Source organism: Stegostoma tigrinum, unplaced genomic scaffold (assembly GCF_030684315.1).
Source record: "Stegostoma tigrinum isolate sSteTig4 unplaced genomic scaffold, sSteTig4.hap1 scaffold_90, whole genome shotgun sequence".
Taxonomy (NCBI): Eukaryota; Metazoa; Chordata; class Chondrichthyes; order Orectolobiformes; family Stegostomatidae; genus Stegostoma; species Stegostoma tigrinum.
The window spans coordinates 904616-976704 of NW_026728815.1; the positions used below are offsets into that span (position 1 = coordinate 904616).

General features: G+C 47.7%; 1 long non-coding RNA gene across 5 annotated transcripts; it reads left to right on the forward strand.

The window, feature by feature from the left end:
- The first annotated feature begins 34620 nt into the window (after window positions 1–34620).
- Window positions 34621–46744, forward strand: LOC132209391 (uncharacterized). Of its 5 annotated transcripts, none has more exons than XR_009445487.1 (3): window positions 34621–34897; window positions 35787–35928; window positions 39768–46744. It is a non-coding gene; the product is annotated as an uncharacterized LOC132209391 (long non-coding RNA). The 5 variants fall into 5 exon arrangements; XR_009445486.1 differs by having other exon boundaries at window positions 34629–35019; XR_009445484.1 differs by having other exon boundaries at window positions 34632–35358.
- Window positions 46745–72089: the final 25345 nt, after the last annotated feature.

Here is a 72089-nt window from a genome sequence, read left to right on the forward strand (position 1 = left end):
TATGGGAGTGCTCAAAAACAGTAAGGGCACTGAGTGGATTAAAGTAAAGAACAGAGCTTGGAGTGGGCATTCACAGATCCATGAAGGTGGTTGGATGGGAAGATCAGGTGCTTGAGAGAGGGCTTGAGGACTGGCTCTTTTGAGACCATCTAGAGGCTGAACACAAGTTTGGTCACTGCACTAAACAACTGGAAAAAGTATCATAAGGCAGAAGATGGAGGGCAGAAATAGGCCATTTGGTCCATCAAGCCGACTCCACCACTCAGTGAGATCATCCCTTATACTGCTCCAACTCAGGCTGGAATGTTCCTTACAGGGGAACTTACAGATGGAGTTGTTCTAATGCACTGTCTGCTCTTGCCCATTCAGGCGGTACAGTCCATGGGCTGCGTGACTTACTCTAGTGCATCTTGTAGATGGTGCATTCCATTGCCACTGTGCCTCGGTGTTGAAGGGAGTTGATATTGAAAGTACTGAATGCGGTGCCAGTTAAGGGGGCTGCCTTTCCTGCACTGTGTCAAGTTTCTTGAGTGTTGTTGGAGCTGAACCCATCCAAGCAAATGGACAGTATCCCATTATACTCCTGCCTTGTGCCTTGCAGGCGATACACAGGCTTCCGGGAGTCAAAATTTGATTTAATCACAAAATTTCGATTCACTTGTAGCAACAAAATTTACATGGCAGGTCCAGTTCTGTTTCTCTCCAACACTCGTCCCCAGGATGTTAGAGTGGAAAATTCAGTGAAGATAAATGAAAATAAAGTCAATGGGATATGAAATCATCAGCCAGCATTCCCACTTCTGCATTATGCAGTCAGGGTGATGAAGGGTAAGGAGTCAGCAGTGTGTAAAAGGGGAATATAAGTGTAATGGAGAGAGACACTGTAGTATATACCATACAGGAGTAAATACACATGGACAAATCACACAGGGTAGGGCTGAGTGAAATATATCTATAATAAGGACATTACTATTGTAGCTCAGGTATTTTATATTATATCCATAACAGGGAACAGTCAGCAGGCACTTCGGCTTCAGAAATCATCTGTATAATTTAAGATAGTCACATAAGTGTTACTCCTAAAAGGAAAGGCATGTGCTGAGAGCATGTGCTGTGTCACAGATAAGCTCTGAGGAAGTCGAAATTACAGAACAGCATCTTACTTATGTCAACCATTTACTACAAAAAAAGTTTATTTTTTACTTCTTCGTGAAGCAAGGGGGCAAGGGATTGGGGTGCGAGGGATGGGGTGCAAGGGATGGGGAGGGAGTGAGCAAGGGAGCAAGGGATTGGGATGGACTGAGCTACAGGGTGGGAGCAATTGGTGGGGATGGATTGAGGGACAGCAACGGAGTGAGGGATGGGGAGGGAGTGAGTGAGTGAGGGACAGAGTGAGGGAGCGAGGGATGGGGAGGAACAGACAGGGAGTGAATGAGCAAGGGCAGGGAGTGGGCCAGTCAGGGATGGATTCAGGGGATCAAGGAATGGGGAGGGAGAGACAGGGAGTGGGGGATGGGAAGCGAGGGACAGAGGAGAAAATGAGCGAGGGATGGGGAGGGAGCAAGGAAGGGAATGAGGAAAGTGGAGGCAGGGAGCGAGGGACAGAGATGGAGAGAGGGAGGGAGATAGGGACAGAGAGGGAGCAAAAGCAAGGGAGACAGGGAGGGAGGGAGCAAGGAGGGAGTGAGGGATGGGGCAGGAGGGAGGGAGGGACGGACAGGAAGGGAGAGAGCAAGGGACAGAAAGGGAGGGAGATAGGGACAGAGAGAGAGCGTGAGGGAGGGACTGAGGGACGGTGAAGGAGTGAGGTAAAGGGAGGGAGTGAGGGAGCGAGTGAGGGATGGATGGTGTGAGAGAGCGAGGGACAGAGAGGGAGAGAGTGAGGGATGAGGAGTGAGCAAGGACATGGATGGAGGGAGCAAGGGAGTAAGGGATGGGGAGGGAGGCAGCAAGGGACAGGGAAGGAGTGAGGTAGGGAGCAATGGATGTCGAGGGAGCGAGAGAGTGAGTGAGGGCGGGAAGGGCCATAGCGAGGGTTGGGAGCAAGGGAGAGAGGGACAGGAACGAGGGACAAGGGAGGAAGCCAGGGAAGGGAGCAAGGGATGGGGAGGGAGTGAGGGACATAGAGGGAGAGGGAGGGGAACAGGGAAGGAGAGGGACAGAGCTAGGGATAGGGAGGGATACAGGGAGAAGAGGGAGGGATACGGAGGGAGGGAGAGAGTGAGTGAAAGAGGGATGGCAAAGGAGCAAGGGATGGGAGGGAGGGAGCGAGGGACGGGGAGTGAAGGACCGGGAGGGAGCAATGGAGTGAGGGACGGGGACTGAGGAAGGGAATGCGGGACAGAGACCAAGCAAGGGAGGGAGCAAGGGACTGTGAGGGGAGCAAGGGACGTTGAGAGAGTGAGGGAGTTAGGGACAGCAAGGGAGCGAGGGACAGAGAGGGAGCGAGGGACAGGGAACAAGGGAGGGAGCAATGGGTCGGAGCGAGGGACAGGGAGTGAGTGAGTGAGGTTCCGACAGGAAGGGACGGGGAGGGAGTGAGGGACGGGGAGGGAGTGAGGGAGTGTGTGAGCATAGGATGGATTGAGTGAGCGAGAGACTGAGAGAGGCAATGAGGGACAGAGAGAGGGATGGAGTCAGGGACAGAGTAAGGGAGCGAGGGACGGTGAGGGAGAGAGAGTTTGAAGGACAGGCAGTGGGAGAGCAAGCGATGGGGTGCAAGGGAACAAGGGATGGTGAGAGAGTGAGGGACTGATTGAGCAAGGGAGTGAGGGACTTGGAGGAAGCGAGTGAGCAAGGGGCTGTTAAGGATGGGGAGGGAAGGATCAAGGGACAGGGAGGGAGCAAGGAGCAGTGAGGGAGTGATAGATGGGGACAGAATGAGAGATGGGGAGGGAGCGATTGAGTGATGGCCAGAGCCAGGGAGCAAGGGATGATGAGGAAGGGAGGGAGTGAGGGATGGTTAGTGGGTGGGGGTGGAACGAGGGATGGAGAGGGAGGGAGGGAGGGAACGAGACAGAGAGAAAGAGAGGCAGAGGGATCGAGTGGCAGGGAGGGAGTGAGGGATGGGGAAGCAACAAGGAAGCGAGGGACGGGGAGGGTGGAGGAAGTGAGGGAGTGAGGGATGGACCGAGAGAGCAAGGGGCAGGGAGGGAGGGACTAAGGGATGGGGAGTGAGCAAGGGGCAGGGAGGGAGGGAGGGAATGAGGTGCAGGGAATGAGTGAGGTAGGGAGTGATGGACATCGAGGGAGCGAGAGAGGGGGGTGAGGGAGGGAAGGACCATAGCAAGGGCAGGGAGGGAGGGAGAGAGGGGCAGGAGGAGGGATGGGAGAGGAATCTAGGGAAGGGAGCAATGAATGAGGTGGGAGTGAGGGACAGGGAGGGATTGAGGGACATCGAGGGAGGGGGAAGGGGACAGGGAAGGAGAGAGGCTGAGCGGGGATAGGGAGGGATACAGGGAGGGAGCGAAGGACAGGGACAGGGATGGTCGAGGCAGGGGTGGGACAGGAAGGGAGCAAAGAACAGGGAGGGATGGACTGGGAGGGTGTGAGGGATAGGGAGTGAGTGACATGGAGGGGGACCGGAAAAGTCAGGGAGAGAGCGAGGTACAGGGAGGTAGCCAACGTTGGACAGACAGAGAGGGAGCGAGCGGCAGGGAGGGAGCAAAGCACAGGGACAGGGTGGCACAAGGAGGGAGCGAGGGACAGGGACAGGGTGGCACAGGGAGGGAGCGAGGGACAGGGTGGCACAGGGAGGGAGCAAAGCACAGGGACAGGGTGGCACAGGGAGGGAGCAAGGGACAGGGACAGGGTGGCACAGGGAGGGAGCAAAGCACAGGGACAGGGTGGCACAGGGAGGGAGCGAGGGACAGGGACAGGGTGGCACAGGGAGGGAGCGAGGGACAGGCACAGGGTGGTGGGCACAGGGAGGGAGCGAGGGACAGGGACAGTGTGGCACAGGGAGGGAGCGAGGGACAGGGACAGGGTGGCACAGGGAGAGAGCGAGGGACAGGGACAGGGTGGCACAGGGAGGGAGCGAGGGACAGGGTGGCACAGGGAGGGAGCGAGGGACAGGGACAGGGTGGCACATGGAGGGAGCGAGGGACAGGGTGGCACAGGGAGGAAGCAAGGGACAGGGACAGGGTGGCACAGAGAGGAAGTGAGGGACAGGGTGGCACAGGGAGGGAGCAAGGGACAGGGAGGGAGCAAGGGAACGAGATGGGTGGGGACAGGAAAGGAACAAATGACAGGGAGGAACTGGGAGGGAACGAGGCAGCCAGGGATGTGTAGGAAGCAAGGTAGCGAGGGACAGGGAGGGAGTGAGGGATGGGGAGGGACCGGCAGGGAGGGAGCAAAGGAGAGAAGGACAGGGAGGGAGGGACTGGGAGAGAGGGAACAAGGGACGGGGAGTGAAGAAGTGAGGGAGGGGAGTGGGGTGGGACAGAAGGATGGCGATTGAGTGAGGGAAAGGTGGATGGAGTGAGGGATAAGGAGGGAGCATGTGATTGGGAGAGAGCGTGTGGGACAGGGATGGTGAAAGGGATGAGGGAGCGAGGGATATGGACTGGGAGGGACAGGGAGCGAGGGACATGGTGGGAGTGAGGGACGGGGAGGGGGTGAGGGACGGCGAGGGAGCAATGGGGAGGTAGCGAGGGTGTGAGGAATGGCGAGAGAGCAAGGGACGGGGTTGGAGCAAAGGACGATGAAGGAGCAATGGGGTGGGAACGATGGAGTGAGCGACAAGAAGGGAGGGAGTGACAGGGACGGAGGGAGAGAGCAACAGGGGAAGGGGCTAGGGTACAGGGAGACGGGGCCCAGACAGCCAGATACAGGGCGTGGAGCCAGGGGGTTACAGAGATAAGTGAGGGACTTGAAGGGAAAGAGGAGGATCAGGAAGGGGGCAGAGAGAGAGAGAAAGTGGGTCAAAGATCGAGAGTGAGAGGTGAGAGCGAGGGAGGAGGAGACAGATAAAGGGTACAGAGGGGGATGGGGACGGAGAGAGGGAAAGAGTGTGATCGGGGATGAGGAGAGGTGGGGCCAGAGGGAAAAATACTGAGTGGGAGATGGGGCTTACACATTGCAGATGGTGAGAGAAGGGGGTGTGGGCATTTGAAGAGGAGGGAGAGAGAGAGACAGGACTCAAGGAGACAGGGTGTTTTGGGGAGGGTAGGTGGAAAAAGAGAAGGAGGGGAATGGAGAGAGGGATGGGGAACAAGGGGGTAGGGAGAAATGTGGGCCGGAGAGGGAGTGAGCGGGGAGGGACTGGAGAGAAAGAGGCAGAGATATCCCAGAGGTGAACGCAAGGACAGAGTGACTTATACCAACTCCTGAGCTCAGTCCCAGAATTGTCCCATTCCCTTGGGGCCGAGTCTGTCTCTCTCCAGGTGAGCTTCTTCAACACAGAGACAAACAACAATATAGTTTGCTGAGCTGCTTGGCACTTTTTAATGAACGTTAATTGCATATTGAAGTTATGGATGCAGTCAGTGGAATGGGGCCTTTTCTCTTTGGCCTGTGAGTTGAGAGAAACATTGACATGTTTCCCTGTAATCCCCTGTGGGATAAGGTTGGATAAACCAGCACTACCCTCAGTCTGTTACCATAGCGACAGGCTGCTTCATTGCTGAAACATTGAACTGAAATGAGAAAATCCTGGATGGATTGATTAATGAGTGAATTTGATTGATTGATGAATTCGGGTAAAGGGATATTTCAGCACATTCTTCAGCTGCTGCCTGAACTTAGTCTGGGTCACGGCATAAATCGCGGTGTTCGTGCAGCAACTGAGGAGCTGCAGCATGAAGCCCAATTCCATCACAACGTAATCGAGGTACACAGACCGATACCCAAACTCCCACATCCGGGACCATATATAATACACCATTAACATTGACCATAACAGGATGAAATTGGCTGAGATCACAAACAGTAAAATGATGGATTTTTTTCGATTTGTCATTTCTGTGTCACACTGACCGTCCCCATTGGTGTGAGCCCGGAGTCTCCTGCGGGCTCTGCTGGTCACTAAAATGTGTCTGACGGTGAAAACATTGAGCAGCAGAATCAGGAGAAATGGGAGAGTCGGGGTTAGACTGTGGTGGAGGAACTCGATTGTGACCCAGGCACGAGATGATTGAACAACGATTCTTTGCCGACAAAACCAGGGGGTGTTCCCCAGCGAATAGTGACCTGTGAGCATGAAATACCAGAAAATGTTCTTTAAACAGCTCAGCACAGTCACTGTTCCCAGAACCACAGCCGCCGTTTTCTCACTGCAATATTTACTTTTCAGCTTCTGGCAACAAATGGCCACAAATCGATCAAAGGTGAAAGTGACGGTGAACCAGACAGAACAGTCAGTGGCTGCATTAAGCAGGACGGCGTGGATATTACACACGGGGATGGACTGCAGGAAATAAAACTGTTCGTAATAAACAATGGGAATGTGTCTCAATATCAGGTCGAGGATAATGACCAGTAGATCCGCCACTGCCATGGCCCCCAGGTAACGTCTGACACATGGAGACAATCCACAATCTTTATAAAGCAGGACGTAGATCGTCACTACGTTAACTGTGAGGAAAGAAAACAAATAAATTACACATCGGTCTGGAGGCACAGTTACCAGTTTGATTGAGGACCCAGTGACATTTTCAAATGTATCGCTGATTTATTGAAAAAAAAGAAGCTGAAATAACCCGTAGTAATGTCTCAATTTGTTTTATTTTACAAAAAAAACTAACGTAAAATACAAGAAACTCTCCCTCCTGAAATACACAAACACACATCCATAAGGACAGACGGCTTCTAGAACATTCCCACTGACTCATTCACTCGAGAGCAGGCACAGGTCATTTCCTTACAGTTCCTGATATAGAGGGTGAAGACGTTGCTGTCCTGAAGGATTCTCTCCCAGTTCCCTGCAGACAAACGGAGGATGGAAATTTCAGTCTTTTCGTCCACATTGTGGTCAATTTTTGTTTGTGAAGAAACATGAACACAGGGAAAATGTATTCACCCCATTAACTACCTGAGGGGAATTTGCAACAGTGTCTCCTTCTCTCTGGAATGGGATCTTTTCCCTCGGGGTCTTATCTTTTGTTCAATTAACTGGCATCCAAATGATCACAAATAATGTCGGATACAAAATGTTCCGGGGAATGTCGGTGACAGAATGTTCCAGGGAATGTCGGATACAGAATGTGATGGAGTCATAAAAGATCCACATCACAAAGGCCCTTCTGTCCATCAGTTTTGGTGAGACCCACACACCCTCGCGGTGGAAATCTCTCCCCAAACTCAACACAACTGGCAAACACAAACTAAAGGCATTGCCAGATCAGCTGAAGTGGTCAGTTATCTCACATTCTCAATCCACCTCATAGAACCAGCCCAGACACCACAAACCCAGATGGAATATCTGTTCAGCATGGAGCACTGTGCAGACCAGGCTAGTGTCCTGCTCAATACAACCCGGCAATCTGTCCAGAGTGGGACACTGTGCAGGCCTCACCAGTCAAATAGATATCAGTCCAGCACGGGGAGCTGTGCAGACCACACCAGTGCATTAATATATAAATCCGGACCAGGTATCTGTCCAGCACGGGGGACAGTGAGGTGAACACCACTGAACTGATCTGCAAACCTGGAGCAGTTACCCTCCCAGTGTGTAGATCTGTACAGACCACCCCAGTGCAGTCCCTGGTAACGCTGTGTTAAATCACCTCCCAGCCTGGGGAAACTTGCAGCCCATGCTGGAAGTGACAGGATGTGGGGCTCCCATCCATTTACAGCTCCATATCTCCAATGTGCCATGACAAGGGGTGCCATGGGTGTGAAAATCACTGCCAGAGAGAGATGGTGGGGAATCACTTTAAATACGAACAAATGGGATGGGTTGGATAAACAGACAGAGACGGGGAGATTGAGAGACTGTGTCATGGAAGGATGTGTTCACAACTTTAGAATGCTGACATGTAGACATACTCCCCAACACTGAAAACACTGCATCGATCCAACATTGTCGACTGATTCAATCCGGACACCTCACCACTTCCCCCTCACCTACACCATCACTAACAGCAGGGCCATGCACATTCACCTTCATTCCCTCCCTCCCTTTCCCTCATTCCAGGAGGAACAGCCTGGAATAGGACAGAAAAGGCCAAGCAGGGCAGTGGTGTTCCCCACATCAGTTCCCTCACCCACCTTCCCCCGCCGCATGGGGAGGGCCCTGGAATGAGCCAGAGAGAACCAGGACGACTCATGTGGAGATTCCAAAATATACACGTCCCACCAACTGAGTAAGGAGCAATGTTCAGTGAAGGGTAATTCTCACTTTAACCCCACTGTCAGTTCCATTTCCACCTGGCACAGCTTAGAAACCGTGCCCCTGATGCCATCTCTCTTTTGTATCGAGCCGGTACGAATGGAATTCCCATGGTCTCGGTGGGCAGGAGGGTGAGCTCACTGCACATCGTCTCCACCAGCTCCCAGGAAGGGAGCACGGAGTCTCCCTCCTACACCTCCTCCTTCAGACAGCTCAGATACTGAAACGAACCTATAATATTTACTAGTCTCCCAAATTGTCCTTACATCTTCAATAATCAAGCACTGAAAATCTCACAGAGTCACAGTCCCCATGGAACAACTGAAACACTGTCACACTCACTGGAGAGAGCAATAACTGATGTACTCTCATGGAGTGACTCAAATAATGAAATGCTGTCCACGGAATAACAGTAATCCCAACACACACCAAATGGAATGAATGCAGTTATTAGCAAAACACAGAACCAGGGAAATTCTGATAGGTTCCCCTTATTTGTGTAAGTATCGGTGTATTTGTGTATGTATCTGTGTGTCTCTGTGTGGGGCAGGTCTGACAGTCTCTGAGATAATGGGAACTGCAGATGCTGGAGAATCCAAGATAATAAAGTATGAAGCTGCATGAACACAGCAGGCCAAGCAGCATCTCAGGAGCACAAAAGCTGACGTTTCGGGCCTAGACCCTTCATCAGAGACGGGGATGGGGAGAGGGTTCTGGAATAAATAGGGAGAGAGGGGGAGGCGGACCGAAGATGTAGAGAAAAGAAGATAGGTGGAGAGGAGACTATCGGTGGGGAGGTTATATCGAACGTCATCTTGGGGCCTGGGATAGGGGTGAGGGAGGAGGTCTGGGGGCAAAGTGTAGCATTTCCTGCTGTTGCAGGGGAAGGTGCTGGGTGTGGTGGGGTTGGAGGGCAGTGTGGAGCGAACAAGGGAGTCACGGAGAGAGTGGTCTCTCCGGAAAGCAGACAAGGGTGGGGATGGAAAAATGCCTTGGCTGGTGGGGTCGGATTGTAGATGGCGGAAGTGTCGGAGGATGATGCGTTGTATCCGGCGGTTGGTGGGGTGGTGTGTGAGAACGAGGGGGATCCTCGTTGGGCGGTTGTGGCGGGGACAGGTTGTGAGGGATGTGTTGTGGGAAGTGCAGGAGACACGGTCAAGGGCGTTCTCGAACACTGTGGGGGGAAAGTTGTGGTCCTTGAAGAACTGGGACATTTGGGATGTGTGGGAGTGGAATGCCTCATCGTGGGAGCAGATGCAGCGGAGGTGGAGGAATTGGGAAAAGGGGATGGAATTTTTGCAGGAGGGTGGGTGGGAGGAGGTGTATTCTAGGTAGCTGTGGGAGTCGATGGGCTTGAAATGGACATCAGTTACAAGCAGGTTTGTGGACTTTGGGAAGGAGATAGAAATGGCCCATGCGGGGTTGGGGAATAATAAGGTTGGAGGCTGTGGGTGGGAGGTCCCCTGAGGTGATGAGGTCATGAATGGTGTTGGAGATGATGGTTTGTTGCTCGTTGGTGGGGTCATGATGAAGGGGGCGGTTTTAGGAGGTGTTGGAGAGTTGGCGTTCGGCCTTGGCGACGTAGAGGTCAGTGCGCCATACTACCACTGCGCCACCCTTGTCTGCGGGTTTGATGGCGAGGTTGGGGTTGGAGCAGAGGGAGCGGAGGGCTGCCCGTTCTGTAGGGGAGAGGTTGGAGTGTGTGAGAGGGGTGGAGAGGTTGAGGCGGTTAATGTCTCGATGGCAGTTGGAGACGAAGAGGTCAAGGGAGTGTAGGAGGCCTAGGGGTGGTGTTCAGGAGGAGGACTTGTGTTGGAAGCGGGTGAAGGGATCAGTGGAGGGAGGGTTAGGTTCCCGGTTGAAGAAGTAAGCGTGGAGGCGAAGGCGGTGGAAAAACTGCTCTATGTCCAAACAATCCACAAACTTGCCTGCCCTGGTCGACACATTGTCTCAGCCTGTTCCTGCCCCACCAAACTCATCGCCACCTATCTGGAATCCATTTTCTCCCCTTTGGTCCAGGAACTCCCTACCTGCGTCCGTGACACTACCCATGCCCTCTACCTCCTTCAGAACTTCCAATTCCCTGGCACCAAACACTTCATTTTCACCATGGATGTCCACTCCGTCTACACCTGTATTCTGCATGCAGATGGACTCAAGGCCCTCCGCTTCTTCCTGTCCTGCAGGCCCGACCAGTTCCCCTCCACCGACACCCTCATCGGCCTCGCTGAACTCGTCCTCACCCTCAACAACTTCTCTTTCCATTCCTCCCACTTCCGACAGACAAAGTGGGTGGCCATGGGCACCCGCATGGACCCCAGCTATGCCTGCCTCTTTGTAGGTTACGTGGAACAGCCCCTCTTCCGCACCTACACAGGCCCCAAACCCCACCTCTTCCTCCGGCGTTACATTGATGACTGTATCGGCGCCACCTCTTGCTCCCCAGAGGAGCTCGAACAGTTCATCCATTTCACCTACACCTTCCACCCCAACCTTTAGTTCACCTGGGCCATCTCCATCACATCCCTCACCTTCCTGGGCCTCTCAGTCTCCATCTCAGCTTGTAACTGATGTCCATTTCAAGCCCACCGACTCCCACAGCTACCTAGAATACATCTCTTCCGACTCACCCTCCTGCAAAAATTCCATCCCCCATTCCCAATTCCTTCGCCACCGCCGCATCTGCTCCCACGATTAGGCTTTCCACTCCCGCACATCCCAGATGTCCAAGTTCTTCAAGGACTGCAACTTTCCCTCCACAGTGGTTGAGAACGCCCTTGACCGCATCTCCTGCATTTCCCGGGACACATCCCTCACACCCCGCCCCCGCCACAACTGCCCAACAAGGATCCCCCTCGTTCTCACACACCACCCCGCCAACCTCCGGATACAACGCATCATCCTCCGACACTTCCGCCATCTGCAATCCGACCCCACCACCCAAGACATTTTTCCATCCCGACCCTTGTCTGCTTTCTGGAGAGACCACTCTCTCTGTGACTCCCTTGTTCGCTCCGCACTCCCCTCCAACCCCAACACACCCAGCACCTTCCCCTGCAACTGCAGGAAATGCTACGCTTGCCCCCACAACTCCTCCCTCACCCATATCCCAGTCCCCAAGATGACTTTCCATATTAAGCAGAGCTTCACCTGCACATCTGCCAATGGGGTATACTGCATCCACTGTACCCGGTGCGGCTTCCTCTACATTGGGGAAACGAAGCGGGGGCATGGGGACCGCTTTGCAGAACACGTCCGCTCAGTTCACAATAAACAACTGCACCTCCCAGTCATGAACCGTTTCCACTCCCCCTCCCAATCTTTAGATGACATGTCCATCATGGGTCTCCTGCAGTGCCACAATGATGCCACCCGAAGGTTGCAGGAACAGCAACTCATATTCTGCTTGGGAACCCTGCAGCTCAATGGTATCAATGTGGACTTCACCAGCTTCAAAATCTCCCCTTTCCCCACCGCATCCAAAAACCAGCCCAGTTCGTCCCCTCCCGCCACTGCACCACACAACCAGCCCAGCTCTTCCCCTCCACCCACTGCATCCCAAAACCAGTCCAACCTGTCTCTGCCTCCCTAACCTGTTCTTCCTCTCACCCATCCCTTCCTCCCACCCCAAGCCGCACCTCCATTTCCTACCTACTAACCTCATCCCACCCCCTTGACCTGTCCATCTTCCCTGGACTGACCTAATCCCTCCATGCCTCCCCACCAAAACTCTCCTCTCCACCTATCTTCTTTTCTCTCCATCTTCGGTCCGCCTACCCCTCTCTCCCTATTTATTCCAGAACCCTCACCCCATCCCCCTCTCTGATGAAGGGTCTAGGCCCGAAACGTCAGCTTTTGTGCTCCTGAGATGCTGCTTGTCCTGCTGTGTTCATCCAGCCTCACATTTTATTATCTCTGACAGTCTCTGTGCTGTTTGATGTGATGCAATGCCTCCCTCTGCTGGCCTCACACGCCACTGCACAGGCAGCAGCAGGGGATGGGCACCATCAGGGATTTGTTCAGAGAGGGACTGGGAGGGCAGCAGCGCACGACACCATCCAAACTGATTTCTTCCTCATGTACTTATCTAAATGTCTTTTAAACGCTGTAACTGCACTCACTTCCACCATTTCCTGTGGAATTTTATCCCGTACGTGAACGACTCTCTGTAAAATAATTGCCCCCATGTCTCTTTTAAAATGTTTGATCCTCAAAATTTGAAACATCCCCACAGTCTTGAAATCCTCCATCCCCAAGAAAAGGTAACCAACATTCAACTTATTTGTGCACCTCATGATTTAAAAGCCTCAATCAGGTCACCCCTCATCCTCCTGTGCACAAGTCAGTAAAGTCCCAGCCTATCCAGCCTCTGAAAACACTCTGAAGTGGTGATGTATCCGGATTGAATCAGGCGACAGTGTTGGGCCCATGCAGTGTTTTCGGTGTAAGGGAGTATGTCTACATGTCAGCATTCTGAAACTTGCGAACACATCCTTCCATGACACTGTCTCTCTATCTGCCCCTCTCTATCTATATATCCAAACCATCCCATTTGTTCATATTTAAACCGATTCCAGACCATCTCTCTCTGGCAGTGACACCCATGGCACCCCTTGTCCTGGCACAGGCAGCACAGTGGCTCAGTGGTTAGCACTGCAGCCTCACAGCACCAGGGACCTGGGTTCAATTCCAGCCTCGGGCAACTGTCTGTGCAGAGTTTGCACGTTCTCCCCATGTCTGCGTGAGTTTCCTCCGGGTGCTTCGGTTTCCTCCCACAGTCCAAAGATGTGCAGGCTAGTTGGATTGGCCATGCTAAAATGCCCGTAGTGTTCAGGAGTGTGTGGGTTATAGGGGGATGGGTCTGGGTGTGATGCTTCAAGGGGTGGTGTGGACTGGTTGTGCCAAAGGGCCTGTTTCCACACCGTAGGGAATCTAATCTAATCCTTATATCTCAAACCATCCATTCCCACCGACATCCTGGTAAATCTCTGCTGTTCCCTCTCCAGATTAATATTATCCTTCCTATAACAGTGCGACCAGAACTGGACACAGTACATCAGAAGATGCCTCACCTACATCCTGTACAATGTGAAAATGACATCCCAACTCCCAAACTCAAAGGTCTGAGCAAAGAAGGTAACGAACTAAATGCCTTCTTAACCAGCCTGTCTATATGTGACACAGACTTCGAAGAGTTATACCTGATGGCCGAGTCTCTGTTCTGCAACACTACCAAAGGCCCTAATTTAAATTGTATAAGTCCTGCCCTTGTTTGTTTTACCAAAAGCAATGTCTTGCATTTATGCAAATTAAACACAATCTGCCACACCACAGCCCAGTGAGAGATATTCCCACCCCCCGACACAACCCTGACATGTTTTGAAAGACCCTCCCATCTCCAGAAGGCCTACAAACTCCTGCCTTTATTTTCGCAAAGACCCTGAGCTTGGTTTGCCTTGTGCGGGCAGCAGGAGGCGTGGGGTGGTGGTGGTGGGAGTGTGGATTGCAGACCAGCCTGTGATGGGGAGATTCATTTTCTTCAGGGTAGAGAGTTTGCCAATGGGCACCCAGATGGGCCCTAGTTATGCCTGTCTCTTCATTGGATACGTGGAACATTCCTTTTCCCAGTCCTATTCTGCTACCCTCCTCCACCCACAGCTCTTTCTCCACTGTATCAATAATATCATCGGAGATAGTAGGAACTGCAGATACTGGAGAATCTGAGATATTATCAGTACTGCTTCTCTCTCTCGTCTGGAATTGGAAAGCTTCACATATTTTGCTTCCAACTTCCACCCTGCCCAAACTTTCACCTGGTCTATCTCTGACCTTCCCTTCTTCAACATTTCTGTTTCCATTTCTGGGATAGACTGGCCACTAATATTCATTACAAATCCACTGTCTCCCACAGCTACCTGGGCTATATGTCCTCACACCCTCCTTCCTGTAAAATCCTGTAAATGTCTTGCATTTATGCAAATTAAACACAATCTGCCACACCACAGCCCAGTGAGTGATATTCCCACTGCACCCCCACACAACCCTGACATGTTTTGAAAGACCCTCCCAGCTCCAGAAGGCCTACAAACTCCGGTCTTTATTTTCGCAAAGACTCCCTCCATCTCATTCTCTCAGTTCCTCCGTTTCCAGCACATATGTTCAGATGAGGCTAACTTCAACAAGAGAGCCTCCGACAAGTCCACCTTCCTCCTCAACTGAGGATTCCCCAGCTCCTTTGTTGACAGGGCCCTCAACCAGGTCTGATCCATCTCGCACACTTCTCCCCTCACTCCTTCTCCTTCCTCCCGCAACAGTGATAGGGTTCCCCTTAGCCTCACCAACCATCCCAACAGCATCCACATCCAGAAGATCATCAGACGCCACTTCTGCCACTTTCAGTGAGATGCCACCACCAGACCACCTCTCCCTTGATAACAAAGTGTGAAGCTGGATGAACACAGCAGGCCAAGCAGCATTACAGGCCTGCCTTCCGCAGGGACTGTTCTCTCCGGGACACCCTGTTACACACTTCCTTCACCCCCAACAATTCCCCACAGCCCTACGGCCCTTCCCCTGTAACCGGTGAAGGTGCTACACCTGCCCATTTACCCCCTCCCTCCCCAGTATCCAAGGGCCCAAACATACCTTCCAGGTGAAGCAACACTTCACCCGCACTTCCCAGAATCTAGTCGACTGCATTCGCTGCTCACAATGTGGTCTCCTCTACATTGGGAAATGAAGTGAAGACTTGGTGAATGCGAGGTAGAACATCTATGCGCGACTTGTAAAAAAAAGTCTCTGAACTGCCTGTTGCCTGCCACTTTAATGCACCACCCTGCTCCCTGGCCAACATCTCTGTCTCGCTGCAGTGTTACAGTGGTGCCCAAAGCAAGCTGGAGGAACTACACCTCATTTTCCACTTGGGGACCCTGCAGCACTCCGGACTCAGTATTGAGTTCAATAATTTTAGGGGCTAAACTCTCCCATGTCCCACACCCCACTGCACACACCAGGCCTTGTTACCACATACCCTGCCATTACACACTCCCTGTTGTTAGTCACTAACAGTCCCTGTGAGCAACTACTCACCCTCCCAGCCTGATCGTTATTAACTCCTTTGTCTGTCCAACTTCTTTCTCTCTCTTTGGGCCCTAGCATCTCGGTTACTCTCTACCCCACCCACCTCCCTATTTTCAGCATATAAACTGACATTTTCTCAGCCACCAACAATTCTGAGGAAGGGTCACTGAACCCCAAACATTGACTGTCTTTTTTTCCTTCAAAGATGCCGCCAGATCTGCTGAGCTTTTCCAGCAACTTTGTTTTTGATCCTAGAATACAATTTGTTGCTGTGTAACGTTTAATGCTTTTAAGATGAGAGCATTCACACCTTAGAGGTGGGAAATAGTGATCTGCAATATGATCTTTTGGGGTTGGAAATTACACTCTTTTGTCATGTCTGGTGTTCAGTAATGTCTAATCGAGATTCTTCATAGTGCAGAACATGTCTGCAGAATTTCTTTCCCGAACATTGCAGTCTCCAGATATAGTAGGAACTGCTGCTGCTGGAGAATCTGAGATAACAAAGTATCGAGCTGGAGGAACACAGCAGGCCAAGCAGCATCAGAGGAGCAGGAAAGCTGACATTTCGGGTCTGGACACTTCTTCAGAAATGGGGGAGGAGAAGGGGATTCTGGAATAAATAGAGAGGGAGAGGGAGAGGCGGATGGAAGATGGATAAACGAACAGATAGGTGGAGAGGAGACAGACAGGTCAAGGAAGCTGGGATGGAGCCAGTAAAGGTGAGCGTAGGCGGGGAGTTAGGGTGGAGGTTGGTCAGTCAAGGGAAGCCGGACAGGTCAAGGAGACAGGGATGAGACTGGTTGGTAGGAGGTAGGGGCGGGGGTTGAGGTGGGAGGAGTGGATCAGTGGGAGAAAGGATGGACAGGTCACTGAGTCAGGGATGAGCTGGGCTGGTTTTGGGATGCATTTGGGGGTCGGGAGATTTTGAAGCTTGTGAAGTCCACATTGATACCATGAGGCTGCAGGGTTCAAAAGCAAAATATGAGATCCTGTTCCTGCAGCCTTTGGGTGGTATCATTATGACATTGGATGAGGCCCAGGATGGACATGATATCCAGGGTGTGGAGCGTAGATGTTCCACAAAGCGGTCTCAAAGGCTCTGCTTGTTTTCCCCAATGAAGAGGAGGCCACATCAGGAACAGGGGATACAATATACATCAGCAGATGTGCAGGTGAACATCTGTTTGATGTGGAAGGTTTTCCTGCGGCCTGGGTTGGAGGGTATGGGGTGGTGGGGTAGGGGCAGGTTCTGCACTTCTCGCAGTTGCAGGGAAAAGATCCGGGTGACGTGGAGCTGGAGGGGAGTGTAGAGCGGACAAGAGATTCATGGAGAAAGTGGTCCCTCCAGAAAGCAGGGAAGAGTGGCGAGGGGGAAATGTCTTTGGTGGTGGGATCAGATTGCAGACGGCACAGGTGCTGTAAGATGATGTGTTGGATCCGGAGGTTGGTGGGGGTGGTCGGGGCGCATGGGGTGCCTCAGGATGAGAGGATTCTCTTTTGGTTTTATCGAGGGGAGGGGGTGTGAGGGATGAGTTGCAGAAAACATGAGAGATGCGTTCGAGGGTATTTTCAACCACTGTGGAGGGGGAGTTGCAACCCTTGAAAAATGAAGACATCTGGGATGACTGCAAGTGGAAATCCTCATCTCAGGAACAGATGCAGAGGAGGCGAAGGAATTGGGAATAGAGAATAATATTTTTGCAGGAAGGTGGGTGGGAAGACGTGTATTCAAGGTAGCTGTGGGAGTTGGTAGGCTTGAAATGGATATTGTTTTCCAGGTGGTTTCCAGAGATGGAAACACAGAGGCCCAGGAAGGAGAGAGATGTATCACACATGGTCCAGGGAAACTCAAAGTTGGGATGGAAGATGTTGGTGAAGTGGATGAACTGTTTGAGCTCCTGGTGGGAGCATGAGGTGGGACCGATACAGTTATCAATATAACGGAGGAAGAGGTGGGGTTTAAGGCCAGCGTAGCTTTGGAAAAGGGATTGTTCTATGTAACATACAAAGAGGCAGGCATAACTTGGGCCCATGCCGGTCCTACGGCCAACCCTTTTGTCTGTAGGAAGTGGAAGGACTTGAAGGAGAAGTTATTAATGGTGAAGACGAGTTCAGCTAAGCGGACAAGGGTGTCAGTGAAGGGGGACTGGTCGGGCCTGGGGGACAGGAAGAAGCAGAGGTCCGTTAGGTCATCTGTTTGGGGATTACAAGTATACAGGGATTGGAGGTCCATGGTGACGATGAGGTGTTGGGGACCAGGAAATTGGAAGTTCTGGAGGAGTTGGAGGGCGTGGGTGGTATCATGGACATTGGTGGGGATTAGCTGGACCAAGGCGGGGAAAATGGAGTCCTGATAGTTGGAGATAATTTCGGTGGGGCAGGAGCAGGCAGAGACAATGGGTTGACCAGGGCCGACAGGTTTGTGGATTTTGGGAAGGAGATAGAAGCGGGCGGTGCAGGATTAGGGAACAATGAGGTTGGAGGCTGTGAGTGGGAGGTCACCTGAGGTGATGAGGTTGAGGATGGTCTGGGAGATGATGTATTGGTGGTCAGGGGTGGGGTCATGATCAAGGAGTCAGTAGATGGAGGTGTCAGAGAGCTGGCATCTGGTCTCAGCAATGTCGAGGTCTGTGTGCCATTCTACAAATGTGCTTCCCTTGTCCGTGGGTTTTATAGTGAGGTGAGGGTTGGAGACAAGGGAGCGGAGGGCTGTATGTTCTGCAGGGCTGAGGTTGGAATGGGTGAGAGGGGTGGAGAGGTTGAGGCAATTGATGTCTCAATGGCAGTTGGAGATGAAGAATTCGAGGGAGGGTAGGAGGCCTGGGAATGGTGTCCAGAAGGAGGGGGTGTGCTGGCGGTGGGAGAAGGGGTCAGTAGAGGGAGGATTTCAGATAATAACCATTTAAGCTGGAAATCATAGCCAAGCAATTAAAGATGCTAATAGTTTATCTAAATGACGCAGCACATTCCCTCAACATCCTCTCGTTGAGGCAAGTACCTTGCATTTGTTCAACACTGAAAAATCTTCCCTGTGTAATTCAGTAAATTTAACCAGAATTTGATAAATTCAAATTCAGCTGAAATTTGGCACGTAAAATGTGACTCAAAATCTGGGCATGACTTTGGTCTTGTGTAATGGGTAGCACCAATGCCTGTGCCAGAGGTCTGATTCAATTCCAATCTCTGAATCTATGATAATGTCACTGGCTCTGGACCAGAAGTTCTGGATACAACTCCTGCCAGCCACAGAGGTGTGTCACAGCCTGTCAGAACAGGTTGATGAGCAAATATACGGGACAGTCATATTGTAGATTTAGGGGCCATTGCAGTGTGGTGGCCTTCACCTTTGGACCAGAGGCCTCAATTCAAATCCCCCAGCAGTGTTTCATAAAATGTCTAAACAAGTTGGTGAAATTTTTTCCAGAATTGTGGCTTGATTGAGAAGGACCAGTGTTGAATTTCAGAATTCAGGCCCGGGATAACAGAAAGCACAGCCATTCGTGTTGATTGGAGTAAAATGTGCATCTGATATATGTTTATAAAAACATGAAGGGCATAGATAGGGTGAATAGTCAGGGTCTTTTTCTAGAGTATGGGGAGTCAAACATTAGAAGGCACAGGTTTATGGAACAACGGGAAAGATTTAAAAAACCATACGAATGAACTTCCAGATAAAGTGCTGGAGGCTTGTGAAAACACCATTTCAAAGGATGGGTATATGTATTGGAAGGGTCCAGAGGAATGTAGGCCAAACGCTGGCAAATGGGATGAGATTAATTTCGGCTACCTGGGCAGCATGGACATGTGGACCAAGGGATTTGTTCCCATACTGTACATCTTTATGATTCATTCATTTGCTCGGGATCTCTTTGTAATCTTGGATAACCTTGTCTGTCCATGGTTCATATAATCTCAGTGTCATCCGTAAACTTGCTAACCTTGCCTTCTATAATTTTCATCTGAATCATTCATTTAAATGACAACCAAAAGTAAATCTAGCACTGACCCCTGTGGATCACCGCTAACCACAGGCTTCCCGTCTGAAGGACAATCCTCCATGACCACGCTGTCTCCTGTCATAAAGCAGGAACACACACACACACACACACACACACACACACACACACACACACACACACATGGACACGCACACGCACACGCGCATGCACTTGCACACATGCACACAGCCGTGGAGATAGATACATTCTGATGAATAAGCAGTTCAAGGGTTATGGTGAGAAGGCAAGGGAATTGTTTTGAGAAATATGTCAAGCATAATTGAACAGCAGAGCAGACTCAATGGGCCAGATGGCAAATTCTGCTCCAATTTCTTAAACTGTCTGGTCTGAAGGTATTGGGAATATTTAGAGGAGGTAATTTGCTGTGTGGCTGACGCACTTTAAGGAGCCTCCCAATTAAGACTGAGGTACGAATATATCTTTCTCTTTAACATTGTGCTGTCTGTGGTGTTCTCATCCCCAGGGAACAGTGAACACTGGGTTAGTGAAGATATTCAAGGCGGAGCTCAACTGACTTTTAACGGACAAGAGAGTCCATTATTGGGAATAAACAGGAAAAGTGTGTTCAGCCACAAACAGATCAGCCATGATCTTTCTAAATTAAGCAGCAGGCTCGAGGGTCCAATTGGCCAACTGCAGCTCGTATCCTGTTTGTTGTTGTCTCACTCCTCCCTTCAAAGCTGTTACAGAGGAAAAGGATGTCCCCATTCAAACAGTCATGGTTGCTATCATAGAGACACAGAGATATACAGCATGGAAACAGAGCTTTCGCTCCAACTCATCCACGCCATCCAGATATCCGAAATAAATCTGGGCCCATTTGCCAGCATTTGGTCCATTCCTCTCTAAACCATTCAGAAACATATACCCATCCTGATGCCATTTAAATGTTGTAATTGTACCAGCCTCCACCACTTCCTCTGGCAGCTCATTCCATAAACACATCACCCTCTGCATGAAAATGTTGCCCCTTAAGTCCCTTTTAAACCTTTCCCCTCTCTCCTTAAAGCTGTGCTCTCTCGTTTTGGACTCCCCCACCCCAGGGAAATGACCTTGGCTGTTTACACTCCTGTGTCCCTTATGACTTTGCAAACGTCTGTAAGGTCACTCATCAAAGACTTTTTATTTTATTGTGTACCAATTGTGGCAACGTTTTCACACAGCACCCACAGCCAAAAATGAAATTAACCAGAAGCTGAACTATATTTGTGATGTTCTTAAAGGGACAGATGTTAACCAGACTGATAGGAAACCTCCCCTTCTCCTCGATATATTTCTGGAGAAAATTGAACACCTGATTGAGAGGGCAGACTAGATGTATTGCTGCATCTAAAAGACAGCATTTCTGACCTTACAGCATTCTACTCAAATGTCAGTCTATATCCTGTGCTTGTTTTTTAAACACTCAAGGATCAAAATCATTGACAGTACAACCTCGGCCTGATGATCTGACAACAAATGGCCCTAATGGTGTAATGCTGAGCTCAGATACTTCTCGACAACCAGCTACACACCACAGGAGAGGCCCTGCAACCTTTCCCAGCTGCTACACAGCGAGTCCTGGTTCACTAACAAGAAATGCAGAATATAGATAATTATTTAGTTTCAGGTTGGAAAGCAGCGATTAATGGAATTCCTCAAGAAATGTTGTGAGTTCATCAACAGTTTACAATCCAGATTAATGATGTTGATGAAGGGCTGATAGGATTGGAGCTCAATGTGCTAGTACAGCATTATAGTCACCCAATAAGATGACAAGTGGAGGGAGGTGATCTACACTGGTGTGTAGACAGGGGGTGTTTGGGAGCAAACTTCCAGCAATGCAAATAAAACAGTAGAGTGTGGGTTGTGGGACATTTGTGTTTTGGGGAAAGGATAAAACAGCAGTAAATTATACGACTGGAGAAGTAACAACAGAGATTGGTGCTACTGAGTGATTTGTGTGTCCTGGGACAGAAATCATATAAAGTTAGTCTGAAGATGTCGCAAGCGATTTGCAAAGTAAATGGAATAGTGCTGTTTCTTGAAAAGGGTGCTGGGTATGATGTGAGGCATGTTTCTCTGCTTCTGTACAGAGCATTGCTGAGAATCCATCTCATGCTCTGTCTGCAGTCATGATGCCTGAAACTAAAAAAAAAATCACAATGGCCTTTGAAACTTTTCAAAGATGGTTCTCTACACACTGTCCTGTGATGAAGGCATTATATTATGGAGAATTAATAGTTTAATTCTGAGAACCAGAAATATTCTTGACTATATAGGAACTTGAGGAGAGTGTAAATGGTGAATACCTGACGGATAATTTGTCTTGATTGGGAGAATACAACTGGGGAAATAATTTAAAAAATAAAACAGATTCTAAAGAAGGTACACTTGACCTGAAGCATTAATTCTAATTTCTCTTCATAGATGCTGCCAGGCTGCTGACCTTTTCCACTAATTTCTGTATTTCGTTCGGAATAAGACACATTCATTTTAATATAGATGTTGTGAAGACATCTAGACTTGTTATTTTTAAATTATACAGGCACATATAAACATGTCTTTAAATCAAGTCGGCCCTTTTGTTGCTCAGGAAATGACGCTGTGTATGACAGCAGCAATGATGCACCAACATGGAGCAGGGAATGTGATGGAAACTAATAGCTCCGACAATGTTCAAGAGGACCTCACATGTTCATGTTGGGGGTTGCATAGCATGATTGCGCGATTCAACTCAGAGAGGAGAAAAGAAACGCAACCTACCTGAAAAGCAACAGCCTATCGCTTCCTCTCTATTTCCTTGTTCCTCATCGCATCAATGTATGAGAGCTCAAAATGCACCGATCATCATTACCACTCATGGAGGATTCATGATGAGGATTAATTGGAATCTCCCACTGCCTGTAGCAAAGGGAATTCAGCCAAATCTAACAGTTCGAGGAAATAATCCCATTGCCAACAATTTGTGCGAGCAGAATAAATTTGGAAGCAGAATAATTTGGGACAATCTCTCACATTTTTCCTTTTATCATGAGTTCAACTGTTACGTGGACAAAGTTCTTTTAAATTAATATTTCAGTTTGTCATCAAATATACGTGTGTGTGTGTGTGTGTGTGTGTGTGCGTGTGTGCGTGTGTGTGTGTGTGCATGTGTGTGTGTGTGTGTGTGTGTATGTGTGTCTTTCTTCTTTGCATCATAGTTTGAGTAAAATTGGTTTGGTCATAAATATGTCATTTTAGCAGATTAAAGAAAACTGTCTGACTCTTTCCTTACACTGACCCTGACCCAGTCTGAGACCTATATTATCAGCCACATCTCCAACCTGGCTACGTTTAAAATTTGTAGTGATCAGGGGAGAGGTGGGACTGGAAAAGGAAACACTGTGCCGGCAAGCCAGTACGCCAGAGACCATTGAGCTTGACATGAGAGCTGGGTAAGTTGTTGGAGGCGATTCTGAGGGATAGGAATGACATGCATTTGGAAAGGGTAGAAGTGAATAGGGATAGTAAACATTGCTTTGTGCAGTGTAAATCACATCTCCCTAACTTGATTATTTTGAAGAGGTGATAAAGAAGGTTGATGAAGGCAGTGTGGCAGACATTTTCCAAATCGGCATCAGGAAGGTGCTCCATAACGTTCCAAACGGTAGACAGATTAGCAATGGGTAATCACATGGGATCCAGGGGGAGCTAGTCAATTGAATTCAAAATTGGCTTGAAGGTGGAGGATTGTTTTACAGACTGGAGACCATTGACCTGCGGTGTACCGCAAGTATCAGTGCTGAGTTCACTGCTTTCCATCATTAATATAAAGGATTTGGATGTGAATATCAGAGACATGGTTAGTAAGTTTACAGGTGACATTAAAAAGTGGTGCCGTGGACAGTGGTGAAGTTTATCTCAGTGTGCAATGGAACATTGATCAGATGGGCCAATGGGCCAAGGTGTGGCTGATGGAGTTTAATTTAGATAAATGAGAGGTTTTGCGTTTGGTAGAGTAAAGCAGGGCAGGACTTTGGGCCCCACAACTCAGGAATGACATACTAGCTCTGGAGCATCTCCAGCGGAGATTCACACGGATGATCCCTGGAATGGTACGTTTAACGTATGATGAACAGCTAAGGATCCTGGGATTGTACTCATCAGAGTTTAGAAGGTTGAGGGGAGACCCAATAGAAACTTACAAAATAATGGATGGCTTAGAAGGGGTGCACGCTAGGAAGTTGTTTCTGTTAGGCAGGAGACTAGGGGAGACTAAGTTGTTTCTGTTAGGCGGGAGGAGAGCGAGGGCCAGACAGAGAGAGCGCCAGGAGGCTGTCGGGAATGTAATGTTTTTTATTCCCACTTTAAAAAGCTTACCTCGAGCGGGGGCCGTCTTCATGTCCTTGGGCAGGAAAAAGAGTGGAAGGGCGATAGTCATTGGGGATTCAATTGTAATGGAAATAGATAGGCGGTTCTCCGGTGGAAAACGGGACTCCCGAATGGTATGTTGCCTCCCAGGTGCACGGGTCAGGGATGTCTCCGGTCGGCTGCAGAACATTCTGAAGGGGGAGGGTGAACAGCCAGTTGTCGTGTTGCATATAGGCACCAACGATATAGGCAGAAAATGGGATGAGGTCATCCAAGCAGAATTTAGGGAGTTAAGAGCCAAGTTAAAAAGTAGGACCTCAAAGGTAGTAATCTCAGGATTGCTACCCGTGCCACGTGCTAGTCAGTGCAGAAACGAAAGAACAGCTAGGATGGATGCGTGGCTTGAGAGATGGTGTAGGAGGGAGGGGTTCAGATCTTTGGGACTTTGGAACCGGTTCCGGAAAACGTTGAACTATTACAAATTGGATGGTCTACAGCTGAGCCAGACTGGAACCAATGTCTTTGGGGATACTTTTGCTAATGCTGTGGGGGAGGGTTTAAACTAATGTGGCAGGGGGATGGGAACCAAATATTGGACAGAAAAGAGGTAGGAACGAAAGCCTGTAAGGAACTAGTTAATGGAGTCAGTGTGACTAAAGGGAACAGTAGTCGGGGAGCAGATGATGAACACAAAGTGACAGGTGGTCTGAGGTGCATTTGTTTTAATGCGAAAGGTGTAGTTGATAAGGCAGATGAGCTTTGGGCTTGGATCAGTACCTGGGAGTATGATGTTATTGCTATTACTGAGGCTTGGTTGAGGGAAGAGTATGATTGGCAACTAGTTGTCCCAGGATATCGATGCTTCAGTGGGGTTAGAGAGGGAGGTAAAAGGGGTGGACGAGTTGCAGTACTTGTCATGTCAAAGACGATAACACAGCCGTACTGAAGGAGGGCCCCATGGAGGACTCAAGCAATGAAGCAATATGGGGAGAACTCAGAAATAGGAAGGATGCAGTAACAATGTTGGGGCTGTACTACAGGCCTCCCAACAGCGAGCGTGAGATAGAGGTACAAATATGTAAACAGATAATGGAAAGTTGGAGGAGAAACAGGCTGGTGGTGATGGGAGATTTTAATTTTCCCAACATTGACTGGGATTCACTCAGTGTTAGGGGTCAAGATGGAGCAGAATTTGTAAGGAGTGTCCAGGGGGGTTTTCTAGAGCAGTATGTATGTAGTCCAACTCGGGAAGGTGCCATACTGGACCTGGTGCTGGGGAATGAACCTGGCTAGGTGGTTGATATTACAGTAGGGGACTACTTTGGAAATAGCGACCACAATTCCGTAAGTTTTACAATACTCATGGACAAGGATGGGAGTGGTCCTAAATGAAGAGTACTAAACTGGGAGAAGGCTGACTATACCAAGTTTCCGGAGGATGTGAGGAATGTAGATTGGGAGAAACTGTTTGAAGGTAAATCCACATTTGGTGTGTGGGAGGCTTTTAAGGAGAGATTGATTAGCATGCAGGAGAGACATGTTCCTGTGAAAATGAGGAATAGAAATGGCAAGATGAAGGAACCATGGATGACAGTTGAAATTGTTTTACTAGCCAAGAGTAAAAAAGGAAGCATACATGAGGTCTAGGCAACTGAAGACTGGCGACGCTTTGCAAGAATATCGGGAATGCATAGCGAATCTGAAACGAAGGATTAAGTGGGCTAAGAAAGGTCATGAGATATTGCTGGCAAACATGGTTAAGGAAAATCCCAAAGCCTTTTATTCATATGAAAAGAGCAAGAGGGTAACTAGAGAGAGGATTAGCCAGCTTAAGGACAAAGAAGGAAAGTTATGTGCTGATTCAGAGAAAATGGGTGACATTCTTACCGAGTATTTTGCATCGGTATTCTCCAAGGAGAGGGACATGACAGATGTTGAGGTTAGGGATAGATTTTTGCTAACTCTAGGTCAAGTTGACATAAGGAAAGAAGAAGTGTTGGGTATCCTAAAAGTCATTAAGATGGACAAGTCCCCTGGTCTGGATGGTATCTATCCCAGGTTACTGAGGGAAGTGAGAGAGGGCATAGCCGGGGCCTTAACAGATATCTTTGCAGCATCCTTCGACATGGGTGAGGTCCCAGAGGTCTGGAGACTTGCTAATGTTTTACCCTTGTTTAAGAAGGGCAGCAAGGATAATCCAGGTAATTATCGACCGGTGAGCCTGACTTCAGTGCTAGGGAAGCTACTGGAGAAGATACTGAGGGATAGGATCTATTCCCATTTGGAAGAAAATGGGCATATCAGTGATAGGCAACATGGTTTTGTGCAGTGAAGGCCATGTCTTACCAACTGAATAGTATTCTTTGAGGACGTGACAAAGTTGATTGATGAGGGAAAGGCTGTAGATATCATATACGTGGACTTCAGTGAGACGTTTGATAAGATTTCCCATGGCAGGCTGATGGAGAACGTGAAGTCACATGGGGTCCAGGGTGTGCTAGCAAGGTGGATAAAAAACTGGCTAGGCAACAGGAGACAGAGAGTTGTAGTGGAAGGGAGTTTCTCAAATTGGAGACCTATGACCAGTGGTGTTCCACAGGGATCTGTGCTGGGACCATTGTTGTTTGTGACATATGTAAATGATTTGGAGGATGGTGTAGGTGGTCTGATCAGCAAGTTTTCAGATGACACTAAGATTGGTGGAGTAGCAGATAGTGAAGGGAACTGTCAGAGATTACAGCAGAATATAGATAGACTGGAGAGTTGGGCAGATAAATGGCAGATGGAGTTCAATCCGGGCAAATGCAAGGTGATGCATTTTCGAAGATCAAATTCATGGGCGAACTATACAGTAAATGGAAAAGTCCGAGGGAAAATTGATGAACAGAGAGATCTGGGTGTTTCGGTCCATTGCTCCCTGAAGGTGACAACACAGGTCAATAGGGTTGTCAGGAAGGCATATGGCATGCTTTCCTTCATTGGGCAGGGTATTGAGTACAAGAGTTGGCAGGTCATGTTGCAGTTGTATAGGACTTTGGTTCGGCCACATTTGGAGTACTGTGTATAGCTCTGTTCGCCATATTACCAAAAGGATATAAATGCTTTGGAGAGGGTGCAGAGGAGGTTCACCAGGATGTTGCCTGGTATGGAAGGTGCTAGCTACGAAGAGAGGCTGAGTAGATTAGGATTATTTTCATTAGAAAGACAGAGATTGAGGGGGGGCCTGATTGAGGTCTACAAAATCATGAGGAGTATAGACAGGGTGGATAGCAAAAAGTTTTTTTCCCAGAGTGGGGGATTCAATTACGAGGGGTCATGAGTTCAAAGTGAGAGGAGGAATGTTTCAGGGAGATATGCGTGGAAAGTTCTTTACACAGAGGGTGGTGGGTGCTTGGAATGCGTTGCCAGTGGAGGTGGTAGACACAGACACGTTAGCGTCTTTTAAGATATATTTGGACAGGTGTATGGATGGGCAGGGGGAAAATGGCCCCAGACCATTAGAAAATAGATGACAGGTTCGACAGAGGATCTTCTGGATGTGAGTTTGCTCGCTCAGCTGGAAGGTTAGTTTTCAGACGTTTCATCACCATTCTAGGTAACATCATCAGCGAGCCTCCGATGAAGCACTGGTGTTATGTCCCGCTTTCTATTTATCTGTTTTGGTTTCCTTGGGTTGGTGATGTCATTTCCTGTGTTGGTGATGTCATTTCCTGTTCTTTTTCTCAGAGGATGGTAGATTGGCTCCAAATCAATGTGTTTGTTGATGGGGTTCCAGTTGGAATGCCATGCTTCTAGGAATTCTCGAGCGTGTCTCTGTTTGGCTTGCCCTCGGATGGATGTGTTATCCCAATCAAACAGGACAAATGGGCAATCAAATGGACAAACAGGCAGAAAGCTAGCCACCAGGATATATGAACATCAACTTGCCACAAAACGACATGACCCACTATCACTAGTATCCTTCCATACAGATGAGGAAGGACACCACTTTGATTGGGACAACACATCCATCCTAGGACAAGTCAAACAGAGACACGTGTGAGAATTCCGAGAAGCATGGCATTCCAACCGGAATTCCATCAACAAACACATTGATTTGGAGCCCATCTACCATTCTCTGAGAAAAAAGAACAGGAAATGACATCATCAACCCAAGGAAACCTAAACAGGTAAACAGAAAGCGGGACATAACACCAGCGCTTCATCGGAGGCTCACTGATGATGTTACTTAGAATGGTGACAAAACGTCTGAAAACTAACCTTCCAGCTCAGTGAGCAAGCTCACATCCAGAAACTCAACTTGAGCTACAAATCTTCTCAAAACTGGCTAACAGAGGATCTTGATTGGCGTAGGCTTGGAGTGGCGTAAAAGAAAACAAAAAGAAAACAGAAAGAGATATGCAACCAGACAGCAGATGAGATTAAAAAAAAACTTATTCAAAATTTTAGGGGGTTGATACCCTGCTGATGGAGATAGATCGTTTTCTGCCTTGTATGTCTGGGCATTATTATCGACATCTGATTAAAATATGAACTGGAGCAGAACAACAATTGTAATACACAGAAATAAAGTCAATTTGACAAGCGAGTCGCTAACCCTCCAACTCTGGCAACATCCTTGTCAATCCTCAGCCCTTTCACAACATCCTTCCTATAGCAGTGAGACCAGAACTGCACACCATTCAGTCATGACGGAATGGCACAATTCTGTTCGGATGCATTATGGTCTTGTGATCTGAACACTCAGCAAAACCACCACAGTTTGAACTGACATATCAAACATGGGGAAAGGCATAGCAGCAAAGTAGTAGACTAATGGTCACTGTTTCAGGTCAATCTCTTCAGAATGAACATTTCCCATTCTGTCGAACATCCTCCCCACTCATCCACAATCACAGCCTGCCTGGACTGGCAATAAGCATTATCTTCTTTTGTGATTACACTTGTCAGGCAGGAGCAGGCTTGGCAGCAGAGCTGGGCTGTGAAGCAACAATCAACTTTATTGAGACAGAGTCAGTAGAAGGTGATCTGCTGTCAGGCAAACTGCAGTGATAAATGCAGACAACAACTTACACTCAAACAGTTGTACTGTTCCTGTCAGTGACTAAACAACAGTGTTAAAAGGACTTCTGGTAGTTTTTGCAGCCTTGATCTTCAAAGTGTCTGTCTTGGGCCTTCATCTTCTGATTCTGGTTGGTCTCCACTGCACAGACACAGATCTATTTTATCCTTGTTCTTATCTGATTAACTCCCCACTGTGCCCAGTCACAGTTCATATAAGCAACACTGACCTTAGTCAACCTCGTGATCTTCTGCATATTTATGCCTGTGCTGTTTTCCTCTTAACTCAGGGCTGCTACATCTATAATCCTTTATTTCACCAGCACTTCTGTACTCACTGACAAAAGAACTGCAAGAGCTTTCTTTAACTGTTACCTACACAAAACAGTTTCAAATCTGACTTAAAGTCCCAGCATGTCTAACTTGGCATCTTTTTGAACTTTTACTTTTTATGTTTTGTTTATCTACTGTCCTGCATGTCCATGAAGACCTCACCAACCTTTACAGATGCACCAGACAAAGCATCCTATCGGGTGCATCATGGCCTGGTGCAACAACTGCTCAGCCCAACGGCATAAGAAACTGCAGAAAGTTGTGTGCACAGCACAAATCATCACAGAAGCCAAACTCTTATCCATAGAATAACAGGTGTAGAGCTGGATGAACACAGCAGGCCAAGCAGCATCATAGGAGCAGAAAAGCTGACATTTCGGGTCTAGACCCTTCTTCAGAAATGGGGGAGGGAAAGGGGGTTCTGAAATAAATAGGGAGAGACGGGGAGGCGGATTGAAGATGGATAGAGGAGATGATAGGTGGATAGGAGACAGGTCAAAGAGGCGGGGATGGAGCCTGTAAAGGTGAGTATAGGTGGGGAGATAGGGAGGAGATAAGTCAGTCCAGGGAGGATGGACAGGGCAAGGGGGCAGGATGAGGTTAGTAGGTAGGAGATGGGGGTGGGGCTTGAGGTGGGAGGCGGGGATAGGCGGGAGGAAGGACAGGTTAGGGAGGCAGGGACGAGCTGGGCTGGTTTTGGGATGCAGTGGTGGGTGGGGAGATTTTGAAGCTGGTGAAGTCCACATTGATACATTTTGGGCTGCAGTGTTCCCAAGCGGAATATGAGATGCTGTTCCTGCAACCTTCGGGTGGCATCGTTGTGGCACTGCGGGAGGCCCAGGATGGACATGTCGTCTGAGGAATGGGAGGGGAGTTAAAATGGTTTGCAACTGGAAGGTGCAGTTGTTTAGTGCGAACCAAGCATAGGTGTTCTGCAAAGCAGTCCCTAAGCCTCTGCTTGGTTTCCCCAATGTAGAGGAGGCCACAATGGCAACAGCCCCCTATCCATGGACTTCATTTACACTTCTCTTTGCCGCAGAAAGGCTGCCAACATCATCAATGACCCGTCCCATCTCGGTAATGCTCTCATCCAACTTCTTCCATTGGGCAGAAGATTGAACACACCCATCAAGGGGTTCAAGAACAGCTTCTTCTCTGCCATTATTCGACTGATGAATGGACTCTATAACTCCAAATAGTGTTGATCTTGCTTTGCACACCTCCTATGCAGGCATAACCTTGCATGCCTTGCTCTGTCTATGCACACTTTGATCTGTAAATCATTGTTTGCTATGATCTGCCTGCACCACTCTCAAAAACACTTCACTGTACTTCGGTACATGAGACAACATAAATCAAAATCAAAACATTCTAATGGCAATCGATGATAGCTTTCAATAATCTTCAAAGTCAATGTTGAAACTCATCTTGTTGCTGACTTCATAAAATTGCAGGATGAAACCAGAGCAAGAGTGACCTGGCCCTCCAGATCTGAGCATGGATCAGGGTTAGAAGTGGTTCCAAAAAGGCATTTCAGGTGACTATTCAAAAAGGAAACTGAAAATTTTGTCAAGTGTCCCAAACCCCCGGCCTGTCCAAATTTGTACAGATGCACACTTAATCAATTCCAGTTTGTATTCCACATGCTGCCTATTGCTTTGACCTGGTGCTCCTGTAAGTTTCAGCAAAGGTGCAGACAGTCTTCTCAAATCTTTGCTCTCACTGCTCAGATGCTTTTGATCTTCACTCAGAGTTTCACGTCACCACATGGTCCTGGAAAAGACTCCCACTTCTCCTTGTGCAGGGGCAGACACAGTTATTGTGGGGCAAAGTGTTGTGACGGGAGATAGAGGTGGTATGTTAGGTGCTCCCTTGGTTTTGCAGTGAAAATAGTGAGAAGAGGAGAGCGTTTTATGTGACATTCCTTGCTCCCTGTCTCCTCTTCTGTAGCAGCATCCCAACAATACCATGACTCTGAGGTAGAGGCGATTACTGACATTTTGCAAGCCCATCGATACAAATATTGATCAGCCTGATTAAGGCATCAGAAATCTTCTGTACCTTTGTGGTCATGACTTGTAATGGATTGAGTGCAGAGTAATGCCTTAAGCTCCATGCGACATCCGTACTCTCCAATGACAGTCTCTGAAACCTTTGCCATCATTAAGGCCATATGTGTTTTTTACACTCCTGCAATTCCCCTTTCCAGATATTTTTCTGACCCACCCCACTTACAACACTCCAGGGTTGGAGCTGCTGACAACCCAAACTACGGAATTTCCTCCCTAAACCTCTCTTATTCTTTATGATACATCGTAAAATTGATATCTTTAATCGATGTTTTGCTCATCTGTGAAGCACCTCGAACATAGAACGTAGAACAATGCAGCACAGAACAGACCTTTCGGCCCTCGATGTTGCGCCGACTTGTGAACTAATCTAAGCCCCTTGCCCTATACTACCCCATCATTATCCATATGCTTATCCAAGGACTGTTTAAATGTCCCTAATGTGGCTGAGTTAACTACACTGGCAGGCAGGGTGTTCCATGCCCTTACCACTCTCTGAGTAAAGAACCTGCCTCTGACATCTGTCTTAAATCTAACACCCCTCAATTTGTAGCTATGTCCCCTTGTACAAGCTGAAGTCATCATCCTCGGAAAAAGGCTCTCACTGTCCACCCTATTTAATCCTCCGAACATCTTGTATGTCTCTATTAAATCCCCTCTTAGCCTCCTTCTCTCCAATGAGAGAACAGACCCAAGTCCCTCAGCCTTTCTTCATAGGGCCTATGCTCCAGACCAGGCAACATCCTGGTAAATCTCCTCTGCACCTTTTCCAATGATTCCACATCCTTCCTGTAATGGGGCGACCAGAATTGCACGCAATATTCCAAACGAGGCCACACTAGCATTTTCTACAGTTGCAGCATGACATCATGGCTCCGGAACTCAGTCCCTCTACCAATAAAACCTAATACACCGTAAGCCTTCTTAACAGCACTATCAACCTGGGTGGCAACTTTCAGGGATCTTAGTACATGGGCACCAAGATCCCTCTGCACAGCCACACTACCAAGAATCTTTCCATTGACCCGGTATTCTGCCTTCCTATTATTCTTGCCAAAGTGAATCACCTCACATTTAATCCATATTAAACTCCATTTGCCACCTTCCAGCCCAATTCTGCAGTTTATCCAAGTCTCCCTGCAACCCGCAACATTCTTCCACACTGTCCACCACTCCACTGACTTTAGTGTCATCTGCAAATTTACTAACCCATCCACCTATGCCTGCGTCCAAGTCATTTATAAAAATGACAAACAGCAGTGGTCCGAAAACAAATCCTTGAGGCACACCACTAGTAACTGGACTCCAGGCTGAATATTTTCCATCAACCACCACTCATTGCCTTCTTACAGAACGCCAGTTTCTAATCCAAACTGCTAATTCTCCCTCAATCCCGTGTCTCTGTATTCTCTTCAATAGCCTACCATGTGGAACCTTATCAAAGGCTTTACTGAAGTCCATGTACACCACGTCAACTGCCCTTCCCTCATCCACATGCTTGGTCACCTTCTCAAAAAACTCAATGAGTTTTGGGAGTCACAACCTGCCCTTGACGAATCCATGCTGACTATCTCCAATCAAATTGTTGCTTGCTAGATGATAATAAATCCTATCTCTTATAATCCTTCCCAAAATGTTTCCTACAACAGATGTAAGGCTCACACGTCGATAATTACCTGGGTCAGCCCCACTGCCCTTCTTGAACAAGGGCACATTTGCAATTCTCCAGACCTCTGGTACTGAACCTGTAGATAATGAGGACTCAAAGATCAAGGCCAAAGACTCCGCCACCTCCTCTCTGGCTTCCCAGACAATCCTCAGAAAAATCCCATCTGGCCCAGGGGATTTATCTACTTCACACCTTCTAGAATTGATCACACCTCCTCCTTACTAACCTTAATCCTTTCAATTCTAGTAGCCCGTAACTCAGTCACCTCCTCTACAATATTCTCCTGTTTCTCAGTGAAAACAGATGAGAAATAATCATTTAGCACCTCTCCAATCTCCACAGGGTCCACACACAACTTCCCACTTCTGTCTTTGACTGGCCCTATTCCTCCCCGAGACATCGTCTTATTCCTCACATACCTATAGAACGCTTTAGGGTTCTCCTTTATTCTACCTGCCAATGTCTGCTCATGTCCCTTCCTTGCTCTTCTTAACTCTCTCTTTAAATCCTTACTAGCTAATCTGTAACTCTCCATCGCCTCATCTGAACCATCTTGTCTCATCGTCACATATGCCTCCCTCTTCTGCTTAACAAGAGATACAATTTCTTTCGTAAACCACAGTTCCCTTACCTTATCGCTTCCTCCCTGCCTGACAGGGACATACTTATTAAGGACAGCAATATCTGTTCCATAAACCAGCTCCACATTTCGATTGTCCCCATCCCTTGCATTTTGCTAACCCATTCTATGCCTCCTAAGTCTTGCCTAATCGCATTATAATTGCCCTTCCCCAATCTATAACTCTTGCCCTGTGGCATACTCCTAAACCTTTCCATTGCTACAGTAAACATAACCAAATTATGGTCACTCTGTCCAAAGTGCTCACCTACCACTAAATCAAACACCTGGCCTGGTTCATTACCAAGTACCAGATCCAGTGTGGCCTCCCCTCTTGTCGGCCCTTCGACATACCGAGTCAGGAAACCCTCCTGCACACATTGGACAAAAACTGATGCATTCAACATTCTAGAGTTATAGCATTTCCATTCAATGTCAGGGAAGTTAATATCTGCCATAATGACCACCCTGTTCTTTTCACTCCTGCCCAGAATCATTTTGCCAATCCACTCCTCCACATCCCTGGAACTTTGCGGGGGCCTATAAAAAACTCCCAGCAGTGTGACCTCTCCTCTCCTGTTTCTGATCTCAGCCCATACCACCTCATCAAAAGTTCTTTCAGCCACCGTTGTACTGTCCTTGGCTAACAAAGCCACACCTCCCCCTCTTTTACCATCTTCCCTGACCTCAATGAAAGATCTAAACCCTGGAACTTGCAACATCCATTCCTGACCCTGCTCTATCCAAGTCTCTGAAACAGCCAAAACATCGAGGAAAATGACAGAGTAAAAGTTTCCATAAAATACAAGCTGTTTTGCCGTACATTAGGAGAATCAGGAATGGCCCTTTTTTTACCCATCTCGGGATGAACCCTCACCATCACTCACAGAGCTAATGAACAGCAGGAAAAATCTTCACCACTGACTACCTGCACTCGCCTATCACCTTCCCACCTACTTTCCCCAGCCCCGACTCTGTTTATGTCTCAGCTCCCATCCTCCCCCCCCCCCCGCCGCCCCATTTCTGAAGAAGGGTCCTGAACCATTAACTTTCCTGCTCCTCTGATGGTGCCTGGCTCGCTGTGTCCCTCCAGCCTCACACTGTGTCATCCTTGACTCCAGCACCTGCAGCTATTGCTGTCTCCCTGTGAGCGATGTCAGCTTTGGTTCAATCGGAGCACGGCGCGGGGCTTGGAGGCCCCAATGGAAGCGGCCTATCCTCCAACCAATCAGAGCGAGTGAGATGTTTGTCTGTTTGAAAATCACGTGATCGTCTTTGTCCGGAGGCGCAATATCTCTGCGACTGAAGGTTAGCTGCTTGCCGAAAGTACAGTACACGGGACAAAAAGGAAAGCTGCAAAAAAACGGGAGGGAAATACTTTCGGTAATGACTGAGAGGCTTTAATAGCCGTTGATGCATGTCAGAAAACAAATTTTAACATGCCGGCCCCGTGTTTTGCAGCAAACGAAAAAACTGCTGCGGACCTGAGGCTGCGATAGGCAGAGGTAATTGCCACCATCTTTATTAGGGGCAATGATCTTCGGGACTCATGCGGGATCGCCATATTTATAGGTGGCAATCTGCAGTGGAACGCAAGCGCAGCCTTTCTTGTTTGGGAGAGGAGATTAAGACAAGAGAAATGTTTGTTTTTGTTTTTCTGGACTTCTTTCCCAGACTGTGAGACATGGCGTGTATTTCCTGGGAAGGACTTTTGACACTGGCGGAGTACTGGCTTCAGGCAGTATAAATTGCTGCAAGTTATACGTTAGATATTTAATGGAGGAGAAATGCCGAAAACGCGTTCAGAACTGCATGTTCAAAAACAAAGTTGCTGGAAAAGCTCAGTAGGTTTGGTAGCATCTGTGAAAGAAAAAAAAATAACGTTTCGGATCCGCTAACCCTTGCTTAGAACTTCATGTTACCTGTTGCACTCTCACTGTAGGAAGTCCTGCTTTAAATATTATGATCTATTAAAGCATATCCGTTTGCCCAGTATTCATATGATTGGGATCAAATCACTGAAAGTGCTCTGAGTCCCCTTGTGCTCCCTGGTCAAATTTATTAATGTCTGACTTCCTCAGTCTCTAATAATGGGTGTATTTTACCTCTGCATTTTTCTGTGTGGGGGAGCAGGGTGCTTTGAAGAGGAGGATTTATACATAACTAACAGAAACCAAGAGAAATGTTTGCCTTTTCCAGACAATCTTGTTGTGTTTTCTGGATTTCTGTCCAGGGCTGACCGTTATTTGTCTCTTGTGGATTTGCTTTACAGGATATTTATTGAGAATAATTTGCAGACCAGGATCACAAAGCATGTTCTCCATTAAGCGGAGTGATCAGGATCTGAGTATCATTGACACTTAACTGGGAAAGGGAAGAGGTTTAACCATTCTATGCGTGGGAGAATATTCCTGGTAAGTTTGTAACTTGAAAGCAGGATATTCAAATTTTTGGTTTGATCACCCCTGGGATAAGTGTTCAGTTCTATATCCTGCAGCTGAGAAAGGAGATATTGGCCTGAGAGGGGTAGATTTGTCCAAACAACACCTCGTCTCTTTTAAAGAACTGCCATATTTAGTCCCAATCGCCTACTTCATGATTTTAATCCATACATTTTTCATTCTTGAATACCTGCAAACTTCCTTTTAAAATTCCTTATGGGCACAAATTCCAGCACCCCTCCAGGTGGAATCTTCCATTTCCTGACAACTCCATTGATCCTGAAACTGAAGTCTGTGTTGATTCCTGAGGGTTATAAATTACTGCATTTAATGTGAAGATGCTGTTCCCTGAGCTTCCATTGAGCTGTGTTGAAACAGTATGGGAGGCTGAGATCAGAGTGGGTGTGAGCAGACAATGAAAATGAAAAGGCTGCGCTGTGAGTACTGCTTGGCTAAGTGAGAGTGCTTTGGAGTTGGGTGAAACAGAAAGTGAAACTGAAAGATTGAGTGTGATGCTCAGTCTCAGTTTGGGCAGTTCAGAAAGTCTCTCAAATTGATATTTGATACCGTAAAGAACTTTCTTACAGTTTTTAAAGTATGTATTAGCTTAAATAAAGTTAGGGGCTTTAGGTTTATAATAGTAATGTTTGAAATGAAGGAGGAGGACCTAGCTTAATTAAATTCTTTTTAAGGCAGAAACTGGTTTAATCTGGAGAGAAGTCATAACAGAAGACATCACATCTGTGGTGTGCTCCTCTTGCACAATAGAACATAGGCTCTTGATGTTGTGTCGACCTGTGAAACCACACTGAAGCCCATTTAACCTACACTATTCCATTATCATCCATATGTTTATCCAATGACCACTTAAATGCCCTTAAACTTGGCGAGTCTACTACTGTTGCAGGCAGGGCATTGCACGCCCTTATTACTCTGAGTAAAGAACCTATGTCTGACATCTGTACGATATCTATGACCCGTCAATCTAATGCTATACCCCTCGTGCTAGCCAGCTCCATCTGAGGAAAAAGGATCTCAGTGTCCACCCTATCTAATCCTCATATCATCTTGTATGTCTCTATTAGGTCACCTCTGAACCTTCTCTTTAACGAAAACAGCCTAAAGTCCCTCAACCTTTCCTCATAAGACCTTCCCTCGATACCAGGCAACATTCTGGTAAATCTCCTGTGCACCCTTTCCAATGCTTGCACATCCTTCCTGTGATGCGGTGACCAGAACTCCAAGTGCGGCCGCACCAGAGTTTCGTACGGCTGCAATATGACCTCATGGTTCTGAAACTCAATCCCTCGATCAGTAAAAACGAACACATTGTACACCTTCTTAACAACCCTATCAACTTGTGGAAACTTTCAGGGATCTATGTACATGGACACCGAGATCTCTTTGCTCATCCACACTACCAAGAATCTTACCATTAGCCCAGTACTCTGTATTCCTGTTACTCCTTCCAACGTGAATCACCTCACAGTTTTCCGCATTAAACTCCGGGACATTACCAGTGTCCCTATTGGCTATTTGTGCAGGAAGTGTGTCCATCTGCAGCTACTAGTTAACTGCTTTTCAGAGCTTGAGCTGTGGGTGCAGTCAGTATGGAGCATCCATGGTAACTGAGAACGTTGTGGTCGCATTCTCAACAGATTGGTCACGCAGCAGGTGAAGATTACACAGACAGCAAGGGAATGGGTGACCATCAGACACGTAAAAGGCTCAGAAAGGAAGTGCTAGAGTCATCCCCCTCAAATAGATATACTGTTTTGGGTACTGTTCGAGGGAGGTGGGGGATGTTGGGGTGGCCACTCGGGAAGCAGCATCAGTCGGGTTCATGGCACTCGGAGTGACTCCGCTGCATAGAAGGGGAGGGAAACGATAAATATGACTGTAGAGACAGGGGATTCGATAGTAAGGGATAGAGAGAGACATGAATCCAGGATGGTATGTTGCCTCCCTGGTGCCAGGATTAGCAATGACATGGAGCAGCTTCAGGACATTCTGGAGTGGGAGGGTGAACATCCGATTGTACCAGTGACATAGGAAAACCAAGGGAGGAGGACCTGAAAGCTGAAGATAGGAAGTTAAGAGATACACTAAAATACGAGATCTCAAATGTAGCATTGTCAAGCTTACACCCAGTGCCACATTGTTGTCGGGAGAAGTTTGTGTTGTGTTCAGTTGTACAAGTGACCTTTATTCAGAGCTCTGTTACCGCATGTGTGGGAGAGGCCAGAGTCCACTCCAAACCTGGCTTTCACATGAGGCCTAATTCCCCTCTTAAATACGCTCAGATTGGAAGAGTGGACAGTGACACTCAAACTTTCCCTGGCTGATTGTGATATTTTTATTCCATTCGCTAGGTGTTATTTACATGCAATATTGTTGTCATTGTTAGCCACACACCCCAAATCAATATACCCAATCCAGTAAGCAAACCATTTTCCTAGGATGGTGACGGCGAGTACGAGGGGGCATAGCTTTAAATTGAGGGGTGAAAGATATAGGACAGATGCCAGAGGTAGTTTCTTTACTCAGAGAGTAGTAAGGGAATGGAACGCTTTGCCTGCAACGGTAGTAGATTCGCCAACTTTAGGTACATTTAGGGTGTCATTGGATAAGCATATGGACGTACATGGAATAGTGTAGGTTAGACGGGCTTGAGATCGGTATGACAGGTCGGCACAACATCAAGGGCCGAAGGGCCTGTACTGTGCTGTAATGTTCTATGTCCTATGTTCAAACAATCGTGGACAACACTATGTTCAGTCCTAAACCCTTCTATAATCTCCTGAGGTTAGCTCGAAAACTACTTCGTCTGTCTTTGGGACCTTACAATGCTTTTGACAGTTATATTCCTCCTCAGACATTTGCCAGCTGCACCACATTTTTTTGCCAAAAACCAAAATGGTATCTTATCACTAAGAACTTTTCCAAATTCTCTACTAACTGTAGTGTGGATTGTTAGGAATTGTGATTAAGTCTTTTAAACTCAACTCTGATATAAAGTGACTACAATTTTGTAATACAGTTGACAAATTGTGGAAAAATCCCTCTCTTACTTCAGCTTAAAAGATCAAACAGTGTTTCTGACTTGCTGCTGCAGTTTACAATCCCAACGATTTGCATTCTGTAAATGATTTTTAAACTGAAGTTTCATTTTCTACTCTAAGCGCTTTCCATTATTACTTTCTTGTTTTAATAAAAAGCATCTATTCCAGTTCCACTGAGTGTGAAATTCAGTCACTTTCGAGCTTTACCAAGCCATGAAACAAAATTTGTTCAGATTTCACAAATAACTAAGGCACGAACCATATCTTCATTTCGGATTTTGTAATCTATCTTTGTCACTCTTCCCTTGATCTTTGGATGTAAGAATTTATTCAAATTATCCGTATCTACATTTCAATTGTTTTATCTCTCTGCAGCCCTGACTTCTCTCTTTATAATCTTCCTTTGCCCCTTCCTATGTTGTTGGTCTTTTCGAGGTTGTGTTTACGCCATTTATTGCTTTTCCTTCCATAATGATACAGTGAGCTGCTTTTATTGCTGACAAACATTTGCTCAAGGAATTCAGCTAACCATTTCATGTTAATTGGTTGTTTGCATTTCTGGTTACAATTACCTAAACAGTTCAGAATGCTGTAGGATCAGACTTTTGCTTCTACTTTTTATTAAGTAACAAACTTGTGATTGTGGCTGAACCAGGCCTTTAAAAACTGCCTCTTGTTAAAATGCTTATGTGTTTTGAACTGTCTGTTTACAGAAACCCAAGTAAATTCCCTAATGTTCCTTCTCAACAGGACTCTTTTATACCCCCCACAGGACCTTTCGTGATCTAATCCCGTAACAGTGTGAGCTGCTACAATGCATGTGCTAGTAAAAGCATAAGAGGACAGATGAGATGAGTGCATGGCTGGAGCTATAACTTAAAAGGTTTGGATTCCTGAGGCATTGAGACTGTTTGTTTGTTTCTGGGGAAGGTGGGACATGCACAAGCTTGAACAATTGTCCTGGGCAGAGCTGGGACAGATATTCTTGTTGATGCTTTTGCTAGTTCCACTGGTGAGGATTTAAACTCGTATGACAGGGGAATGGGAACCAAAGTATAGCTTTAGCAGTAAAAGACTCAAATCAGCAAATGGGATTTGAAATTAGTTCATGATGTTGTCGGTGGCTGAAAGATTAAAAGAAAGAAGGATTAATCAAGATCAAATCTCTTTTCATACATCAGTCCTGTGATCCCAGGAATTGGTCTGGTGAACCTTCTTTACGATCATTCAGTAGCCAGGCCATCCTTCCTCTGGAAAGGAGAACAAAGGTGCACATGACTCCAGGTGTGGTCTCACCAAGGCCCTTATAGAAAGATATCCCTCTTCCTGTACTCGAATCCTCTCACAATGAAGGCCGAAATATCATTTGCATTCTTCACTACTTGCTGCTGCCTGTTTCCTAAAAGAGAATAGGAGAGAAACACGGAACTAAATGGGGTCAGACACTCGGGTAACATTGTGTTCAACAATGTCCCCATTGTATCGGTGCTGGCCATCAAGCACCTATTGAAGCTAGGCCCGTTTTCTGGCACTCGGTGTGTAACCTGTATTTTGGTGCAGTGGATGATCATCTCAACACTTCTTCAAGATTGCAATGGTTCCTGCATCTATCACCATTTCAGATGCTGCCAGATCTGCTGAGTATCTCTATCATTTTCTGTTTTTATTTCAGATTTCAGGTATTTTTCTGCATCTTAGTCCTTCAGAAGGATCAGAGGGTATGGAGAGAAAACAGGAATTGGATTCATTTTCAGATGAATAAAATGCCTGCCCTTCATGTCTGTCCAAACTCTATCTCTTTTTGTAGTTTTGGACAAACGCTGACTGTTTCCCTTCCCTGAAGGACATTTAATGAACCAGTTCAGTTTTACTGATAATCCAGCAGTGCCCCTCAGTGTTGCATCCACAATTGATCAGATTAATTTCTGAGTTTGACAATCTTTGTGTGTGTTCTTCTGGTTTCTCTCTCTCTCTCTACTTTTTTTTTCTTCAGTTTGAAATTGTGATTGCATTCAGAGAAATCAAACAAAACCACATCCAGATCTGACACTCAATCTGTTTGTCGTAACCTAATTATCTCAGGATTTTGAACATTAAAGGAAGAAGCACTGTTCACACCAGGGAGAAATGCGTATTGTCTGTGTGTCGAAGATTCTGTGAAGATTCATCTGAAATGCCCAAACACCAGCACGGTCACACTGGGGAGAGACTGTGGTAATGTGGGGATTGTGGGAAGGGATTTATTTACCCATCCCAGCTGGAAATGCACCAATGCAGTCACACTGGGGAGAAACTGTTCATTTGCTCTGATTGTGGGCTGGGATTCACTCAGTCAAGCAACCTGCTGAAACACCAACGAGTTCACAGTGGGGACAGACTGTTCACATGTTCCGAGTATGGGAAGGGATTTGCTCACTCAACCAACCTGCTGAGACACCAGCGAGTTCACTCTGGGGACAGACCATTCACTTGTTCTATGTGTGGAAAGGGATTCACTCAATCATCCCAACTGTTAACACACCAGCAAGTTCACCACAACCACATTTGAAGGATTTTGCCCTTAAATCAAGGAATGAACTTTGATCTTTGGGCTGTTTGTACTGGTGTCATTAGTCCCTGCTCAAAACTTGATCTTCTCTTGGGAAATAAGGTAGGGCAGGTGACTGAGGGGTCAGCAGGGGGGACAATATTTTGGGGCCTATGATTATATCTCTATTAGTTTTAAAATAATTATGGAAAAGGATAGACTTTGGTCGAAGAGTCAAAGTTTTAAATGAGGCCAATTTTGACACTACTATGCTTCTTAAAAGCACAGTAAGACCGCCTATGTGTGGGAATGCACGAGATGGGTGAGATACAAAAAAGTATTTTACATCAGTATTTACTGTGATAAAGGATACAAAAGCTAAAGAACTTAGAGAAATGAATGTGTATCTTGAAAAGTTCCATGTTGTAGAGGAGGTGGTGCTGGATGCCATACAGAGCATAAAGGTGGATAAATCCCCAGGACCTCTTCAGGTGTATTCTCGAACTTTGCGGGAAGCTAGGCTTGCGATTGGGCCCCTTGCTCAGATATTTGCACCATTGACAGTCATAGGTGAGCTGTTACACTGGAGGTTGGCTAATCTGGTGCCATTGTTTAAGAAAGGTGGTAACATAAAACCAGGGAACAATAAACTTTTAGTGAGCCTGATGTCAGTTGTGGGTAAGTTGTTGGAGGGAATTCTGAGGGATAGGATTTACATATATTTGGAAAGCGTGGACTGAATGGGGAATAGTTGACATGGCTTTGTCCATAGGAAATTATGCCTTACTAACTTGATTGAGTTTTTTTGAAGAAGTTAGAAACAAGATTGATGGCAGAGCGGTGGATGTTTTCGATATTCCTCATGGTCGACTGATTAACAAGGTTAGATCACATGGAATCCAGGGAGAGCTGGCCATTTGGAAAGGCCTTTGACCTGCAGTATGCTGCAAGGATTGGTACTTAGTAACTATAACTCCTACATTCACATCCAAATCATCTTTATAAATGACACACCACTGGTCACAGGCCTCCAGTCGACAAAGCAACCCTCCACCAGCACTCCGTCTTCTACCTTCAAGTCAGATCTGTTTCCAAATGACTGGTTCTCTCTGTATTCCATCTGATCTGACCTTGCTAATCAGTCTACTATGAGGAACCTTGTCAAACGCCTTAGTGACATCCATATAGAACACATCCACCTCTTTGCGCTACTCAATCCTCTTTGTTCCTCCATCAAAAAAAATCAAGTCAGTGAGACATGATTTCCCACACACACAGCCATGTTGATTATCCCTAATCAGTCCTTCCCTTTCCAAATATTTCAAGTACTATCCCTCAGGATTCCTAGAACGACTTTCCCACCACTAATATCAGGCTCACTGGCCTATAGTTCCCTGGATTTTACTTAGCACCTTTCTTAAATAGTGGCACCACATTAGCCAACTTCTGGTCCCTCACCTGTGACTATCGATGATACAAATATCTCAGCAAGGGGCCCAGCAATCACTTGCCTAGCTTCCCTCCGAGTTCTCGGATACACCTGATCAGGTCCCAGGAATTTATCCACTTTTATACGTTTTAAGCATCACTACCTCTGTAATATGGATAATTTTCAAGATGTTGCTATTTATTTCCCCACAGTCCATATCTTCCATATCCTTTTCTGTAGTAAATACTGATGCATAATACTTGTTTTATTATATTCCCCATTTCTTGCAATTCCACACATAGGAGGCATTGCTGCTTTTTAAGGGGCCCTATCTCTCCATCGTTATCCTTTTTGTTCTTAATCTATTTGTAGAATCCCACTGGATTTTCCTTAATACTATTTGCCTAAGTTACCTCATGTTCCCTTTTTGCCCTACTAATTTCCCTCTTAAGTATACTATTGTCATTATACTCTTGTAAGCATTCACTCGATCTCTGCTGTCTATACCTGACATGTCCTTCCTCGTTTTTCTTGACCAAAACCTTGATTTCTCTAGTCATCCAGAATTCCCTATACCTACCAGCATTGTCCTTCACCCGAACAGGAGTATACTGTCCCTGAACTCTCGTTATCTCTTTTTTTTGAAGGCTTCCCACTTTCTAACTTTCTGTTTTACCTGCGAACATCTGCCCCAATCAACTTTTGAAAGCTCTTGTGTAATACCATTAAAATTGGCCTTCCTCCAATATAGAGCTTTAACTTTCAGATCCGGTCTACTCTTTTCCATCACTATTTTAAAACTAATAGAATTATGGTCACTGGCCCCAAAGTCCTCCCCTGCTGATACCCTAGTCACCTGTCCTGCTTTATTTGCCAACAGCAGGTCAAGTTTTGCACCTTCTGTAGTCGGTACATCACATACTGAATCAAAACATTTTCCTCTACACTCTCAGCAAACTCCGCTCCATCCAAGCCTTTTAGACCATGGAATTCCCAGTCTGTTTGGAAAGTTAAAATCCCTTCCATCACCACCCTGTTATTCTTCCAGATAACTTCTTTCAAAATTATTTGTCAGATTCCTGCTGACTAATGGGGGTGGCTATAGTATAATCCCAATAAGGTGATCATCCCTTTCTTATTTCTCAGTTCCACCCAAATAACTTCCCTGGATGTATTCTCAGATATATCCTGCCTAAGTAACGCCGTAATGTTATCCTTGCTCAAAAATGCCACTTTTCCCTCCTCTCTTGCTTTGCTTCCCCCTCCCCCTTCGACTTTCTATCCTTTCTATAGGAACTATATCTTAGAACATTAAGCTGGCAGCCCTGTCCACCTCTGAGCCTTGCCTCTGTAATTGCAATGATAACCCAGTTTCATGTTTCCAATCTTGCCCTGAGTTCCTCTGCCTTAGCTGTTAGGCCTCTGGCATTGAAATAAATGGCGTTTAATTTATTAGTCCTTTCGCATTAATCTCAATAACAAATACGTAACTGTAGAGTAGGTTTTGAAAATGATAACGTTTTATTGCTGTAGATCAACACATTCACACTGGGTAAAGACAATCCACCCGCAGTGTGTGAAAAGGGATTCCCTAGTTCATTAGGACGGGTTTTCATAGAATTCGGAGTATTCCTACAGTATGGAAACAGGCCCTTCGGCCCAAGAATTCCACACAAAACCTCAGAGCATCCCACCCAGACACATCTCCCCGTAGCCCACCTAATGTACGCATCACTGAACACTCTGGGCAATTTAGCTTGGCGAATCCACTAACCAGCACGTGGGAGGAAACCAGAGCACCTAGAGGAAACCCACGCAGCCACAGGGAGAATATGCCAACAACCACACACTCGGTTGCCCAAGGGTGGAATCAAATCCAGGTCCCTGGCACTGTGAGGCAGCAGTGCTAACCGCTGAGCCACTGTGGTTAAACACCAATGAGTTCCCAAGAATCTGTAGGAATTTTTGTTGCTCGTATTATCTGTATTCAAGTCATGTTATCTGGGCTTGTTTCTCATGATGTTTGAAAACACCACATGTCTGGTTACCTAGTTGGGAGAAAAAATGATATAAATTTTATTAAAACTACTGTGCATTGGATCTTTATCTCAAAAGCAGACTAATTTATTTTGAAAGGGGAGATGGAGAGCCTATCTCCTCTATCCTCACCTCCAACAAGTGCGAGGAACCTGTGGTTTTTATTTTTCACTCAATGACAGTCAGTACATTTCATATGAGCAACTGGGAACCGAGTCATCCCAAAATGCTTGAAACTTAGTGTACTAATGGTACACTATTACAATAATAACCATTACAATTCTTTTCTGAACCTTTTGAAGTTTTACAACATCCGTCCTTCAGCAGGAAGAGTAGAATTACACACAGCGGTTACACCTAAACTGGAATGGGAACTGCATCCTTGTGGGAGCTGGGGATGGGTTTCCAGTACTGTTGGGGGTCATGTAAAAAGTTTAGCAGTGGGCTGAAATCCAGAGAATGTTCAAAAATAATAATGGCCAAAAAGAGAAGAAACAAGAGAGTCTGGAAGGCATTGTCATTGGGCAATTAAGATATAAGCGAGTTTGCCACGGGTGAATGGTATTTAATGCTTGGAGTCAGATGAATAAGGCAGATGATTTGAGGATACAAATTAGTGGGGTCATAAAGCCATTGCTGTCACTTGGACATGGTTAGCAGCTCAGTATTCCAGGATACAGGGCCTTCATGCAAGGCAGTGGAGGTGGTAAAGGAGGAGGAAATATTGTTATTTTGCTTCGGGAATCTATACAGCAATAAGGACAGGTGACATTTTTGAAAACCCCTTTAAATAAATAAGGAGACAGATTTTGAGAAAGTGTAGAAGTAGCAGGATTATGGTAGCAGAGACTTTCAACTTCCTCAACATTAATGGAGTCGTCATAATGTGAAGGATTTATCAGAATTTTTAAAATACATCCAGGAGAGCATTTTTTCAGCCACTAAGTAGAAGTCCCAACAAGGAAGGGGAAGGCCCTGGACTTGACTTTAGGTTACAAAGTTGAGCAAGTGGTTGAAGTTTCAGTGGGATAGCATTTTGCAGGTAGTTATTATAACTATTCGATTCAGGATTTGTATGGAAAAGGACAAGGATGGGTCTAAAGTCCTAAACTGATGCTGAAGTTATGAAGAAAGTAAATGGAATTTTGGCCTTAACTGCGAGGTGTTAGTGTTTTGAGGATCGGGACATCTTGTAACAACTGTATTGGATGTTGGTGAAGCCATATTGGTTTAGCTACTCGTATTTAAGAAAGGATATGCTGGCGTTGAATGCGGTGCAAAAGAGATTCGCTAAGCTGATTCATGGGATGTAAGGGTCATCAAGAATAGCTGGAGGAAGGGAATTTGCAAAGGGAAAATACTAAATAAACAGGTGGTGCCCAGTGTTGGGCTCATACTCACAACTCTGCACTTAAACAGCGTATGTTCCAACAACTGAGTTAACTTGGCCTTCCACAGTCAATGTTCAAATCCTGCTTTATAAGGTGACAAATGGGTTTTTCACTGACGCCGCTGCAGTCCAAGGAAGTAAAAGGTAACTGCTTTAGAAAATCCCAAGGTTCCAATGTATTCTTCTCATTCACATTGCAATCCATTTTCAGTACTTGCTCCAGGATTTAACATTCAAAATTAATTTCGTGATGTTGTTGCCCTCATCTTTAAGTGCCCTGTATAACTCCAGTCACTCGGTCGAATGGTGAAAAAGTCTGTTTCAATAAACCAATTTTTTTCAGCTACAGTCTAAGAAATGTTCCTTTATTTGCTGAATCTCACACAACATTTTCTTTCTTCTGTGTGTCAACAACTTTTGCCAATTCTCATGTTACGGACTACATTTTCAGAATCTTTTTAACCAGAGGTTTCTGGTGCAGTTGTAAGACTTCATATTAAATGGTACAAAAAACCAAACGGGCTTAAAAGATGAGAAAGGAAATACATTTTTGTATTTTTGCGTGAAGACGGTTCAGTTACTGTGTGCTTGTTTCATATAAAATGGATGATTGAAGTGTTCACAGTGCACTATTTAAATAGCAAATACCAAGACCTTGTGAGCAAGCATTTAAGACATTTGACACATTGAGGGAATTAATTTAGAAACCCAAAATGTCCAGAAAATGTGCTGGATAAATTCAGCAGGTCTGTTATTTTCGCTCTTTTCGATTCAGGATGGGTATGGAAAAGGACAGAAATGGGTCTAAAGTCCTCTGTGGGTGCTGCAAATGATTAAGAGAGAAGATCGAATTTTAGCTTTAATTGCTACATAGTTGTTACAATTTTTAACAATTATGTAGGATGTTAGTGAAGCCATTCCTGCGGAGAGAAAGAAATAGTGCAAATATCTTGAAACTAACATGATTTCACTTGTCTCATTGCCAGACCTCCTATGTTTCTTTCACACTTTCTGTTAAACAGCAAGAAGTTCTTTTCTTGAGAAGAGAAAAGCTTGAGAGGTAACCTGAGAGAAATTGGAGACTCTGCAGGGATTTGAGGCAAAAATGGTGTTGAGGTTGAGGTTGTTAGAGATTTAAGAAATGGTAATGCAGTCTCGAGGCCTCTCCTGCTCCATGACTAAAATTTGGTGCAGCGACATCATCATTGAAGACAATAAGGATGACCACGACTTGTCAGTTACTGTGGCTGAACAGTCTAAGGTGCTGAATTAAGACTCCAGTCTTTTCATTGATGTGGGTTTGAATCCCACTGTTGCGAATGTTCCTTCAGCAACTGGCATTTTCTTCTCAGCAGGATTTTGCGAGTGCAAGAAAAGAGGAGACAATACACATATGACTTGCTGCATGAAGCAAAAAAGAATATACTTGAAGTTTTATTAAAGTTATCTTTTCAAGGAGCTACACAGACATGTTTGAGTGTACAGGAGACATAGAAACAAAATGGTACAACAGGGATGAGGAAGAACAGTGCGAGAGAGGGAGGGGAAAACCTATGTTGTCTCATCCTCAGCATTCATCCAGAACAGCAATCCGTGAGAGTAACCACTGCATAGTCCTGTGGAAAGTAGGTCCCATTCTAACTTTGAGAAAAACTTATCATGCTGTATGGTACTATCACGATGCTAAATTGGATAGTCTTTTAACAGATCTGTTGATGTATCTTTTTAGCACCTGTGATGCACTTTGGGCCAATAACACTCGAAATGAGACAGCAGAGATTTGAATCACTCCAACATTACAGGAAGGTTGAATGTGGGGGACCGGTCTGTGTTAGAGTAGTTAAATCTAGAAGTAACAAAGAATGGATAGGGTTTCAGCAGCAGATGAGCTGAGATGTGGATGGAGTCAGGTGATGTTACTGAGATAGAAACAGTTAGTTTGGTGATGATGCAGGAGAAAGCTCATCTTAGTGTGAAGTATTTCATCAGAGTTGTGAACAGTCTGGTTCAGCTTCACACAGTTACTAGACAGAAGGTTGCAGTCAGTGTAGAAGCTGTCTCAGTGTTTAATTGGAGGAAATTGCTGTTCATCCTGCACTGGATTCAAACAAGTCAGGATGATGTGTGACTTGGAGGGGGTCCTCACCGTGATGGTGTTCCATAGATCTTCCACACTGGACATTCACAACAGTGAAGATTAAGGGTTTGTGACATGATGTCAAAGTCCTGATTGAGATGTGGATTTAGTCAATACCTGTATTTCACCTCTTTCTCAACATTCTTTGTCTGTCCACTCACAAAGACGCCAGAGTCTTGTATAAGTCCAGACCAGGTGGCAGCTTCTGTTCCCTGATCGACATTAGTGAATCACTGGCTTTTGTGGTCACTTTTTTTAAAATAGTGTGTCATTAATCCTACGGGGTGGCACGGTGGCTCAGTAGTTAGCACTGCAGCCTCACAGCGCCAGGGACCCGGGTTCGATTCCAGCTTCGGGCAACTGTCTGAGCGGAGTTTGCACATTCTCCCCATGGCTGTGTGGGTTTACTCCAGGTGTTCCGGTTTCCTCCCACAGTCCAAAGATGTGCAGGCTAGGTGGATTGGTGGATTAGCCATGCTAATTTGCCCGGAGTGTTCAGGGGTGTGTGGGTGATAGGGGGATGGGTCTGGGTCCGATGCTTCAAGGGGCAGTGTGGACTTGTTGGGCCAAAGGGCCTGTTTCCACACTGTAGGGAGTCTAATCTAATCAAACTACCAGATTCATTACAAGCTGATTGCATAGGCAGCCTGGTGTTTGTGTGGACTCTCTCTTCATTGCATTGTTCTGTTTTAAATTGATTTCACAGTGTACTCAAAGGGAAACTGACACCAGGCATAATCCCAGGGTCTTATGGACACCTCAGTTTATTGTAAACAGAACATTATCAGATTTTGAACATGTAAGGAGAAAGCATACACGTATTGTGTGTGTGGACACGGTTTTAGTTAATTACCAGGACTGGCACAATGCAAGCCTTGATTGTGGGGAGGGATTCACTTGGTGAACCACAGTCCTGGCATACAAGCTGCTCACACTGACGAGAGACCTTTTAAATGTCCAAACTGTGGGAAGTGCTTTAAATGTTCTGGGCAACTGATGAATCATCAATATGTTCACACTGCTGAGAGACTATTTGTGTGTTTTTTGCAGACATGTGTTCAGGTGATCAACTAGCCTCAATATACGCCAGCGAGTTCACGCTGGAGAGAGGCCATTCGTCTGCTCTGAGGGTGGGAAGGGATTCACTCATTTATCTCATTTGCTGACACAGAAGTGAGTTTGTAGGTAGCTATTGGATGTTTGGATTTTGCTTTCAATCACAGTCAGTACTGAACCATTTCAATGGAATCTGTTTCCACTGGTTTATAACTCCAGTTCTCAGTCTTTATATTTAGCATAAGAGCCAAATCAGCTTTCTGTGTGACCTGCAGTATGTTTATTTTTTAATGATATCTCTAATACAAGTTTGTTCTCATTGAACATTTCTTCCCCCTCCCCCATGTATCCTCCATCCTCACCTACAACAACAACTGAGGAGCTCAAAAAGCTTCATTGTCTCACTCATGGTGGCAATCGATCCACTGCCTCTGCTGCTTCCGATAAGGCCAAGGGGCTCCTAAATTTTGCCCTGTGTCTGAGCCCAGAATCTGCATGTTTCTCTCCTACATTGTTACAGCCAGTGTGTTACCAGCGCCTCTCAACTGGCTGCCAACCTTTTCTCCTAACTGTCTCCCTTCCTTGTGTGCTTTTTCATCTGCTTGCCCCAACTTCTGGACCTTCTGTATTCCTTGTGACTGTCAATTTGGACTTTTCTCCTTGACACCTATCATAAGTGTTTTTTTTAAATCTTATCTTAAATTCTAATTGTCATACAAGCAGCCCTGAATGTTTGCACTTCCTTTCCTTTTTGAGTGTACTTGAGCCATCTTCTCTTTGAAAGTAGCCCTTATTATTATTTATACTTTGTCCCATCAACCTGTCACTCCAGTCATTGCTGTCCAGCTTTGACCTTGCCCTTGAAGACAACTTTCCATCAATTGAGTTTTCTCATTCTGAATTAATGCTGGTTATTATCTGACATTATTCTGTACTTTCCTACACGTGATCATGGTCTCCTGAATGGTCTGACACTGACACTTGATCTACTTGGCTCCCATCATTCCCAAGAAGTAGGACCAAACGAGCGCTCTTTCTTTTTGAACTGAATGCACTGTTTTCGGAAATTTATCGTGCATACAATCCAGGAAAACTTACCCTTGCTGCCTCTTACTCTACCAATATTCCAGTCTGTATTTGAAAAACTGAGGTCTCAAATAACACTACAGAACAGGAATAGTCCCTTTAGCCCACAAGCCTCCATTAACGCATGATTTTCTAATCATGAAATCTCTTTCTTTCCCCTGCACAGTTTGTATCTCTCTATTCCCTGCCAATTCACAAATCCATCAAGATGTCTTTTAAGCATTGTGATTGTACCTGCTTATCCCACTTCCTCTGGCAATGCATTCTAGGCACATACTGTCCTGTGTGTAAAAACTTACTTTTCACACTTCCTTTACATTTTTCCCTATTACTTTAAACTTATGTCCCCTACACAAACTGTCATTTCTACTCTAGACTCCAACTATCCATGTCTCTCCCAGTTTTGTAAATTTCTACCGGGTTGCCCCTCAGCCTCTGATGTTCAAAAGAAAATAAACCAATTTTATCCAACATCTCCTCATAACTAATATCCTCCAAACAAGGTGACATCCTGGTAACCTGTTTCTGTACCCTTTGCAAAGCTGATCATCCTTGTGGTGGTTTGGTGAGCAGAATTGTACACAACATTGCAGATGTAGCCTCACTGAAGTTCTCGCGAGCTGCAACATGACCAGTTTTTATACACTTTGCCCTGACCATCTTCTCCACTAGACTTGTCATTTTCAGGGAACTGTGAACCTGTAGACCTAGATACTGCTCTATGATTGTGCTTCTCAGAATTCTACCATTTACTGTGCACTTCCCTCCTTCATTAGACCTTCCAAAATGTATCACCTCACATTTGTCTGGATTAAATGCCACCTGCCATTTTTCCATACAAGCCTCCAGTCAATCTATATCCTGCTGTATCGTCTAGCATTCCTCCTCACTACTCACAGCTCCACAGATCTGTTATTCACATATTTACTAATTTGATCACCTATGTTCTCCTCCAAATATTTTTTATAATAAATATGTTAACGACAGCGGTCTGATTCCTACAGAAAAGCACTGGTTTCAGATCTATAGCTACTCTTCATCTTCTATGACAAAGCCAGTTCTGTACCCAACTCATGGTGTAACCAAGGTCACTTCGACTTCTGTATCAGCCTGCCACGAGGAACCTTGTCAAAGGCCTTGCTAAAGTTCATGTGGATAACATGCAACGTGGCTTCCTGCAGAAGAGGTCATGTCTCACAAACTGGCTTGTGTTTTTTTTTGTTTTTTTTGAAGTCAAGAGGCTGATTGAAGGCAGCGCAGTGGATGTTGTCTGCATGTACTCTACGGAAATATTTGACAAGCTCCCTCATTGTAGGTGGTTCCAGTAGATTAAGTCACATGAGATTGATCCATGGTGCGTTGGTAAATTGGATTGGGTTAGAGGACAGAGGGTGGGTGGCGATGGTGTTTTTTGACTGGAGATCTGTAACCAGGGGTGTTCCACAAGGTTTGTTATTTTTATAAAAGATTTGGATGAAAATCTAAGTTGGTTTGCTAATGCTGTGAAAATTGGTGCAGCTGAGGATAGTGAGTTAGGGTGTCTAAGGACACAGCAGGATGTAGATCAATCGGAAAGTTGGATGGAGAAATGGCAGACGGACTTTAATTCAGAGAAAATTGAGGTAATGCAGTTTGGGAGGCTAAATGCAAGAGGAAAGTATACAGTAAGTGGCAGGGCCATTAGGATCATTGGTATAAAGGGGGATCTTGGGGCCTAATTCCAGATAGCTCCCTGAACACAGTTGGATAAGGTGGTAAAGAAGAAAGTTGAGTGCACCAGTGCACTGTCATCAGTGTAGGGTAGAGGCTTAAAGACAAGCTTTATTTTTGTCTTTGTTTTCGGTCTGGATTGAGAGTCAGGCTTGCTGCCTGACCAGGTATACAGGTAAACTTCTTCATTTCAGAGGGGAATGTCAAGGCCAAGAGAAAGAAGAAGAAAATGTGAAACAAAGTTAAGGTTATGACAATAGCCCAGTTTCACTTCATTCTTTACCCTGGCCCTATCAGATGTGACGCTGTTAATCTGTACAATACAGGGCAGTGAAAGGAGCAGTTGGCCCTGCAAGCATTGATGAACAAAACTTGTTTGGTCATCTCCTTTGTCAGCTTTCTTTCTATAAATTGATTTTTATGTTTTCCCTTTCACAAGGCATCTGCTTCTTTCTCCAAACACAAATCTTGAATTCAGAATGACCGTTGGTGCTTTTAAAAAGGGACACTTGTCCAAACCATCAGCAATATATCCAGATTACCAAACTGCAGCCAATTATAGTTGTGTTTACATCAGTTGAAACAGATCTAATATTGTCAGACTTAATTTTGGTAGCAGAATTCAATTCTTTCTTAAAATACGGAAATCTCTTGCTGGGCCATCATTAGTCACCCTGGAGAAGATGCTGGTGAGTTTCCTCCTTGAACTACTGCAGTATAAACGTATTCAGGTTCACTTATTTATCTCTAGTTGAAGGACTGAGTGAATCGCTTCCCACAAATGGAGCAGGTGAATGGCCTTCTCTCGTGTGAACTTGCTGATGAGCAGAGCGAAGATGAACACCTGAAACTACTCCCACAGGAAGTGCAGCTGAACAGCTTTTCTCTGGGATAAACTCGCTGGTGTCTCAGCAAACTGGATGATTGACTGCAGCCCTTCCCACATACAGAGCAGGCGAATGGTTTTCTCCCCCCCCCGCCTTGGCGTGAACTCGCTGGTGTCCAATGAGGGCAGATGCGTGTCTGAACTTCATTCCATAGGAGGTGCAGCCAAATAGTTTCTGCTCAGTATGAATTTGCTGGTGTGATTGAAGGCTGGATGAATGAGGGAATTTCTTCCCATGCACCGAACAATTGAATGGCTTCTCCCCTCCTCGGTGCAAATCCACTGATGTCACATGAGCCAGGATGTCTGTAAATCTCTTCCCGCGCTCTGAACAGGTGAACGGTCTCTCCCCAGTGTGAATTCTCTGATGTGACATGAGTTTGGTTGTTTGATTAAATTCCTTCCCACACACAGAACAGGTAAGTGGCTTCTTCCTGATGTGAATTCATTGATGGATTTCCAGCTGGGATGGGTAATTGAATCTTTTTACTATAGTTCTCACATTTCCATGGTTTCTGCACAGTACTGTCACCTTTGTATCACTTCAGAATGGTTGATCAACTGAAGCCTTGACAGCACATTGCTCGAGCAGAGTATCTCCCCACTGTGAATGGTGTAAATGTTTTCCCAACCTTCTTGATTGATTGGTTCAATTTCTCTCCACAAGAAATATGCTGGAATGCTCCCACATTGGATGTGTAACAGGGTAAATCTTTTATGCAGTCTCCTCACTGCAATATTGTCAGCTGAATATTGTCTGTATCACCTACATACAGGTCAAACATTTCTCCTTCCACATTCAGAGGCTGAAGGGACTCAGCTCCTCATAAATTGCATGAGTCAACCATTCACAGCAGGAAATTTGATTTGTGTTTAATATCTGCAAATACTTCTCTTCTAATATCCTGCAAAAGGAGTTTACAAAAGTCATTTACTGTCATTGCAGGAAAAAATTCAGAACAGACATGTCCAGATCCTAAGGAACATTATTCTTCTCTCTTATTTCTCAATTCTGTAAACTCCTGGCTCTACCCTCCTTCCTCTTTCGACTGAAATCCAGAACTATCCCCCTATCTCTGTCCTCCTCTTCCAGTTTTCTCCCTTTCTCCGTCCTCTTCTCTCTGGATCAAGTTCCCAACTCCGGTCGGCTGACTGAAAATCAAATCAGTGAGTCTGATTCGGGGTTTGAGTCTCCAGTGGCTGTTTGGTGAATCCTCCCCATACACCTCTAGGATTTCCTTCTTAGTTACAGCCTCATCGATTTCTGCCCAAGTGAGACACGGCTTCCCTTTCCGAAAATGGCGGCCAAGTATCTGGGGAGAATTCCCGTCCCCGACCTAACCAAGGTGGCGGTTAGTAATCCTTGGCCTGATACATGGGGGCCCCAGGCCTCCCCTACGAGATTATAAACTGCCCAGGCCATCACCTCCCGCGGTTTCCATTCCTACCCCGTCTCACAAACTCCTGCCTCGAGAGCAGGACAGGGATTTTGTTGCTTGAGCCTGGAGAGCTTCTCAAATTGAGTCCCCTCCTCCAACCTGGCACCACCTGCAGCCTGCTGCAATGCCTGCACTGCGCACTGGGCCTGTGTGATTGGCCTGGAGCTGCCGTCAATGTGAATGTTGGGGGGGGGGGGTGCAGATATGAGTGACCAACAAAACACGGGCGATTGTCTAACCAATCGGAGTGAATGACGGGCAAGAATATATGTAGCTCTCGCTCATTGGCTGAAACTCATACCAAGCGTCATAGTTCCGGGGCGGACACGACATATCATACACCCAGTGAACTGAACAACACTGCATGACACCAGGGCAACTGCACCCGGAGTATTCCGTTCAGTATTGTTCTCCTTATCTAAAGAATGATAGTCTGTCTTTGTAGTCACAGTGCTATGGAGATATACCAGACTGATTCCGGGAAGGGGGTTTCTTCATTCAGAGAGGAGTAAATCTGTGGACTTCAACTACCAAAGAAAGTGGTTTAGCAAAATATTGAACGTTGTGAAGAAGGTTTAGATTATTGTTCAGAGGGATAAAGGGATCAAAGGGTGTTGAAAGTGAGAAAGTACTGAATTGGTGATCAGCAATATCAGCATGAATGGCAGAACAGTCTCAAGGGCGAAAGAGCAATCTGTTCATGAAGAAGGTCTGAGGCTCCGAAAGCTTGTGTTTTCAAATAAACCTGTTGGACTAATAAGCTGGTGTTGTGTGATTTCTGACCTTGTCCACCCTAGTCCAACACCAGCACGTCATGTTCTTATTTTCTAAGACTCTAGATCACTATTCTTAATTTCCCTCCTAGTCATGGATAGGCCACATTTCTCATTTTATTTTTGTGCCAGATAGGAATGAACAACTGTTGCAGTTCTCCAATATTTTCTTTAAGTGTTTTCACTTGCCTATCCAATTCTATCTCCTTAAGTTATGCTCCCCAATTTATTATGGCCAGCTTGTGTGCCATGCCATTCACGGCTTCCTCTTTTTAAATTCAGGATCTTAGTCTCAGAAGCAACTCTGCCACTCTCCAACTTAGAGCCACAGAGTTGTACAGCATGGAAACAGAATCTTTGGTCCAATGCGTCCAAGCTAACCAGGTATCCTAATTAATGTGGTCCCATTTAATACCATTTGGCCCATACCCCTGCAAACTCTTCCTGTTCACGCACCCATCTAGATACCTTTTAAATGTTGTAATTGTACCAGCCTCTACCACTTCCTGTGGTAGCTCATTCCATACATGTACCACCCTCGACATGAAAAGAAAATGCCCCTTAGGTTCCTTTTACATCTTTCTGCTATCAACTTAAAGCTATGTGCTCCAGTTTTGGACTTCTAGCCTGGGAAAATGACGTTGACTACTCACCTTTGCCACGTCTCTCACGATTTTATAAACATTTACAAGGCCACCCCTCAGCCTCCAATATTTCAGGGAAAATAGCCCCAGCTTATTCAGCCTCTCCCTGTAGCCCAAACCCTCCAACTCCAGTGAAATCCTTTTAAATCTTTTCTGAACCACTTCAAGTGTCTTTACTGACAGCAACATTCCAAAATTGGCCTAACCAATATCCTGTATAGTCACAATATGACACTTCAACACCTATAATGCATTGACCAACAAATGCAAGAATACCAAAGTCTTCCTTCACTGTCCTATCTAACTCTGGTTCCACCTTAAAGGAACTCTTGAACCTGCACCCCAAAGTCTTTGTTCAGCAATGTTTTCCAGGACCTTACCATTAAGTGCATGACTCCTGTCCTGGTGTGCCTTCCCAAAATGCAACACCTCACATTTATCCAAACTTAACTCCACCTGTTACTCCTCAGCCTGTTGGCCAATCTGATAAAGGCCCTGCTGTACTCTGAGATAACATTCTCACTGCGCACTGCACCAGAAATTTTGGTGTCATCCACAAACTTAATAACCATGCCTCCTATGTTCACATCCAAATCATTTACATAAATGACATCAAAGGATGATGTGACTGCACAAGTGCAGAGATCCAGCAGGATGTTGCTTGGGCTGGAGTGATGGGGTTATGAAGAAAAAGTAGAGAGGCTGTGTTGTTTTCCTGGTGGAAGAGGAGGCTGGGTGGGGACCTGATTGAAGTGAACAAAGCTCTGGAAGGCATAGATTGCTTAGATAGGGATAATCATCTCCCCCTAGTACAGAAATCAATAACCGGGGCGGGGGAAACACTTTTAAAATAAGTAGTTGGAGGTTTTAAGTGGATTTGAGGGAAAACAAATTCTTCCAAAAGGAGGTGAGTGACTATCTGTAAGTTACAGCCTGAAAGTGTCAGAGGGAGGGTTCTGGAGTACTGACCACTTACACGTTAGCACTATCCCATCACCTCCTTTCCATTTACCCATTGCCATGTAGTTACAATTTTAATTTTAGATGGGTACCGCTCGAGACTTATTTAAAATAAGTTAACAAAATTGTCTTATTTATAGATTCAGACTTGAAAGATGGAAAAAGTAAATATATATACATTGTCTATGAATAGGAAGGGAATAGAGGGATGTCGATCTTGTAGAGAAGACAGTTTTAATATGGAAGGGCAAAATCTGTCAGCGCAAGCTTGGAGGGCTGAAGTGCCTGCGTCTGTGCTGTATTGTTGTTTTGTACTGCACCCTTCTCCAACTGCCGCATCACAGTAAAATTTGTATTGATTGAGGGTTTTCAATGTCACGGCCGTTACCCAGCAGTCCCCGCGCTGGTAAAGGTCCCTGATTAACATTATAGGCGAGCACTGCGCAGGCGTCGTGCCGTTGAGTTCTTTGGAATGTATGCGCTGAGAGTGACGGCGACGGGGGAAGATGCTCTGCTCTTTTGTCACATTCGCAGTCAGTAAAGATTGAAAGTGCGAAGGGAGCGATGGACACCACTGTGGCCTGAGAGGGGTTTCTAAACACCTCTGGAAGGCAATGAAAACTAAAAATGAATCTACAGGCCTTTGACCCGGAGATAATGGGAACTGCAGGTGCTGGAGAATCCAAGATAACAAAATGTGAGGCTGGATGAACACAGCAGGACAAGCAGCATCTCAGGAGCACAAAAGCTGACGTTTCGGGCCTAGACCCGTCATCAGAGAGGGGGATGGGGAGAGGGTTCTGGAATAAATAGGGAGAGAGGGGGAGGCGGGCCGAAGATGGAGAGAAAAGAAGATAGGTGGAGAGAGTATAGGTGGGGAGGTAGGGAGGGGATAAGTCAGTCCAGGGAAGACGGACAGTCATGGAGGTGGGATGAGGTTAGTAGGTAGATGGGGGTGCGGCTTGGGGTGGGAGGAAGGGATGGGTGAGAGGAAGAACAGGTTAGGGAGGCAGAGACAGGCTGAACTGGTTTTGGGATGCAGTGGGTGGAGGGAAAGAGCTGGGCTGGTTGTGTGGTGCAGTGGGGGGAGGGGACGAACTGGGCTGGTTTGGGGATGCAGTTGGGGAAGGGGAGATTTTGAAACTGGTGAAGTCCACATTGAAACCATTAGGCTGCAGGGTTCCCAGGCAGAATATGAGTTGCTGTTCCTGCAACCTTCGGGTGGCATCATTGTGGCACTGCAGGAGGCCCATGATGGACATGTCATCTAAAGAATGGGAGGGGGAGTGGAAATGGTATGCGACTGGGAGGTGCAGTAGTTTGTTGCGAACTGAGCAGAGGTGTTCTGCAAAGCGGTCTCCAAGCCTCCACTTGGTTTCCCCAATGTAGAGGTAGCCACACCGGGTACAGTGGATGCAGTATACCACATTGGCAGATGTGCAGGTGAACCTCTGCTTAATATGGAAAGTCAACTTGGGGCCTGGGATAGGGGTGAGGGAGGAGGTGTGGGGGCAAGTGTAGCATTTCCTGTAGTTGCAGCGGAAGGTGCCGGGTGTGGTGGGGTTGGAGGGGCGTGTGGAGCGAACAAGGGAGTCATGGAGAGAGTGGTCTCTCCAGAATGCAGACAAGGGTGGGGATGGAAAAATGTGATACTGGTGGTGGGGTTGGATTGTAGATGGCGGACGTGTCGGAGGATGATGCGTTGTATGCCGTGGTCGACCCATTGACTCAACGTGTTCCTGCCCCACCGAACTCATCTCCACCTATCTGGACTCCATTTTTTCGCCTTTGGTCGAGGAACTCCCTCCCTACATCTGTGACACCACCCACGCCCTCCACCTCCTCCAGAACTTCCAATTCCCTGGCCCCCAACACCTCATTTTCAGCATGGCCGTCCAGTCCCTATACACCTGTATTCCGCATGCAGATGGCCTCAAGGCCCTCCGCTTCTACTGCCCCACAGGCCCAACCAGTCCTCCTCGACTGACACCTTCATCAGCCTAGCCAAACTCGCCCTCAACCTCAACAACTTCTCTTTCGATTCCTCCCACTTCCTACAGACAAAGTGGGTGGCCATGGGCACCCGCATGGGCCCCAGCTATGCCTGCCTCTTTGTAGGTTACGTGGAACAGTCCCTCTTCCGAACCTACACAGGCCCCAAACCCCACCTCTTCATCCGGTACATTGATGACTGTATCGGCGCCGCCTCTTGCTCCCCAGAGGAGCTCGAACAGTTCATCCACTTCACCAACACCTTCCACCCCAACCTTCAGTTCACCTGGGCCATCTCAATCACATCCCTCACCTTCCTGGACCTCTCAGTCTCCATCTCAGGCAGCCAGCTAGTAACAGATGTCCATTTCAAGCCTACTGACTCCCACAGCTACCTAGAAGACACCTCCTCCCACCCACCCTCCTGCAAAAATTCCATCCCCTATTCCCAATTCCTCCGCCCCCGCCGCATCTGCTCCCACGATAAGACATTCCACACCCGCACATCCCAGATGTCCAAGTTCTTCAAGGACCGCAACTTTCCCCCCAAAGTGGTCGAGAACGCCCTTGACCGCGTCTCCCGCATTTCCCACAACACATCCCTCACACCCCGCCCCCGCCACAACCGCCCCAAGAGGATCCCCCTCGTTCTCACACACCACCCCACCAACGTCTGGATACAACGCATCATCCTCCGACACGTCTGCCACCTACAATCCGACCCCACCACCCAAGACATTTTTCCATCCCCACCCTTGTCTGCTTTCCGGAGAGACCACTCTCTCCGTGACTCCCTTGCTCGCTCCACACTGCCCTCCAACCCCACCACACCCGGCACCTTCCCCTGCAACTGCAGGAAATGCTACACTTGCCCCCACACCTCCTCCCTCACCCCTATCCCAAGCCTCAAGATGACTTTCCATATTAAGCAGATGTTCACCTGCACATCTGCCAATGTGGTATACTGTATCCATTGTACCCGGTGTGGCTTCCTGTACATTGGGGAAACCAAGCGGAGGCTTGAGGACCACTTTGCAGAACACCTCCGCTCGATTCGCAATAAACAACTGCACCTCCCAGTCGCGAACCATTTCAACTCCCCCTCCCATTCTTTAGAATGCATGTCCATCATGGGCCTCCTGCAGTGCCACAATGATGCCACACGAAGGTTGCAGGAACAGCAACTCATATTGCGCTTGGGAACCCTGCAGCCCAATGGTATCAATGTGGACATCACCAGCTTCAAAATCTCCCCTTCCCCCACCGCATCCCAAAACCAGCCCAGTTCGACTCCTCCCGCCACTGCACCATGCAACCAGCCCAGCTCTTCCCCTCCACCCTCTGCATCCCAAAACCAGCCCAGCCTGTCTCTGCCTCCCTAACCTGTTCTTCCTCTCACCCATCCCTTCCTCCCACCCCAAGCCACACCTCTAGTTACTACCTACTAACCTCATCCCACCTCCTTGACCTGTCCCCTCACTACCACCCCACCTGTACTCTCCTCTCCACCTATCTTTTCTCTCCAGCTTCGGTCCGCCTCCCCCTCTCTCCCTATTTATTCCAGAACCCTCAACCCATCCCCCTCTCTGATGAAGGGTCTAGGCCCGAAACGTCAGCTTTTGTGCTCCTGAGATGCTGCTTGGCCTGCTGTGTTCATCTAGCTTCACACTTATAATCTGTGTCAACAAAACATGGTGTGGATGAGACTTCATCTCACAACCTCGGCAATTCTTACCACGGTCTCTGCATGTCTGATTGCAATATTAACTGATCCCTTACAATATCACTTCAGGATATGTTAAGAGGAAATATTGGGGACAACAGTCAGTGGTTTGACTCAGACTCGAGCCGAAGCTCATGCTGCCACATTACAAAGAACGGGTCACGACACTGTCACAGTGCCACATAATGAAACGAGCGGGAGCAGGTAATAAGTACAGTGATAGAGGGTTTGTAAGGAGCACCATCAGACCCTCAACAGGAATACTCATCAAACAGTAAACTGTGATGAAGGAACACTGAATGAGGGCACGGAGCTACTCTGTGCCTCCAGTGATGCAATCGGTGAGCGCGCGGTCCTTCTCTGACGGTACAGAGGCGCGTGAAATACCCAGCCTGTGAGCTCCAACCTCACCCGGGCCAGCTTTTAGTGACACGGACCAGCAGGACAAGGATAAAGAGCATTTTTCAGCATAATAGCCTCTTTTGATAAAGATTGGTTTCTGGGTTTGAGAAATGTCTGGTCCTGGGGAACTGTCCCAGTGGTCAAGGAAAACCCTGCAAATATTCAACTCGCGAAGAAGCATCTATGGAGGTAAGAATGAAGATGGCATTTGAGCGCCACGACCTTTCTCGTATGGCTGGCCCTGAACGTGGTTAAATTCAGGGCAAAGCTGTTTTGCTCATTATACTTTGCACCCACACATACAGTTCATTGCAATAGTCGAAAATGAATGAGAGTTATCTAATTTTTAACATTGTCCCGCATTTATTTCAGCTTAAAGAAAGCGCTGCTGATAAGAAGAGAGTTAAACTGCAAAACCAATGTGCCTTGTTCCTGTGTTTCTTGGGTGGAGATTACTGAGTACTAAATGGATTCTACATCTTGGTATTGATTACTGTTGCATTTTTAAGGCACTTGATTAAAGCTGGAAATGGATCTCCGAGCAACTGTTCATTCGGGAATATCTTTCCTGTACAATTTTAAATCAAGTTTGGTCAGTTGCAGTCAGAATTGATCACATGGAAATTTATGCCAGATCTTCCAAAGCCATGAGCTTCTGTTTTACTCAATCTTATACAGCGGCACACGTTCACGAAATTTCGTTACATTTCAAGTCAGAGATTGTTTCTCAACGTTTTCCCTGACCACACCCTACCCCTAATCCCTCAACCACCCACAGACTCTCTCTCTCCCTGAGAATGCACTCCTTGTGCGACTGCAAACGAGTCTTTCAAAATATTTTGGAAACGGTTTTTCGGTGTGACAGGAATTCAGCTCCTATCTTTTATTTTTCGTCAATGGTTTTGAATGTCTGACTTCCAGTTATTGGTTCACTTGAAAGAGGGAACTTCCCCCTTTTTCCTCTCTCCACAACTCAAATCATCTGCAAAATGTCCATGAGGTATTCCTTTCGTTAGTGTGAGCATTTCCAACTTTTCTAACATCCCTCGTGAATAAAATCCTGTCGCGGTAAACCCCATTGGTGTTCTCTGGAATGTTTTAACACCCAAGTAAGCTCCATCATGCCCTTCCTTTTCAAACAATAGAATCACTAGAGTGTGGAAAGTGCCGATCGAGTCTGCCCCGACCCTTGAAAGAACATCCCACCCAGACCTAGCGGCCGCCCTATCTCTGCATTAACTATGGTTTAACCTACACATCCCTGACAGCACAGAGCAATTTAGCAAGGCCAATACACCGAACCTGCCCATCCAACAGCAGTGTAACCACTGAGACACTGTACGATCCTAGTAAACCCTGTCTGTGTCATATCTGATATCTTTACAACCGTGAACCCCAGTAAGCACCATCTGTGCCCTTTCTGATATCTTTATTCCCGGTAACCCAGTTTAGTGAAAGCACGCGGGACCCACGAACCCAAATGCAGTGCAGCAAAACTCTCCTCTGTGCTGTACAATCTCATTAGCGCTGCAGGAAAGGTATTTGCTGTTACTGCACTCAAATCGGGATCGGTTTATCCAGTGCCTCCCTCGGATTTCTGCTTCCAGTAAACACTTCACTCTGGAACAAATCTATCAAATCATTTTGATTTCAACGCAGACAAAAGGCGCAGCTTGCAGAAGGCATGTGTTGGCACTTTCACTGACACTCTGTCTCCCCCGGATGTAGTCCTGCCCAGCACTGAGTCAGACAGCACCGTCCTTCCTCTGACATGTCCCATCGAGAATGGAAGGACAGATAGTAATAACCCACACCTGTAAACGGAGCGGGCAATTTCAAATTCCTAAGAGAGACACAACTCAGAGTCAGAGATCACAGAATCCCTACAATGCAGATGGAGATCTTTCAGCCCACTGCTTCTGCACCTAACACCACTCGAGCTTTCCACTTCTCCACCCTAACCCCACAAACCCACATTTACTACGACGAACCATGACAGGACAATTTACCGAAACGGCACAACTTTGGGGAGAATGCGCAAACTCCATACAGAGAGTCTCACAAAACTACAGTCGAAACTGTGTTCCCGCCACCACGAGGCAATGCTGAACCACCCTGGAATATGAGGATGGTCTCCTGTGGGGAGTTTAACGCTGCTCTCCCACGTGAGACGCAGGGATACGAACCAGTCCACTACTGCTGTCTTCCACACAGCATAAGCCCCTTCAGTCTATTGCGGCTGCACTGGACAAAACAAGCACTGAACTATCCCAATCCTATTTACCATCACTTGGCTCATCGCGTGGTATACTTCAGCATCACAAATCACATCGGAATCTTTCTTCAAGTTAGCAAGGTTTCTGCCTCTGCAGCCCTTACAGACAGTGAGTTCCAGATTCCAAGCATCTGCTGGCTGAAACAAGTCTTTCTGAGTATCTGTTCAAACCTGCCTGCCTCTTACCTTAAATCTACGGCTCCATGGTGATCGATCAAAGAGAAACAGCACCTTCAGTCTCCCCTGTTCGGATGCCTCATTAGTTTGCATAAATCGATCACCTTCCCTCGCAATCACCCCTGCTCTAAGAAAACAACCCCAGTCTGTCCAATCTCTCTTCGTAACTGAAACTCTTCAGCCCGGGCAATATCCTTGTTAACCGCTTGTGCACCGTTCCCTATAGGAGCACATCTCTCCAAGAGGAGAATTGCAGAACTGCACACAATGCTGTCGCTGTAAAGGAATGAACAAATGAAATAAATGATTCAAACAGCTACAGAAACTGTTCCTTTCCAATAAAGACTCTTTTGCTCAAACGTATTCTGTGTCTTTTTCCTGAACCTGATGTCCCAACAATCACTGCTCCATGTCTGTAAAAGATATTCTACTCCCAACTGCGGCAACTAAATGGATCGACTGATTTGAAGGTCCACATGGTGAGACTGGGGCACGCTCACCCAGCAGCAATGACCGCAAGAGCAGAGGCTAAATGGTGTGAATATGGCAGTGTGTGATAGATTGTGCAGTGCCTCAGCGAAGTGGGAGAAGGGACGTAAAGGAGAGTTAGTGATTGTGGGAGGGAGAAAAATCTGCGGGAAGAGATGGGTTTGTATTCTGATACATCAAACACAGACATGGGAGAGAGCGGGTGTTTGAGGGAATAAGTTCATCAACTGGGAGAATATTTTCATGCGAATCAATTAATTCTTTATCGAAGGATGATTCACAAGGAGCAACATGGGAAGAACACCCATTGCTACGGCTCAGATCAGAACTGAGGTTGCTCCGGCCACCACTCAGAGTACTCATCACTGTACAAGCAGGGCCACACAGGGAGACACTCTGGAAAAGTGTGACAAGTACAATGGCTGAGGATGTGTCAGGAACAGCTCCAGAAATACAACGGGAATACTTGGCGACCAGTGGACTAACATGTGAGAACTCAGAGCGAGCTGAATCTTTAACTTCGATGCCTCCAGAATCCATTAACTGAGACGATATTATTGAAATGTAATTTCAGTAACAATGCAGTTTAACATCGGATACTTCACCAGTTCCCTCGCACAAGGAAGTGACCACTGCTGCAGATGGCCATATAATCTCAGTTCCCAGGCCCAGAATCAGACCAAAACAGTGGCGCAGCAGGGGAGGTGGAACCAGAAACGGGGCTGGAAATGAACAAATAGAGAACCTTCTTTCCTGCCTACTATGCCACCAATTTTGGTGTCGTTTGTGAACTTACTATCCATGCCTTCTATCTGTTGTTTCTGGTGTAGATCAATGATTTAGATGTAGCTGTAGTGGCTGTGATTTCGATGTTTGCAGATGATGCAACAATTGGTCAGATGGTTAACCATGAGGAAGGAAGCTGTGGGCTGCACGGGGACATTAAATAATTAGGAAGAAAATGAGGAATTCAATCCAGGGAAGTGGCTGATAATGAAACTGGGAAGGGTAAGTTATGGGAGTGCTCAAAAACAGTAAGGGCACTGAGTGGGTTAGAGTAAAGAACAGAGCTTGGAGTGGGCAATCACAGATCCATGAAAGTGGTTGGATGGGAAGATCAGGTGCTTGAGAGAGGGCTTGAGGACTGGCTCTTTAGAGACCATCTAGAGGCTGAACACAAGTTTGGTCACTGCACTAAACAACTGGAAAAAGTATCATAAGGCAGAAGATGGAGGGCAGAAATAGGCCATTTGGTCCATCAAGCCGTCTCCACCACTCAGTGAGATCATCCCTTATACTGCTCCAACTCAGGCTGGAATATTCCTTACAGGGGAACTTACAGATGGGGTTGTTCTAATGCACTGTCTGCTCTTGCCCATTCAGGCGGTACAGACCACGGGCTGTGTGACTTACTCTAGTGCATCTTGTAGATGGTGCATTCCGTTGCCACTGTGCCTCGGTGTTGAAGGGAGTTGATATTGAAAGTACTGAATGCGGTGCCAGTTAAGGGGACTGCCTTTCCTGCACTGTGTCAAGTTTCTTGAGTGTTGTTGGAGCTGAACCCATCCAAGCAAATGGACAGCATCCCATTATACTCCTGCCTTGTGCCTTGCAGGCGATACACAGGTTTCCGGGAGTCAAAATTTGATTTAATCAGAAAACTTCAATTCACTTGTAGCAACAAAATTTACATGGCAGTTCCAGTTCTGTTTCTCTCCAACACTCGTCCCGAGGATGTTAGAGTGGGAAATTCAGTGAAGATAAATGAAAATAAAGTCAATGGGATATGAAATCATCAGCCAGCATTCCCACTTCTGCATTATGCAGTCAGGGTGATGAAGGGTAAGGAGTCAGCAGTGTGTAAAAGGGGAATATCAGTGTAATGGAGAGGGACACTGTAGTACATACCATACAGGAGTAAATACACATGGACAAATCACACAGGGTAGGGCTGAGTGAAATATATCTATACAAAGGACATTACTATTGTAGCTCAGGTATTTAATATTATATCCATAACAGTGAACAGTCAGCAGACACTTCGGCTTCAGAAATCATCTGTATAATTTAGGATAGTCACATAAGTGTCACTCCTAAAAGGAAAGGCATGTGCTGAGAGCATGTGCTGTGTCACAGATAAGCTCTGAGGAAGTCGAAATTACAGAACAGCATCTTACTTATGTCAACCATTTACTACAAAAAAAGTTTATTTTTTACTTCTTCGTGAAGCGAGGAGGCGAGGGATGGGGGGGGGCAAGGGATGGGGTGCAAGGGATGGGGAGGGAGTGAGCAAGGGAGCAATGGATTGGGATGGACTGAGCTACAGGGTGGGAGCAATTGGTGGGGATGGATTGAGGGACGGCAATGGAGTGAGGGATGGGGAGGGAGTGAGTGAGTGAGGGACAGAGTGAGGGAGTGAGGGATGGGGAGGAACAGACAGGGAGTGAATGAGCAAGGGCAGGGAGTGGGCCAGTCAGGGATGGACTCAGGGGATCAAGGAATGGGGAGGGAGAGACAGGGAGTGAGGGATGGGAAGCGAGGGACAGAGGAGAAAATGAGCGAGGGATGGGGAGGGAGCAAGGAAGGGAATGAGGAAAGTGGAGGCAGGGAGCGAGGGACAGAGATGGAGAGAGGGAGGGAGATAGGGACAGAGAGGGAGCAAAAGCAAGGGAGACAGGGAGGGAGGGAGCAAGGAGGGAGTGAGGGATGGGGCAGGAGGGAGGGAGGGATGGACAGGAAGGGAGAGAGCAAGGGACGGAAAGGGAGGGAGATAGGGACAGAGAGAGAGCGTGAGGGAGGGACTGAGGGACGGTGAAGGAGTGAGGTAAAGGGAGGCAGTGAGGGAGCGAGTGAGGGATGGGGAGGGAGCGAAGGACAGGGAGGAATGGAGCAAGGGATGGAGCGACGGACGGGGAGGGATCGAGCAAGGGACAAGGGGGAAGGGTGTGAGTGATCAAAAAAGGGACGGGGAAGGAGCAAAGGAGCAACAGAGGGATGAGGAGGTGGGAGGGAGGGATGGAAGCGGAGGGAGAGAGTGAGGGACAGGTTGGGAGCGAGGGACAAGGAGGGAGTGAGAGAGAGCATGATGGACAGACAGTGAGCGAGGAAGCGAGGGAACAAGGGAGGGGCAGGATGGGAGTGAGGGATGGGGAGGGAGCAAGGGATAGTGTGAGGGACAGGGAGGGAGGGAGCAAGGGAGGGAGAAAGGGACAGGGACAGAGTGATAAAGGCAGTGTGGGATGCAAAGGGAGCGAGGGATGGGAAACAATTGAGGGAGGGACAGGGACAGAAGGAGCGAGTGAGCAAAAGAGGGACGGGGAAGGACCAAGGGAGGGTTGGGGTGGTGGGAGGGAGGGAGGGATGGGGAGGGAGGGAGGAAGTGAGGGAGTGAGGGATTGGGAGGGAGAGAGGGACATCTGAGCGAGGGATGGAGTGAGTGAGCAAGAGACTGAGCAAAGGAGTGACAGACAGAGTGAGGGATGGTGTGAGGAACAGAGCGAGGAAGTGAGGGACGGTGAGGGCAGGAGAGACTGAAGGTCGGGGGGGAGGGATCAAGGGATGGGGAGTGAGGGAACGAGGGACTGAGTGAGCTAGCGAGCAAGGAATACTAGGAGAGAGCGAGGGACGGAGCAAAGGACCGAGGGATGGGGTGGGAATGAGGGATGGGGAGGGAGCAAGGGAGTGAGGGCCTGGGAGGGAGCGAGTGAGCAAGGGCCTGTTAAGGATGGGAAGAGAAGGATCAAGGGACAGGGAGGGAGCGAGTGTTGGCAAGAGGACGAGGGATGGGGACAGAGCGAGGGATGGGGAGGGAGCAATTGAGTGAGGGACCGAGCAAGGGAGCGAGGGGCAGAGATGGAGGGAGCGAGTGATGGAGAGGGAGGGACGGAACAAGAGAGAGGGACAGAGGAAGCAAGGGACAGGGAGGGAGTGAGGAAGTGAGTGAGCAATGGATGGTGCGAGAGAGCGAGGGACAGAGAGGGAGAGAGTGAGGGATGAGGAGTGAGCAAGGACATGGTTGGAGGGAGCAAGGGAGTAAGGGATGGGGAGGGAGGCAGCAAGGGTTAGGGAAGGAGTGCGGTAGGGAGCAATGGATGTTGAGAGAGCGAGAGAGTGAGTGAGGGCGGGAAGGGCCATAGCAAGGGTTGGGAGCAAGGGAGAGAGGGACAGGAACGAGGGACAAGGGAGGAAGCCAGGGAAGGGAGAAAGGGATGGGGAGGGAGTGAGGGACAGTGAGGCAGCGAAGGACAGGGAGGGAGCGAGTGACATAGAGGGAGAGGGAGGGGAACAGGGAAGGAGAGGGATGGAGCTAGGGATAGGGAGGGATACAGGGAGAAGAGGGAGGGACAGGGAGGGAGGGAGAGAGTGAGTGAAAGAGGGATGGCGAAGGAGCAAGGGATGGGAGGGAGGGAGCGAGGGACAGGGAGTGAAGGACCAGGAGGGAGCAATGGAGTGAGGGACGGGGACTGAGGAAGGGAATGCCGGACAGAGACCAAGCAAGGGAGGGAGCAAGGGACGTTGAGGGAGTGAGGGAGTTAGGGACAGAAAGGGAGCAAGGGACAGAGAAGGAGCGAGGGACGGGGAACAAGGGAGGGAGCAATGGGTCGGAGCGAGGGACAGGGAGTGAGTGAGTGAGGTTCCGACAGGAAGGGACGGGGAGGGAGTGAGGGATGGGGAGGGAGTGAGGGAATGTGTGAGCATAGGATGGATTGAGTGAGCGAGAGACTGAGCGAGGGAATGAGGGACAGAGAGAGGGATGGAGTCAGGGACAGAGTAAGGGAGCGAGGGACGGTGAGGGAGAGAGAGTTTGAAGGACAGGCAGTTGGAGAGCAAGCGATGGGGAGCGAGGGAACAAGGGATGGTGAGAGAGTGAGGGACTGAGTGAGCAAGGGAGTGAGGGATGGGGTGGGAACGAGGGGCAGGGAGGGAGCAAAGGAGTGAGGGACTTGGAGGAAGCGAGTAAGCAAGGGGCTGTTAAGGATGGGGAGGGAAGGATCAAGGGACAGGGAGGGAGCAAGGAGCAGTGAGGGAGTGATGGATGGGGACAGAATGAGGGATGGGGAGGGAGCGATTGAGTGAGGGACAGAGCCAGGGAGCAAGGGATGATGAGGAAGGGAGGGAGTGAGGGATGGTTAGTGGGTGGGGGTGGACCGAGGGATGGAGAGGGAGGGAGGGAGGGAATGAGAGAGAGAGAGAGACAGAGGGATTGAGAGGCAGGGAGGGAGTGAGGGATGGGGAAGCAACAAGGAAGCGCGGGACGGGGAGGGTGGAGGAAGTGAATGAGTGAGAGATGGACCGAGAGAGCAAGGGGCAGGGAGGGAGGGACTAAGGGATGGGGAGTGAGCAAGGGGCAGGGAGGGAGGGAGGGAATGAGGTGCAGGGAATGAGTGAGGTAGGGAGTGGTGGACATAGAGGGAGCGAGAGAGTGGGGTGAGGGAGGGAAGGACCATAGCAAGGGCAGGGAGGGAGGGAGAGAGGGGCAGGAGTGAGGAATCGGAGAGGAATCTAGGGAAGGGAGCAATGAATGAGGTGGGAGTGAGGGACAGGGAGGGATTGAGGGACATCGAGGGAGAGGGAAGGGGACAGGGTAGGAGAGAGGCTGAGCAGGGATAGGGAGGGATACAGGGAGGGAGTGAAGGACTGGGACAGGGATGGTCGAGGCAGGGGAGGGACAGGAAGGGAGCGAAGAACAGGGAGGGATGGACTGGGAGGGTGTGAGCGATAGGGAGTGAGTGACAAGGAGGGGGACCGGGAGAGTCAGGGAGAGAGCGAGGTACAGGGAGGTAGCCAACGTTGGACAGACAGAGAGGGAGCGAGCGGCAGGGAGGGAGCAAAGCACAGGGACAGGGTGGCACAGGGAGGGAGCGAGGGACAGGGACAGGGTGGCACAGGGAGGGAGCGAGGGACAGGGACAGGGTGGCACAGGGAGGGAGCGAGGGACAGGGACAGGCTGGCACAGGGAGGGAGCGAGGGACAGGGACAGGGTGGCACAGGGAGGGAGCGAGGGACAGGGACAGGGTGGCACAGGGAGGGAGCGAGGGACAGGCACAGGGTGGTGGGCACAGGGAGGGAGCGAGGGACAGGGTGGCACAGGGAGGGAGCGAGGGACAGGGACAGGGTGACACAGGGAGGGAGCAAGGGATAGGGTGGCACAGGGAGGGAGCGAGGGACAGGGTGGCACAGGGAGGGAGCGTGGGACAGGGTGGCACAGGGAGGGAGCGAGGGACAGGAACTGGGTGGTGGGCACAGGGAGGGAGCGAGGGACAGGGTGGCACAGGGAGGGAGCAAAGCACAGGGACAGGGTGGCACAGGGAGGGAGCGAGGGACAGGGACAGGGTGGCACAGGGAGGGAGCGAGGGACAGGCACAGGGTGGTGGGCACAGGGAGGGAGCGAGGGACAGGAACAGGGTGGCACAGGGAGGGAGCAAGGGACAGGACAGGGTGGCACAGGGAGGGAGCAAGGGACAGGGACAGGGTGGCACAGGGGGGGAGCGAGGACCAGGGACAGGGTGGCACAGGGAGGGAGCGAGGGACAGGGACAGTGTGGCACAGGGAGGGAGAGAGGGACAGGGACAGGGTGGCACAGGGAGGGAGCGAGGGACAGGGACAGGGTGGCACAGGGAGGGAGCAAGGGACAGGGTGGCACAGGGAAGGAGCGAGGGACAGGGACAGGGTGGCACAGGGAGGGAGCAAGGGACAGGGTGGCACAGGGAGGAAGCAAGGGACAGGGACAGGGTGGCACAGAGAGGAAGTGAGGGACAGGGACTGGGTGGCACAGGGAGGGAGCAAGGGACAGGGAGGGAGCAAGGTAACGAGATGGGTGGGGACAGGAAAGGAACAAATGACAGGGAGGAACTGGGAGGGAACGAGGCAGCCAGGGATGTGGAGGAAGCAAGGTAGCGAGGGACAGGGAGGGAGTGAGGGATGGGGAGGGACCGGCGAGGAGGGAGCAAAGGAGAGAAGGACAGGGAGGGAGGGACCGGGAGAGAGGGAACAAGGGACGGGGAGTGAGGAATTGAGGGAGGGGAGTGGGGTGGGACAGAAGGATGGCGAGGGAGTGAGGGAAAGATGGATGGAGTGAGGGATAAGGAGGGAGCATGTGATTGGGAGAGAGCGTGTGGGACAGGGATGGTGAAAGGGATGAGGGAGCGAGGGATATGGACTGGGAGGGACAGGGAGCGAGGGACATGGTGGGAGTGAGGGACGGGGAGGGGGTGAGAGACGGCGAGGGAGCAATGGGGAGGTAGCGAGGGTGTGAGGAACGGCAAGAGAGCAAGGGACGGGGTTGGAGCAAAGGACGATGAAGGAGCGATGGGGTGGGAACGATGGAGTGAGCGACAAGAAGGGAGGGAGTGACAGGGACGGAGGGAGAGAGCAACAGGGGAAGGGGCTAGGGTACAGGGAGACGGGGCCCAGAGAGTCAGATACAGGGCGTGGAACCAGGGGGTTACAGAGATAAGTGAGGGACTTGAAGGGAAAGAGGAAAACAAGGAAGGGGGGCAGAGAGAGAGAGAAAGTGGGTCAGAGATAGAGAGTGAGAGGTGAGAGCGAGGGGGGAGGAGACAGATAAAGGGTACAGAGGGGGATGGGGACAGAGAGAGGGAAAGAGTGTGATAGGGGATGAGGAGAGGTGGGGTCAGAGGGAAAAATACAGAGTGGGAGATGGGGCTCACACATTGCAGAGGGTGGGAGAAGTGGGCGCGAACATTCGAGGAGGAGGGAGAGAGAGAGACAGGACTCAAGGAGACAGGCTGTTTTGGGGAGGGTAGGTGGAAAGAGAGAAGGAGGGGAATGGAGAGAGGGATGGGGGGTACCCAGGGGGGTAGGGAGAAATGTGGGCCGGAGAGGGAGTGAGCGGGGAGGGACTGGAGAGAAAGAGACAGAGATATCCCAGAGGTGAACGCAAGGACAGAGTGAGTTAAACCCAACTCCTGAGCTCAGTC